At 35.6% G+C, this 72089-nt stretch overlaps 1 protein-coding gene across 7 annotated transcripts; it reads left to right on the top strand.

The window, feature by feature from the left end:
• The first annotated feature begins 16162 nt into the window (after nt 1–16162).
• DYNC1I2 (dynein cytoplasmic 1 intermediate chain 2) lies at nt 16163–70255 on the top strand. 7 transcript variants are annotated; one of them, XM_055572239.1, is made up of 17 exons: nt 16163–16414; nt 17869–17985; nt 20151–20268; nt 30580–30670; nt 36056–36115; nt 38524–38639; nt 48976–49071; nt 49298–49460; nt 49566–49665; nt 50159–50284; nt 51168–51314; nt 51662–51775; nt 52068–52201; nt 53110–53254; nt 65656–65796; nt 67635–67760; nt 69626–70255. In XM_055572239.1, exons 2-17 carry the CDS (start codon nt 17878–17880, stop codon nt 69734–69736), a joined length of 1896 nt encoding a protein of 631 aa, XP_055428214.1. In that variant the 5' UTR covers nt 16163–16414; nt 17869–17877; the 3' UTR covers nt 69737–70255. The 7 variants fall into 7 exon arrangements, with proteins under 7 accessions (XP_055428214.1, XP_055428216.1, XP_055428209.1 ...); XM_055572234.1 differs by having other exon boundaries at nt 16166–16414; nt 69623–70255; XM_055572236.1 differs by lacking the exon at nt 16163–16414 and adding an exon at nt 16486–16772 and having other exon boundaries at nt 69623–70255.
• Nucleotides 70256–72089: the final 1834 nt, after the last annotated feature.

The following is a 72089-nucleotide window of genomic DNA, read 5'->3' as shown; positions in this document are numbered from 1 at the left end:
TGCTTCCTGAGAAGGCATTTAGGAAAGGAATTCAGATGCTAAGTAGCCCAAAAGTTCCACCCTTCCCTTCTTCCCCTGCTTGCCTTTTTAAGACTGACTTCTTTATGATTCAGATCTTTGTTGAACTAACTTCTCAGAGGGGCTTCCCTGGACCACCTTATCTTAAAAGATCTTCAGTCTGTTGTTACCTGCACTGGTTGACTCTTTCCCAGTACTTATCACAGTTGATCATGATTTGTTTGGACTGTACAGTTCATGAGTACCTTGACTGTATGGCTCACATGGTTTCCCAGGGCCCATACTAAGCCTTATACAGATGTTCACAGTAAATAGCTGTTGAATGAATGAATAAATGCACGAATATTTAAGAAGGCAGACAGACTCTATATGCTTAATTTTCTATAGATTCAATGCAGCTTTACACAGAAGGAGTTGCTACACATTGCACCAGGAATTAACTGAATTACCTGATGGGCCTTCCCTGGTGGCTCAGTGGTAAAGAATCCACCCGCCAATGCAGGAGACACAGGTTCGAGCAGAAGGAAATGGCCACCAGCTCCAGTATTCTTGCCTCAAAATCCCATGGACATAGGAGCCTGGCAGGCTATAGTCCACAGGCTTGCAAAAGAGTTGGACATGACTTAGCAACTAAACAATATAGGCACAGTGATAGTCTTATTAATCAGCACGATACTGGGTTCAATTTTACATTTCCATTATTTTTCAATTCAGTGGTAATACTTATCTAATTGGCACGTGATCATGCTATGGATTTTCACTCAACAGTTTCTGCTCATAATTGGCCACTTTTCTTAACTGAAAACATAGAGATTTAACAATACATTTGAAAAGGTATATCTTTCTCTCTGTAACAAATCAGGTATAATCTTGTGTGCTATTAAATGCCAGGGGTTTTTCTTATAGAGAACTTTGTAATTGAGGCCCAGACATGGCATTAATGACTAATGACTTTCTGGCTGTGTTAGGATCTGAGATCATTAAACTTTTCAGGAATGTCTTCCTCACCATTACACTGTTAAGTCCCTTAATGGTGCTTTAATTGGGGCTTTTATTGACTGCAGCAGTTCAGTAAATATATTTTAAATTCATCATCAGCTTTATGGGAACAAGTATAATCACTCAGTCGCCACTTCCAGCAAACTGACTCCCAGCCCTGTGCCTCTGAACTGTGAACATGACTCTGGTCTAGTACTTCTCCACCACAAGAATCTGAGACCCTGACATCTAGAGCCTTACTGATATTTGCATTTTCCAGAATGTTCAACCGGAGAAGGCAATGGCACCCCATTCCAGTACTTTTGCCTGGAAAGTCCTGTGGACAGAGGAGCCTGGTAGGCTGCAGTCCATGGGGTCGCTAGAATCGGACACGACTGAGCGACTTCATTTTGACTTTTCATTTTCACGCATTGGAGAAGGCAATGGCAACCCACTCCAGTGTCCTTGCCTGGAGAATCCCAGGGACGGGGGAGCCTGGTGGGCTGCCGTCTATGGGGTCGCACAAAGTCGGACACGACAGAAGCGACTTAGCAGTAGCAGTAGCAGCAGAATGTTCAACAGAGGCCTGGACACACACTATTATTCCACTGAATGTTGGCTGCATGAGTTAGTGGCTATTTTAAAATCTTTTAAAAATGTATCTGTGTTCTATCTCCACACTTAACATAGTGCTTTTAGACACTGTCTACAGTAACTGCAACTGGCTCCCTGTCTCACCACCCTGGAAAGTTGAGAGCTTAGGCTGAAAGGACTTATTTCTTCAAAATTTGTGCAATATTTTGTGTACAGGTGAATCTACTCAAGGAGAGGTTGCATTTTTCACCAGCCTCTCTGAATTAGAAAAGTTCAAAAATTACTGTTCCAGAGGCTTCTAAATCCCATATTGTTTGTGGAGAAAGATTCTATCTACATGCACATTTCCTCTATTTCTATATTCCTAAAAGGGGGGAGTAATAGTGGTAACAAGGATAATAATAATTAAAAATGTCCATTGGACACTATGTGATAGTCACTTTTCTAAATAAGTTTCATGTATTTTTCTTTTTTCTTGTTTCATCCTGAAGCCCTATAAAAGAAATGTCAGCCAAAGAATAATTTTAAGAAATGAGCACGCACACACGCAGAGATGCATTTTGGCATGGACCTTACTATTCTTTGAGTTAGCTTCAAGTGTGATGATCCATTTACTCTGTATATATATGTATTTCCTGTGATTTTTCTTTAAGTAGAATCCTAAACTGTGTCAAAATCAATGATTTGACACATCTCGATAATCTAGTCTGGTTGAGAAATTGGATGTAATAGATAATTCACTTTTTCAATTAACTGATGGTTTGCCAACTAATGCCTTAAACCACCTGAATCAAAAAATCTCTATGAATAAGTTATAGAAGAGACACTGACTTCTGGATCTTTCCTAGGTGTGGGGCCCTATTTCATTGTTAATAAAGTTGTCCAGACCACCCTCTTGAATGACTCCTTACTACCTCTACCCCAACTCAGATACTGTCGGAGGTACCAGAACTGAGGGTAAACTAGAAAAATTAAATCAAGGTATTTTCCCAACGTGGGGCAAATCCCCACATTTTCCTAATTTCTGTGTTCCCTCCCCCACTAGACTGTTAATCACTACACCTTATAAATGTGCATAATGAAAACCCACTGATTTGAGTTGAGTTCAGAAACTCTTCTCCTGAATACCTTCACCTGTGTTCTATCTCACCCCAATTGAGTCACTGGGTTCCTCTTAAAACTAGTTCACTAAGGTGACTTTGACCAAGTTAGATATGAAGAGCATAGTCAAAGATGGTTTCACAACTTTGAGCAGCCTAGTGCAACAGGTAGTGGCTTCCTTCTTATGGAATCTGTAGATTACATAACCTCACCCACTCTTGACTCTTGTCTTTCTTCATTACTTTTTATAATCACTTTGTTCCACCTGTTTCCTTGAATGCTGGTGTTCTCCAGGCTTCCATATAGAGCTCTCTTCTATTTTTATGTACATTGAATTCAAGGCATTGTTATCCATATCCATCTTCCATATCCATTTTCATTTTTCTATACATATGTGACTTTCAAATCTACATTTCCAGCCCAATTCCTCTCTTGAACTCCAGATCCACGTATACAACTGTCTGCTGTACATCTCCATCTTCTTCTCAAGGGGAAGATGGGGATGTACAGTGGCTTGTCAAGGCAAACCTTTCACAAACTAAGTCACAATTTTTCCTCTTCTCCTATATTCCCTGCTGCTGCTGCTAAGTCGCTTCAGTCGTGTCTGACTCTGTGCAACCCCATAGACGGCAGTCCACCGGGCTCCCTCATCCCTGGAATTCTCCAGGCAAGAACATTGGAGTGGGTTGCCATTTCCTTCTCCAATGCATGAAAGTGAAAAGTGAAAGTGAAGTCGCTCAGTTGTGTCTGACTCTTAGCGACCCCATGGACTGTAGCCCACCAGGCTCCTCCGGATTTTCCAGGCAAGAGTACCGGAGTGGGGTGCCATTACCTTCTCCTCCTACATTCCCTAATAGCATCCAGTTAGCCAAGATACTGCCATCTATCAGCAAAGAGATTGCTTTCTCCTCACCTTACGTTTCCTTGTCCTGAGATCTCTTCCAGAGTACCACTCCTGCCCTCTTCCCATCCCTTCCCTTATTCCTCCCTGTAAGAGGAAGAGAGAATTATCTAATTGGTGAGTTTAAACATTGGGTATAATCAGTTTCCTTCTTCCTCTATTTTCTTGTTTCCTTTGGCATCCGTGTACTTAAAGAAAGCACACTCTCAGTTCTCTGATGTGAGCTTTATAGATGCTGTGCCCCCTTCCCCAAGGAGACCAGGTGCTGTTCAGGGCTGTCAGTGACTGACTAGGTAAGGCTGCCTAGTTCAAAGGTGAATATTAGCATGTTACAGTGTCCTGCAGCTTTACCAATAATAGGGTGATGTTGCGATCTCCATCTGCCTGAATTCATCTCTCTCCCTCTCTCTCTTAAACGATTCTGCATTTAGGTGGAGAAAAAAGGAAGTTAGGCATCTATCTCCATAAAATACAATGCCTTTAAAGACTTCTGGAATCCCCCATTTCCTTTCCTCCTCTATATCCAATAAGTTCAAAATAAAGGTTGAGATGTTGCCCAGCAAGATTCTATTATTATAATTAATTAAAAATATGGTACCAGTTAACTCATTTCCACATTGCAGTTTCTTATATAAGTGACAAAATACACATTGTTCTCATTCCTGGAAAATATTGTCCTTGACTAGTGAAAACACACGCACACGCTCCTTTGTAGGCACTGTTCTAATCTCTGTTGTTTTATGACATGTACCTACCCTGAGATGAAGTCAGTAGTTACAAAGAGCTGAAATCCAAAACTTAGCATGCAAAGATGTCTACCAGGAACAAGTGTTTATTCTATTATTTGAATTAAAACAGCTTTAACAGGTCATCTGATACTCTCCCTATGATACTTTACCCCTCCACCCTGCTTTATCCTTCTCCACCCCTTTTTCTGCTTCAGGAGGCTGAGCTGCCTAGATCACCTCCTGTGCTCTCCGGCTTCTGAGTGGGTTTGGCTAACAGACAGCCCCAGGAAGATTAGAGTGAGAGTCACATCCAGACACATAGTCCCCTAGTGGCTTCCCTGTAAGATACACTTAGCTGCCTGGGTTCCTGGCTAGAAGGTCACTGCTCCTCTCAAGTCAATTCACACCCTAGAACCTTCTCTCCTCTCTGAATTCTGTTGTTCTTCCTCTCATCTTTCAAGCTTCAGGACTGGTGACGGCTCTGCAGCTTTGAGTTCCATGCTGGTTCCTGAGTATCACTCATCGTTCTTCCCTCAGTTCAGTTCAGTTGCTCAGTCGTGTCCGACTCTTTGCAACCCCATGGACTGAAGCACGCCAGGATTTTCTGTCCATCACCAACACCCGGAGCTTGCTCAAACTCATGTCCATTGAGTCGGTGATGCCATCCAACCATCTCATCCTCTGTCATTTCCTTCTCCTGCCTTCAATCTTTCCCAGCATCAGGATCCTTTCTAATGAGTCAGTTCTTTGCATCAGATGGCCAAAGTATTGGAGTTTCGGCTTCAGCATCAGTCCTTCCAATGAATATTCAGGACTGATTTCAATGATTATTCAGGACTGGTTAGGTTCTTCCCTAACCCCTCATATCTGGGGAAGTTATGGTCCCTTTGGTAAATGCATTCTCCTTGAGTTATTCTAATTTGAATGTGTCATCTCTTAGTCTACTGACTATGCTTTTTGTTCAATAAAAGTAAATTAGTACACAAATTTCTACATTTGATTGCTTTTATATTCAAATTTTGTTCATAGAATATCACTTTGCTCCTAAACTCATTAAATGAACCAGATTATAATATTGCTCAGAGTTCTCATGTGTACTATGCCCTGGAATCTTACTGTTTCTATCTTATAAATATTTCTCAACTCTATTCCCAGCTCTCCCATTGTCCTCTTTCATCTCATCATTTCTCACTTATATTACTAACTGATCTCCTGCCTCTGTTCTTGGTTTGCCCACCTGTCCATCTTCAAACAGCTACCAAAGATATGCCTTAAAATTAGAACAGTCACTAAGTCATGTCCAACTCTTTGCAACCCCATGGACTCCAGCACACCAGGCTTTCCTGTCCTTCACCATCTCCCTGAGTTTGCTCAAACTCATGTCCACTGAGTCAATGGACAATTAGTGATTGTTGTTTTCCACCCCTACATTAGAAAGACAACATACTGAATATGTAGTGATATAAGATTTGGTTCTACCACAAGAAACTGGATCAATAGAAGTTCTGGGGGAGAAAGGTTTCTCCTTACCACGTTTGGGATGGGGGTGTACACTCCTTTAGTGGGGCACTCATAATTCCTGTTTCAGTTAATGGAAGTTGCAGGTGTGTATCAAGAGGCACACAAGCCTTGCTGCCGCTATCAGAAAATGATTCCTTTTGTGTTGATCTCCTAGCTGTGTTTTCATTCTACCTTTTAAAACCATTACACCTAACAGAGTTTTGAGTGCATTATAGGTAACTTTAAGAAGCCGTCATTATTGCCTCTCTCTTAACCACATAATAGGGGGTAGAAAAGTGAGAGCACAGTATATACACCACGCTGAGGAGAACAAACTTGCCTGGAATTTTTGAACCTTCAGCCTATTTTCTCTAATGCTCTATGGTGAATTAGTCTTAAGAGCTCCATCATTCACTGGGATATGTACTTCCTGCCAAAGGTTACCAGATTACTAAAGTGTCCTCAGCTCAGAAGGGACTCATAATTCACCATCACCTTATTTTGACACTAAGAGAGAAAATATGTGCATCAAGACAAGTAGAGAAAATAATGGAAAAAAAACCTATATTAAGTTAACAATGCAGCAAACACGCCAAAGGGAAAAATACACACTAGAACAATAATAAGGATAATAGAAAAGTAATGCTGTTAAATTATGAGGAGGAATTTGCTGGTCAGCTCATAAACACTTCCCTGACGGGCAGTTAGTTTCTTAAAGAGCTTCCCTTAGGCATGAGAGGAAATGGGAAAGTTAAGATAGATCTCAAAGTTGGAAGAAAATAGTTAGTTGTGCAATGTTTCTAAAAGACAAGGTCAGATACATTTCCTGAAGGTGAAGTGGAAATATTTAGAAATATTAAAAACTCAAGTGAATTGGAAGGAATCGTTAACATGAAAAAATTGAGCAGTCTCAAAAAAAAAAAAAAAAAAAAGATGAGCCGTCTCAAAGCAGGCTGGATGGTGGAAACATCAGGAACACAACCAAAATGAAATCTTATAGGCTCTCTGAATAACAAGAGGAAAAAAGAAGAGAGATGCAACATTTACGAGAAGATCCCAGGAAATACGTCCTTAGCCTGCTAAAAAGCTCACAGGAATGTACATATTAAATTTCAGTATATTTCATTTTAGCAGAGTTATAATCAAGCAAGTGACCTTTACAGAAAAATAATAAAAGTATGATTATCAGAAAGTTTTGTATATCACTAATGCGGCTCTTTCTTTTTTACATCATTTCATAAACTTTGTATGATGAGGGTGCATACCACAAGGTGATAAACACTGTGGTCGACTACCTGGGGAAGACTGGAGTCCCCTGAATATTTAGTGATACCTGGATCACTGGGTCACACATTTTTAACACTTCCAAATTCCTTCCTCTTCTGATTTGGGCGTTACATCTTTCTGATGGTTTGTAAGTTTAAGTGCAACCGTTTAATATGCTACTCTCTACTTTGCTTCTCTATTGAATATAATCTGGCTACAGTAAAGAGGACCCTACTTAAGGTAGAATTTCTTTTCACATTATATAAATCCATAAAATTCATACAATTTTACAATGTATAATTATACAATGAATTTTTCATATATAAATTTGTGTAATCCTCCCATACCACAATATGGAACATTACCAGCACCCCACAAACCTCACCATTTCCTCTTCAAGGCAATATCCCCATACTCATAGCTGGTATTCTGATTTATATCATAAGATTAGTTTTTCTTGCTTTAAACTTTCATATAAATGAAATCCTGAAAGTATGTTCAATATGTTACTTTTCCAAAATTTTCTATATGTTGCCATATTGAGTTCAAGTGTAACTCTAGATATGAATGTGTTCAACAAATGCAATTTTTATCTATTTTACATTCTCTTACAAACTATTCTAGGAGGTTTTAAAATGCAAGCTCCTCAGCTCTCCCCCTAAAATAAAAAACTCCTTCAGTACTAATGCTTGCCTGATTCCTCCTCAGTCATGCCAATTTAAGAATCAGGAATGGCATGGTGGTTTGAACTAAATAATATCTGGAGTACTGATCTTTTTCTCAGCCATTACAATATTTTTAATCAACACTGATAATGTTTTTTTTTTTAAGTGTTAAAAATGAAATGAAATGAAATAAAAACTTGTGTGGGTTTTTTTGGGAGTTGTTGTCACATGTTACCTTTTTTTTTTTTAATTCAAATGGGCCACAGAACAAAGTCTTCATTTTACCTTAGATATCTAACCCTCTTCTATAGACATTCATTATTACTCACTTCTTATGTATCCTTGCAAAAATAGCACACACATGGATGTTTATTTTTTATAAAAATGGATTAATTCTACACAAATTATTCTGTATTTTGTTGTTGTTCAGATCCTAAGTCACGTCTGACTCTTTGCAGACCCATGGACTGCAGCAAGCCAGGCTTCCCTGTCCTCACCATTTTCTGGAGTTTGCTCAAACTCATGTCCATTGAATTAGTGATACTTTCCAACCATCTCATCCTCTGTTATCCCCTTCTCCTCCTACCCTCAATCTTTCCCAGCATCAGGGTCTTTTCCAATGAGTCAGCTTTTTGCATCAGGTGGCCAAAATATTGGAGCTTCAGCTTCAGCATCACTCCTTCCAATGAATATTCAGGATTGATTTCCTTTAGGATTGACTGGTTTGATCTCCTTGAGGTCCAAAGGACTCTCAAGAGTCTTCTCCAACACTGCAATTCAAAAGCATCAATTCTTCAGCACTCAGCCTTCTTTATGATCCAACTCTCACATCCATACATGACCACTGGAAAAACCATAGCTTTGACTCTACAAACCTTTGTTGGCAAAGTGATCTCTCTGTATTTTAATATGCTGTCTAGGTTGGTCGTAGCTTTTCTTCCAAGGAGCAAGCATCTTTTAATTTTGTGGCTACAGTCACAGTCTCCGGTTTTTTGGAGCCCAAGAATATAAAAAAATCTGCCACTGTTTCCACTTTTCCCCCATCTATTTGTGGTGAAGTGATGAGACCAGATACTGTGATCTTAACTTTTTTGAATTTTGAGTTTCAAGTCAGCTTTTTTACTCTCCTCTTTCACCTTCATCAAGAGGCTCTTTAGTTCCTCTTTGCTTTCTGCCATCTTAGAGTGGTATCATCTGCATATCTGAAGTTGTTGATATTTCTCCTGGCAATCTGAATTCCAGCTTGCATGATGTACTCTGCATATAAGTTAAATAAGAATAAGCAGGATGACAATATATAGCTTCGACGTATTCTTTTCCCAATTTTGAACCAGTTTGTTGTTCTATGTCCAGTTCTAACTGTTGCTTTCTTATGTGTAGATATGTTTCTCTAGAGACAGCTAAGGTGGTCTGGTATTCCTATCTCCTTAAGAATTTTCCACAGTTTGTTGTGATCCACACAGTCAAAGGGTTTAGTATAGTCAATGAAGCAGAAGAAGATGTTTTTCTGGAATTCCCTTGCTTTTTCCATGATCCAACAGATGCTGAGAATTTGGTCTCTGATTCCTCTACATTGTCTAAATCCAGCTTGTACTCAGCTCAAGAACGTGAAATTCTCAGTTTACGTATTGTTGAAGCCTATCTTGAAAGATTTTGAGCATTATCTTGATAGCATGTGAAATGAGTGCAATTGTGCAGTAGTTTGAGCATTCTTTGGCATCGCCTTTCTTTGGGATTGGAATGAAAACTGACCTTTTCCAGGCTGTGGCTATTGCTGAGTTTTCCAAATTTGCTGACATATTGAATGCAGCATTTTAACGGCATCATCTTTTAGGATTTTAAATAGCTCAGCTGGAATTCTATCATCTCCACTAGTTTTGTTCATAGTAATGCTTCCTAAGGCCCACTTGACTTCACACTCCAGGATTTCTGGCTCTAGGTGAGTGAACACATCATCATGGTTATCCAGGTTATTAAGACATTTTTTGTATAGTTCTTCTGTGTATTCTTACCACCTCTTCTTAATATCTTCTGCTTTTGTTAGTCCTTGTTATTTCTGTCCTTTATTGTGCCCCTCTTTGGATGAAATGTTCCCTTGGTATCTCTAATTTTCTTGAAGAGATCTCTAGTCTTTCCCATTCTATTGTTTTCCTTTATTTCTTTGCAATGATCACTGAGGAAGGCTTTCTTATCTCTCCTTGCTATTCTTTGGAACTCGGCATTGAAATGGGTATATCTTTCCTTTGCCTTTGCCTTTAACGTCTCTTCTTTTCTCAGCTATTTGTAGGGGCTCCTCAGACAACCATTTTGCCTTTCTGCATCTCTTTTTCTTTGGGATGGTTTTGATCACCACCTCCTGAACAACATCACACACCCCTGTCCATAGTTCTTTAGGCACTCTGTCTACCAGATCTAATCCCTTGAATCCATTTATCACCTCCACTGTATAATCATCAGAGATTTGATTTAGGTCATACCTGAATGGCCTAGTGCTTTTCCCCACTTTCTTCAATGTAAGTCCAAATTTTGCAATAAGGAGCTCATGATCTGAGCCACAGTCAGCTCCAGGTCTTGTTTTTGCTGACGTATAGAGCTGCTCCATCTTCGGCTGCAAAGAATATAATCAATCTGATTTTGGTATTGACCAACTGGTGATGTCCTTGTGTAGAGACATCTCTTGTGTTGTTGGAAGAGGTTGTTGCTAGTGCATTCTCTTGGCAAAACTCTGTTAGCCTTTGCCTTGCTTCATTTTGTACTCGAAGGCCAAACTTGACTGTTATTCCACGGACCTCTTGACATCCTATTTTTGTATTCCAATCCCCTATGATGAAAAGGACATCTCTTTTTTGGTGTTAGTTCTAGAAGTTCTTGTACGTCTTCATGGAACCATTCAACTTAAGCTTTTTTGGCATTAGTGTTTGGGGCATAGACTTGGATTACTCTGATGTTGAATGATTTGCCTTGGAAACGAACCAAGATCATTTTGTTATTTTTGAGATTGTACCCAAGCACTGCATTTCAGACTCTTTTGTTGACTATGAGGGCTACTCCATTTCTTCTAAGGGATTCTTGCCCACAGTAGTAGATATAATTGTCATCTGAATTAAATTCACCCATTCCTGTCCATTTTAGTTCACTGATTCCTAAAATGTCAGTGTTCACTCTTGCCCTCTCTTGCTTGGCCACGTTCAATTTACCTTGATTCATGGACCTAACATTTCAGGTTCTTAAGCAATATTGTTCTTACAGTATTGGACTTTACTATCACCACCAGATACATCCACAACTGGGTGTGATTTCTGTTTTGGTTCAATCTCTTCATTCTTTTTAGAGCTATTTCTCTACTCTTCCCCAGTAACATATTGGATACCTACCAACCTAAGGGAATCATCTTCTGGTATCATATCTTTTTGCCTTTTCATACAGTTCATGGGGTTCTCAAAGCAAGAATACTGAAGTGGTTTGCCTTTTCCTTCACCAAGAGACCACGTTTTGTCAGAACTCTCCACCATGACCTGCACATCTTGGGTGGCCCTGCACAGCATGGCTCATAACTTCATTGAGTTACACAAGTCAGTGATCCACGTGATCATTTTGGTTAGCTTTCTGTGATTGTGGTTTTCATTCTGGACAGTCTGTACCTTACTTTATTTTTAGATTTTATTTTTTTATTTTTTAAATTAATTTAGTAATTTTAATTGAAGGCTAATTACTTTACAATATTGTGGTGGCTTTTGCCATACATTGACATGAATCAGCCATGGGTTGTACCTTACTTTTTTCAATTGTAAATTATAATGAAGGTCATTTGCCATTAGCATATAGAGAACTACCACACTAATCTCAAAAAGTTTTATGGTACTGCATTCTAAGGCTATATATACCTTTACTTAATCAGATTTTAGAATTTGAAAAACAGATATGTATCCCTGTTTGGCCAGTGATTCTTTAATCACATTGAGATAGAAATTTCAGGACACTAGGAGATAGAAACTAATTAAAGGGTTTCACACAGTCTCTATTCCCTATTAAGTGGATGGAAATTACAAACTATATCTAGGTATTTCCCACACCTCTTTCAGCTCAGTGCCTGAAAGCTAGAGTCATCAATTCCTCCAGCTGACATAGTTCCCTGGGTGAGTAGGGCCAAATAACAGCTGAGGGGTTTCCCGTGGTCTTAAGAGAGACCAGACTCCATGAAATAATCTTGGTTACTCTTCCAATGAAAGGAGGAGATATTCTGACCTTTTAAAAAAAAGAAGTAATTTCAAGGCTGTAAGTTTTTCCCCTTAGGGAACAAGGCAAGTGTGCTCTCTCTCATCACTTTATTCAACATTGTACCAGAAATTCTAGCCAATGAAATTAGGCAAGAAAAATAAATAAACTATGTGTAAATTGGAAAGAAGTAAACCTATCTCTATTCACAGGTGACATAACCTCATAGTGAACAGAAAATCCTAAAGAATCTACAAAAAAAAGTTGTTAGAGCAAATAAATGAATCCAGCAAAGTTTTAGGATGCAAGATAAGCACACAAAGCTCAGCTGTATTTTATACTCTAGCAAAGAACAACCCAAAAAGTAAATTACAAATTCAATATATTTACAAGAGCATGAAAAAGAATTCAATACTTAAATAAAATTTAACCAAGCAGGCCAAAACCTGTATATTAAAAACCAGAACCAATGAAACCAAAAAAAAGAAAAATTTATTGAAAGAAATTAAAGAAGGACTAAGATATTCCATGGTCACAGAAGACTTTGAAAGGTCACAGACTGGAAGATACTAAGACAGCAGTACTCTCTGGAGAGTTCTTATTATAAATGAGTGTTGAATTTTGTCAGAAGTTTTTTCTGCATCTACTGTGATGATCATATGGTTTTCATTCTTCAGTTTGTTGATGTGGTGTATTACACTGATTGATTCATGGATATTGAAAAATCTTTTCATCCTTGGGATAAATTCTGCTTGATTGTGGTATATGACCCTTTTAGTATATTGTTGGATTCTACTTGCTAGTATTTTGTTGAGAATGTTTACGTCCATGTTTGTCAGTGATATTGGCCTGTAAATTTCTTTCTTTTTGTGTGTGTGTGATATCTTTGTATGGTTTTGGTATCAGGGTGACAGTGGCTTCATAGAGTGAGTTTGGGAGTGTTCCTTCCTCTTGATTTTTTGGGAAAAGTTTCAGAAGGTTAGGTGTTAACTCTCCACTAAATGTTTGAGAGAATTAACCTATGAAGCCATCTGGTCTTAGATTTTTGTTTGTTGGAAGTTTTAAAATTATAGTTTCAATTTCAGTATTTGTGATTGGTCTGTTCGTAGTTTCTATTTCTTCCTGATTTATTCTTGGAAGAATGGACCTTTCTAATAATCTGTCCATTTCTTCTAGGTTGTCCATTTTATTGGCATACAGTTGCTTGTAACAGTCTCTTGCGATCCGTTGAATTTCTGTGGTATCCAGTTAACTTCTCCTTTTTTGTTTCTAGTTGTATTGTTTTGAGCCACCTCCCTTTTTCTTAAATGAGTTTGGTTAAAGGTTTTAAAAAGAAAGAATGGCAGTAGTACTCCCTAAAGCAATATACAGATTCAATACAATCGGTCCCCAAAATCCGTTCAGCCTTTTTTTTTTTTTCAGGAATAAAGAGAACCATCCTAAAATTCATATGGAACTTCAAGGGACTCCAAATAGCTAAAACAATCTCAAAAAAGAATAGCATTGGAGGTCTCACACTTTCTGATTGCAAAATATACTACCAAGCCACAGTAACAGAATAGTTCCATGACTCCAGAAGTTTCCTTTTGACTCCTTGACAGTTACTCTCTCCAGCCCAACTCGGGCAACCAACCCGTGGGTTGCTTTTTGTCATTGTTTAGGATTCTGCCTTGTCTGCTGCTGCTGCTAAGTCGCTTCAGTTGTGACGGACTCTGTGCAATCCCATAGACGGCAGCCCACTAGGCTCCCCCGTCCCTGGGATTCTCCAGGCAAGAACACTGGAGTGGGTTGCCATTTCCTTCTCCAATGCATGAAAGTGAAAAGTGAAAGTGAAGTCGCTCAGTCATGTCTGACTCTTTGTGACCCCATGGAGTGCAGCCTACCAGGCTCCTCCATCCATGGGATTTTCCAGGCAAGAGTACTGGAGTGGGTTGCTATTTCCTTTTCCATCTGCCTTGTCTCAGTCAGTTCAGTCGTTCAGTCATGTCCGACTCTTTGCGACTCCATGAATCGCAGCATGCCAGGCCTCCCTGTCCATCACCAACTCCCGGAGTTCACTCAGACTCACGTCCATCGAGTCAATGATGCCATCCAGCCATCTCATCCTCTGTTGTCCCCTTCTCCTCCTGCCCCCAATCCCTCCCAGCATCAGAGTCTTTTCCAATGAGTCAACTCTTCACATGAGGTGGCCAAAGTACTGGAGTTTCAGCTTTAGCATCATTCCTTCCAAAGAAATTCCCAGGGCTGATCTCCTTCAGAATGGACTGCTTGGATCTCCTCGCAGTCCAAGGGACTCTCAAGAGTCTTCTCCAACACCACAGTTCAAAAGCATCAATTCTTCGGCACTCAGCCTTCTTCACAGTCCAACTCTCACATCCATACATGACCACAGGAAAAACCATAGCCTTGACTAGACGAATCTTTGTTGGCAAAGTAATGTCTCTGCTTTTGAATATGCTATCTAGGTTGGTCATAACTTTCCTTCCAAGGAGTAAGCGTCTTTTAATTTCATGGCCGCAGTCACCATCTGCAGTCATTTTGGAGCCCCCCAAAATAAAGTCTGACACTGTTTCCACTGTTTCTCCATCTATTTCCCATGAAGTGATGGGACCGGATGCCATGATCTTCGTTTTCTGAATGTTGAGCTTTAAGCCAACTTTTTCACTCTCCACTTTCACTTTCATCAAGAGGCTTTTTAGTTCTTCTTCACTTTCTGCCATAAGGGTGGTGTTATCTGCATATCTGAGGTTATTGATATTTCTCTCGACAATCTTGATTCCAGCTTGTGTTTCTTCCAGTCCAGCGTTTTTCATGATGTACTCTGCATATAAGTTAAATAAGCAGGGTGACAATATACAGCCTTGTCGTACTCCTTTTCCTATTTGGAACCAGTCTGTTGTTCCATGTCCAGTTCTAACTGTTGCTTCCTGACCTGCATATAGGTTTCTCAAGAGGCAGGTCAGGTAGACTGGTATTCCCATCTCTTTCAGAATTTTCCACAGTTTATTGTGATCCACACAGTCAAAGGCTTTGGCATAGTCAATAAGTCTATGACTATTTGACTTATTTGACAAGTCTGCCTTGTCTAGGGTTTCACAAATATGACCTCAGTACATAGCCATTTACGTCTGGCTTCTTTCACTCAGCGTGATGTTTTCAAGATTCATTCATGCCATTACGTATATGAGTAGTTCATTCCTCTTGGTTAATGAATAGTATTCTACAGTATGACTATATTACAGTTTTATCCATTCATCAGTTAATGGAAATTTTTGTTATTTCCAGGATCGATTTTTTTTTTCTTTTTTACAGTTACATTCAGCTGTATCAAATTGTGGATTTCTTTTCATTTATCTTGTTTGCAACTAACCAGAATTCTTGAATCTGTGAACTGGTGATTTTCACTAGTTATGGAAAACTGTATTTTCATCTGAAATTGCCTCTACTCTACTCTCTCTCCCCTTCTCATCTAAAATTTCATGAGATGTTTGTTAGACCTACTCCTCCTATCCTCCACGTTTCTAAATCTTTCTTATTATTTTTTTGTCTCTCCATATTGCATCCTGAATAGTTCCTTCAGGTACTACCTTCTAGTGCACAAATTTTCTCTTTTTGACCCGTTCCTAATATTTCTAGGTCCCTGGCTGGAAAAGAGTACATCATATTCGTATTGATTCATTGATTGCAACAGTAATCATTTTATTTGCAGGCTCAAATAGACATTCCATGTGTACAGGAAAAAATTTAAGAGGAAATATAGCAATCAGAGGTTTTACTGTTAATTTTCATAACTGCAATAATCCAGCTAATCAAGTTTACAACCATGAACGCTGGTGAAAACTGAGTAAAGATTTACAAATCTTCATATAATTAAAGACAATTTCTCACATTTTTTGACAGTGAGGTTACACTACATTTTCAAAATTTAGATTTTGTATTATAGATTTTGCTTAAACCTCTATAAGGTATTTTTTAATACCGGTATAAATATTTTAGAAATGTTCACCAAAGGTGCAGTGTAATACCTAAGTTCACCACTTTTTAAAATTAGGCCAATGTGGAATCAAATATCTTAAGATAGAACACATACAACATTGTGAGAATTGACCAACCAAGGAGACTACATTAAACAGAACAGCTGGAAGCTTGTCTCTGGAATCTTGAAGACAGGCCTCAAAGAGGGAACGCGAAAGACTAGGAAACACTACACGTCCCAGCGTGCTTTGCGACTACCGTTGACTACTACCCCCAGAGTGCATTGCTCGCCGAATGCCGATTTCCCTTACAGCTGGGGCTTGTAGTTCTCTTTGGAGCCCATCCGTCGAGGGTGGCGTTTTCTTAGCCAGCCCCAGGCTATTAGGCTTAGTCTTCCAGTTTCTGCAAAGGGGAAACGCTTCGGGTCCTTGCGTGGAGTCTTTGTCTCATCTCTTGGCTACTGCTTTACCCAGGTAAGTGGTAAAGAGGCTACTCCTCCCCGCAGCTGGGGCCTTGCCTTGCTTTCTGGGAGCGCCTTGGCTGGGGCGAAGCCGTTTGTCTCTAAGCTCTCGCCGTAGCAGCCGCCGCCCATCCCTCTTTGTGTGCTGAGGGAAGCCGCGGAGCTAGTGGTGGCGGCTGTTGCTGTTGCGGGCGAAGGAGAGGGACGTTACCGGGAAGTTGCTGGCAGGCGGACTCTTCCCCATCCCGCCACCCAACAGGTGGGTGGACGGCCCTTCCGTCTCCTTCTGTCTGCTGTGTCTCGGCCCTAAGGGCGGCTTGGCCTGCTGACAGTGCCGCCCAGCCCAGCCCGGCCCTGGGAAGGAGAGGCGGGTGAGTCAGGAAGGCCGGGGCCTCGACGAACCCACTCAGTTCTCTCTGGACCCTTCGGAGGGGCCCCGAGAAGCCTTGAGGCTCGTTCGAGGCCACCTCCCTAAGACGCCCTAGGTGAACCGCGCCCTCTTGGTCCATACCCAGGGGAGAAGTGACTCCTTTTCGCCTTGTTCAACCGGTGTGTGTTAGAAAGTACCCAGACGCGGAGATTGTAGCACAAAATTCCTGAGACTTTCTCTTTCTTGGAGTTTTAAGAGAGTGAATGTGTCAGGCCTGGAGAAAGTGAATGCTCCGGCTTCTCGCAGGTTGAGCGGTTCTGTCACCTGTACGCAATTATTCAATCAGACTTTGTTGTTGGGCTTTGACTCAAAGTGTGTTAGAGTCGCTCAGTCATGTCCGACTCTTTGCGACCCCAACATACTTAAAGTGTGTGTGTGTGTGTGTTGTGTGTTGTAGAGCCCGCCCGGCTTCTCTGCCCATGGGATTCTCCAGGTAAAAATACTGGAGTGGGTTGCCATTTCCTTTTCCAAAGGGATAGAATCCTGGTCTGCATTGCAGGCAGATTTGTTACCGCCTGAGCAACCAGGGAAGCTCTACCTTTAAGTACAATTGATAGTTATTGATGGTATATTTGTGTTTTGCTTCTCCATAGTATTACTATTGCATGGTAATTTTAGAATTTATAGGAATTTTCTGTCTGACTGCCTGTTTTATCAGATTTCTAGGAGTGAATGCAAAACTGGTAGCAGATTTGCTGTGTCTTAGAGCTTGGCTTTTAATGGCAATCCACGTGCTCTGTTTTAAGAGCCAGAGACTTTGTGTTAAATTTGAGCCTGTGAACATTAAAGAGTTTACTGAGTGCTAATTACTATGCTCAACTGTGAATATTTCCTATATACATCTGTTTATAATGATTTTCAGGTCTCAGCAGTATATATGCTTCTTTTATTTTAAAAGTAGAGTGTACATGTTCTCGTTTGATGACCTTGAACTACATGGCCTTTCAAGACAATTCTCTTCTTGAAAGACAGAGTTTTAAAAGAGTGCTCCTTTTACCAATTTAATGATGATTGTAAATGATTGTATGCTTCTTAAGGTTGCAAACATGTCTGACAAAAGTGAATTAAAGGCAGAGTTGGAACGTAAGAAGCAGCGGTTGGCTCAAATCAGAGAGGAAAAGAAGAGGAAAGAAGAAGAAAGAAAGAAAAAGGAAGTATGTTTGATTTTTTTTTAAGATAATATAAAATAATTGGATTTTAAGTGCTTATACCTTTAATACTTTCAGAATAGTTAAAATTCCAGTAGTTGTAACTGCACATATAGCACTCTAGGTGAAAAGCTCAATATACATATTTAGTCTTCTAGGAATATGTTTACTATATAAAGTAAGGGGCATCTGCCCTGTAATTACTGTTAAAACATGATATACATCATAGCTTAGTTTGGACTTTGAGCTTATCTGAATATTTTACCAGTCAGAACTGCTAGTTGTCAGAATAAATAATGGCAAAGAGAAATATAGACTAGATTATGAATTGATTAAGGGATTACTTAATTGATTGTCTCTCCTTTATCATGAGTTGGTCATTGAAATATTTTTACCAGGTAGTGGGTTGGATACTATCATGAAGGTGGGCTAGATACTTAGATCTGACTTTTGGCATCACGATTTTATTATGTATGGCAAATATCCATTGACCCTGAGCTAGAAATATTTTACTTGCTCCTGTCTTGAAATGCACATTGTCCCTATGAAACCTGTGTAGACAGATTTGTATATTTTTATCTTCAGTGTCTTAAATGGCCAGTGTTAAGATAGTTTGTTCCTAATGTGACATTAGTATGAAGTTTTTCTATGTGATAGCCTGAACCAGGGGCCCCCAACCTCCAGGATCTAATGCCTGGTGATCTGAGGTGGAGCTGATGTAATAATAATAGAAATAAATGAATGTAATGCACTTGAATCATCCTGAAACCATTCTCCATGCCCTGTCCATGGAAAAATTGTCTTCCGTGAAACTTGTCCCTGGTGCCAAAAAGGTTGGGGACCACTGGCCTAAATAATAGCCAAGACTTCTTGGAATCTCTTAGGGAAAAAGAAAAACCAAAGGTACAATTTATGTGCAGCATTGCTATGATGCTGTAAAGGCCTACAATTGAAGAATTTTCTAGTTTATTCTGAACCTTTTTGTGATCCGTTACTGTAAGAGTGTTGGACCTTTCGGTTAGCTATTTGATTAAAAACTAACTGACAGAAGCATGAGTAAGACTGGCAGAACCATTCCAAACCAGTACCTGTAGTCTTGAACCCTTCAGAACTGAACAAATTTGGTATTTGTTTTCTAAACATGGCCATAAGTGGCCGTACAGAATATCTATTACATGACTTATATCTAATTTAAAGTTTATCAAACACTACAAGAGACATTAAATCAGTGCTATTAAACAGTAAGTCTAATTGTTATATATCGATACAGTGTTTACTTGATAATATAGTTTCTTTGGCTATTTTAATGAAATTTTCTGATGACTCTTTTAAGTTAAAATGGTATGATAGAATATTACGAATAAAAAAAGTTCACTGCCGATAATTGTGTGAGTAATGGTTGTCTTAGCTGAAATAGACTTTTGAGGTGTATACATAAGACTTTTCCCTTTAAGGCTTAAATTTCCCTTAAGATGTTGAGAGTATTGATCTGAAGAGTATTGAGGGTTATAACTGGAAGATTTTGCTGAAACTATAAATGGCTAAAATAAAAGTTGGTAAAAATTTCAATAACAAAAAATGTTTTGTGCTATGCAAGAGTACATTTTAATTTTACCAAACCATGAAAATAAGACCAATAGTTGATAAAAATAAAAATAAAACCTTTCTCTAGATGAATTTTTGACAAACATCCTCTACATAAAGTTGCATAAATACAATGAAGACTGCATATAGAAATTTGAGGCACTTGTATTTTTTCAACAAATCAAATTGTTCATTTACTTAAAATTTGTTATGTCTTAAATGATAGTCTTTATTTTTTTTTCATAGCATTGTGGTATTTGTGAGATTTCCACAATTCTTGACCATGGATAGCAATTTCATATTATAAATTAAATAGAAATTGACTGTACTTTTGAACATATCTGTTCAGAATGTTTTTGTGAGAACTTCTTTTACATATAAAAATGAATCAATTTAATACATATCATTTGGAGATTTTTACTAAAACTCGGAGAATGATTTTCATTTAGTGACTATAATGTGTATTCAAAACTAAGCCCACCTCCAGATGTATACAGTGTTAGCACATTATTTAAAACATATGTATTTTTGCGAATAGAAATGTTTCATACCATATGTAAATTTAAGTTTTAACTTAAAAAATTTAGACTGATCAGAAGAAGGAAGCAGTTGCTCCTGTGCAAGAAGAATCAGATCTTGAAAAAAAAAGAAGAGAAGCTGAAGCATTGCTTCAAAGCATGGGTCTAACTGCAGAATCCCCCATTGGTAAGGATAAGATTATATCTGTTAATAAAAGAGAGGCATAGATCTTACTCAGCTCAGATATTCATGAGATGAGTGAGTTGATTTAGTGTATTTTGTATATCTTTCTTATTTGTGCCTCAAAAAAAGCATTAATCTTATAATTTGTTTGGAATTGACTTTTTTCAGATGTGTTAATACTTAGTTATTTTGTTTGTTCAGAAGAGCTGAGAGACTATATTTATTAACATAAGCCAATTGACTTTTCTTGTTAAATCAGTAACTTATTTCAACAGACATTTGAACTAGTTTTCTGTGCCGTACTGTGTTAAGCTCAGAGATGATTGTGATTCCTGATCTTCTTAACTCTATAATCCTTTCTATAAGTTAAAGAGAGGTATAGTGAATCAAAGTTCTAAAAGTATACTGATGTTCAAAGGTATGGGAGTGGAAGGAGAAGCCTATAACCTTCTGCTGTCAGTGCCAATAAGGGAAACACTATTGGTAGCTGATTTTGGCAGCAGTTTGACTTAATCTTGTTCTTTTTCTGGACTCTTCATTTTTATAACAGTACTAGACCAAAAAGCTGAAATAGTAAAAGTACTGAGGACAATCTTGTTACATATAGACATTAAATGCTTACTTAAAATAATTCTGAACTGGGTGCTGTTACATAGTATTTTAGTTTGATGTGGCTCTTGTTATTTAGGGACCTAAAATTTCAGGGTTAGTTTGTGGGCTAATTCCATCTAGTCCAGAGGACAAATAACAGAGGTAGTACCTGCTGTATGCCTGTTGTTGTGAATGGTAACATAACAGTCTTTAAGTATTATACCTGTCTTATTAGAGTCACTATTTCTAAAAAGTTTTAAGGTGAAAAAAGCTGGTTACTTTCATGGTTTGGGTTCATTGTTATTTCTTTCAGCTTATTGTGCTGTGCTTAGTCACTCAGTTGTATCCAACTCTTTGCGACCTCATAGACTGTAACCCATCAGGCTCCTCTGTCCATGGAGATTCTCCAGGCAAGAATCCTAGAGTGGGTTGCCGTGCCTTCCTCCAGGGAAATCTTCCCAACCCAGGGATCAAACCCAGGGCTCTCACATTGCAGGCCGATTCTTTATCATCTGAGCCACCAGGGAAGCCTGTGAATATTGGAGTGGGTAGCCTATCCCGTCTCCAAGGGATCTTCCTGACTTAGGAATCAAACTGGAGTCTCCTGTATTGCAGGCGGTTTCTTTACCAGCTGAGCTACCAGGGAAGCCCTTTCAGCTTATTTGTCTTTTATTGATAAAATTTGAAGGTTGAAATACTTTAATTTTTATGTCTTTTATTTAATAAACATGTTGCATATTGCAATTTTAAAAGTAAATGAATTGAAACACTTTTATCTTGTTTAAGAAAAAAATACCTTAGAACCTAAACCAAGTTGCTTGTTTGCTGTATAGGCTTTAAGTGATCATTTTTTTCTGAGCCTTTGGCTTTGGTTTTCTCCCGTAGGATTTTTTTTTTCTTTTCTATTCTCTTTAGGACTTCAGTTTCACTAAATTCACTTGCTCATATTTCTCAGTTTATGGCCCACCTCCATCATCTATTCTTGAATGTTCTTTAGTTGTGTGTGTGTTTCTCCTTCATTACCCATCTCCAATTCCATTCTCCTTCACAGTCTTGCATTAAGTACTGATTCTTGGGTTTTTAACATACATCCTTTTGATCAGTCTGGCACGTGTTGACATTTTTCAAGTTTTTGTATATCTACGTGTGGATATGTTTTATGTGCATTAGTGGTATTGTGCTGTGTTTCACTTTGTGTTTTTTTTTTTCCTTTTTTTCGAAGCAGGTTTGTATTTGAGATTTACCCATGTTGTTAACATACACATCTAGTTATTTATTTCTGACTGATACATAATATTCTATCATGTATTATATTTTACTTATCTGTTCCCTAGTGATTTCTTCTCTCTTTGCTTTGCTTTCACAAGTAACACTGCAAAGAATATATTCTTTTCCCTTGAAAGGACTGTGGAAGAGTTTCTCTGGAATGTATGCTGAAGAATTGGCTTGGTATGTTATTGTAGACTTACATTTTTTAGGTCCTACCTACCACTCTGAAGAATAACTAACTTTATCCTTCTGCTACCAGTGTGTGAGAAAGTAACTGTTTCATTGTATCCACATCACTTGATATTATCCAACTTTCTAATTTTTGTCTACTTGATGGGTGTAAAATAGTATGTCAAAATGTTTTAATATACATTTATCTGTTTACAATGAGAATAACCATTTTTTCATTTATCTACTTTTCACATTTTCCCTTCTACGAATTGCATATTCATGTTCTTTGTCCATTTACTACTAGGGTTTTTTATCTTGCTGTAGGAGTTCCTTGTATACTTAAGAGAGGACTTCTTTGTTTTAGTCTTTTAAAAAATACCTTCTCCTAGTTTATTATCTACAGTATTTAAAAAAAAAATTTTTATTGAAGTATAGTTGACTTAAAATGTTGTGTTAGTATCAGATGTACAGCAAAGTGAATCAGTTATGTCTGTACATATGTCACTCTTTTTTAGATTCTTTTCACATATAGTTCGAGTATTGGGAAGAGTTCCCTGTGCTATACAGTACTATTATGTATATGTCAGTCCAAATCTCCCAATTTATCCCTTCTTCTTTCTTCTCCCTGGTAACCATAAGTTTGTTTCTTACATCTGTGACTCTATTTCTGTTTTGTAAACAAGTTCATTTGTACCATTTTTTTTTTTAGATTCCATATATAAGTGATATCATATGGTATGTTTTTCTCTGTCTGACTTCATTCAGTATGACAGCTTTAGGTCCATACATTTTGCTGCAGATGTCATTATTTTGCTTTTTTGTGGCTGAGTAATATTCCATTGTATATATGTAACGCATCTTCTTGATCCATTCCTCTGTCATTGGACATTTAGATTGCTTCCATCATAGTATCTTTTATTGAAACAGAATCCTTCATTTAAAAGAATTATGCATTTGATTGCATTGGGTCTTAGTTGCAGCACCTGGGATCTTCTTTGCATTATGAGGGGTCTTCCTCGCAGCGCGTGGACTCTCTAGTTTGGTGCTTGGGCTCGGTGGTTGTGGCACATGGGCTCCAGAGCACATAGGCTCAGCAGTTGCAGCACGGGGCTAGTTGTTCTGGAACATGTGGGATCTTAGATCCGTGACCAAGGATTGAACATTTTGATATGTTTAAATCTTTTATTTTAATAGTGGTCAGATCTATTATAGACAACCCCCCACCCCCCTTTTTTGGTCATCTTTTAAAAGATATCCTTTCCTATTTTGAGAATACAAATATATTCTACATTTTCTTTATTATTTTAGCCTTCAAACCTTTAGATATTTATGTTACATTTTTTTAATACAGTAGAAGGTAGAGATCCAACCTAATTTTTCTCCATTTAGTTATGTTATTTAGGGTTTTTCTATGTATGCTTATAAATGAAATTTGCCTGTAATTTTCTTATGCTGTTCATGTTCTGTGGCCACCGTGGTTATGGTTTTAAAATAAATTGGATAGCTTTCTCTTTTGCTGTTTTGTGGAGCAGTTGTAAAAGATAGATATTGTCTCTTCATTAAACACTTGGTAGAACTCAACTGTAAAACTATCTCAGATTATGCTTTTTGTCCCCAGAGGATAGTGGAGAGCAGGAGTTACTCATCATTTCAGTTTTTCTAATGGTTATAGTCTATTCAAGTTTTTTGTTCTTGTATCAGTTTGATTTTTAAAAAAAAATAATAAAGGTTTATTATCACTCATAGTTTCTGCCAGTCAGGAATTTGGTAGTGGCTTAGCTTGGTGGTTCTGGCTCAGGGTCTCTCATGAGGTTGAAGTCAAGATCAGTCTGAGCTGCAGTCATCTGAAGCCTTGACTGGGGCCTGAGGATTTGCTTTACCAGCCATATGATTTGCTCAGTCATCTGGTCAGCAGGTTGGCTTCTGTTGTTAGTGGTGGCTTGAGTTCGTATCTCTGTGGGCCATTCTGTAAAGCTACCTACTTGAGTATCCTTGCAGCATGTCACCTGGCTGCAGTATGTCAGCAGTGCAAAGAGAAAGAGAGCTGGGAAGAAGCTGCCCGTTTTATGACTTACCCGTGGAAGTCAGAGAACATGGCTTCTGCCATTTTCTGTCTGTTGGAAGAGAGTCACTAAGTCCAGCCCACATTCACAAAGAATTTTGACATTCTTTAAAATCACCAAACTATGTATGACAAACTCATGGATCTCCTCATATTTTGAGATGATTATATGCTTTTTATTGTCTTTTAATATGTTAATATAATATAGTTTATATTGTTAGATTTTCAAATGTATAAGCATGCTTACATTTTGGAATAAATCCATCTTAGTTATGAGAGAATATTTTTCTTACATAACACTAATATTTAGGAATTCATCTATAACTCAGAGTCAGGCCTATAGTTTTTTTCCTTTTACTATATTTTGTCTGGTTTTTTTACAATGATTATAGTAATCTCATTAAGTGAGTTGTGTAGTTTTCCACCTTCTGTTCTCTCACAAGTATCTAAAGATCTTTCTAGTATTTATTTGAAATTAGGCCTGGAGAATAAAGGATACAGGCGAAAGCATTGGCTTTCAGACTTTCTTGCTAGTAACAATAAAAATAGTTTCTGTATCATAACATGGATGGATACTTGTTTTTATTTTCACTAGAAATGTATTTATTAAATATTTTTAAATCGTAGAAGTATGAAAACACCACAAGAATATTCAAAAGGATTTATTAAAAACATCAGTCTGGTTTTAGCTAAAATGGACTTTTTCCCTTTTTTAAAAAAATTCTACTGAGAAGTATTAGTTTTTTTAAAGAGAAACAGCTAATAAGACTGCTCTTAGCTTCTCTTTGCTGATAGATTCTTATTTATTTGATCATTTGATTGTTTTTTTGTCAGAGGTCCTTGGGAGCAGTGATAGCAGGTTACTTTTTTTTTTTTTTTTTTAGGTTACATTTTTTTATCCCTGGTGTCCATTGCAGACTGGATGCTTAAATGATTGTTCAATTATTATTAGGTCATATGTCTTTCCACCTAGTAAGACTAATAAAAGCCATCTGCTTTAAAAACAATAACAACAAAATCTTCTTTAAATTTAAGCAAAGTGCATAGTGGAAATTGAAATTTGAATATTTCACAAAAGAAATATGGCTTGATTATTTTTTTAATGACATTTAAGTGGCACAACTTTCAAGACATATTTTATCAAATGTGGAGTTAATAAACACTGATCTCCCGCACCTCCCAAAAAAGTGAATCTTTCTGAATGACTGCTGTTTTAACCATCTTACAAAGAGATGAAAACAGATTTTGTCAGTTGTTCTGTAGCCTGAATCTGTATCAGTAGGGCATAGTATATTGATTTTATATACTGTGGCAATCAGTTTTTTATTCAGAATAAATGAAGTTAGGTAGTCAAAATAAGTATAGCTTCATTTATCTCCCTCTCTTGTAACTTCCAATATTTTAAATCTGTTTTTTCCAGTTTTATTGAGAAATAATTGACAGATTCACTGTATAAGTTTAAGGGTACATCATGATGGTTTGATTTATGTGTATATGTAATATGCATGTGTGTGTGTATATATATATATATACAGACACACACATAGTGAAAGGATTACTACAGTAGGTTTGGTTAACATCTATCATCTCATATAGATAAAAAGAAAAAAATTTCTCCTAATGATGAGAAGTTTTAGGATTTACTTTCTTAAAGTTTCCTATGTATCATACAGCAGTGTTATGTGTGTGTTAACTCTAATCATCATGTACAACATTCCCTAGTACTTATTTATCTAATAACTAGTAATTCTGATTTTTAGATAGAATATCTATGTTATCAAGTCATTTTTTTCAGGTTTAGCTTAATTTTAACGATTTCTTATAGTATTTTAACTCTATAAAATTTTATTAATTTCTTTTAGAAAATTTATGTGTGCTCTGAAACATTAAAGAGAATAAAGGAAACATTTAGGGGAGGTTAGAGGAGGGATTCAGAGAAGGCAATGGCACCCCACTCCAGTACTCTTGCCTGGAAAATCCCATGGACGGGGGAGCCTGGTGGGCTGCAGTCCATGGGGTCGCTAAGAGTCGGATACGACTGAGCGACTTCACTTTCACTTTTCACTTTCATGCATTGGAGAAGGAAATGCAACCCACTCCAGTGTTCTTGCCTGCAGAATCCAGGGATGGTGGAGCCTGGTGGGCTGCCGTCTCTGGGGTCGCACAGAGTCGGACACGACTGAAGCGACTTAGCAGCAGAGGAAGGATTTAATGCTATCAGAAGAAGGGGTCATAGGAAAGGAAGAAATTGATATTTGAGAAAATTAAAGTTTAAAGCATCATCTTTCAAGACAAAAAAGATAAAGTATGAAAACTTAAACAGTCACTTAAATGTTAATATTCCAGTCTAGAAACACTTATAGCCACAAGAGGGCATTACTATGTAACTCAGCCTTTGAGTGCCAAGTGTCATAGATGAGCTATGTTTGGTTATCACAGAAGCTCATTCCTCCCATTTGTACTCTGCCAACACTCCCTACATTTCCTTTCTTTGGCTTTCCACCTTTTCTGGGTTCTTCTTCCTGGCAAGAGCCCCTTCTTGCTAGAGACTTTCTTCTTTGAAGATAATTGGGCTGTGCACCATCCTTGTTCATGTCTGTGACTTCTGTGTAGTTCTCAGTGGTTGACTCAAAGTTGACTCTCGTTTCTAAATCTAGGTGCATACCCAGGTCCTTTGTGGTTTTAAAATTTCTAGTTGTTTTCTTCATAGACCAGTTGGCAGCAGTGTTAATTTTATATCCTAGGAAGGAAGGCCAAGCTCTAGGCTAGTAGGAAAGGCCTTCTTAGTTCTTGGTTGGCTTTTTGTGGTAAAGAATCAGTGTCACAGCCTTGCAGTATTACTTGCGTGATTGGTGCAGTTAATGGGGGTAGATTTGTCTTTCAGTTTACTTCACATTTCTTCCTTGGTTTTTGAAGAAAGGATTAGATATTTCTGCTCTAAACTTCTAAGAAACTTAAATTCATTCACCTGATTCACTCATATGTTAATATTAAATCTTTTATTTGGTGCCATTTTTAAAGCCTTATTTTAGACTATATACAGAACTCTATGGTGAAGGTAATCTGATTGAATCACTGTTCTAATCATACAAATCATATTTCAAGTATTTGGCAAAGGCTAATTAATAAAGCTTATGTTATTTCTAAAGCTGATTGTACTCTTAAACCATTTTAAAAAATGAATTCTAGATTCAAGTCTTTGCTGAAATTTGAGTGGCTATGAGCTATTTAGTTGTTTTGTTTTTTTTTTTAAGCCTTCCTGAGTGCATGTGTTTATTCATTTTTGGGTGTTGTTTATTGGAGGCTGGGAGTATAGTGACATTGCCTTATTGTACAGTTACTATATTCTTTGACTTTTCTAGACTAATTAGGTTAAAATAAGGTAGTCACCAAATAATGCTTCCTTTCCCTTTTTTCCTGTTTACATTCTTCCTTTTTCAATGATAGTCATCTTCTTTTTCTAGATTTGTCCCTTCTGTGGTATAGACTGATGTAAGATGAGTTTGGTGGGCCAGATAAAACTTTGAGTCCTTAATGAGTGTCTTTATCAGCTGGTGTGAAAACTGTCTATTGGTTGAAGGAATAGTTTTGAGAAAGAGATTTTTGTCTAGTTACAAACTTGAAGTTGTGATTTATTTTGCTTTTGGCTGAAGATCTGTGATAATTTGATTGCATCACCCCTGTGATTTATTTTTTATTTCTGAAACTTTTGAGAATTGCCTAGTTTAATGTATTTACTTATGTATGTATAATTACTGTTTAACCCGTTTTCATAAAATATTTGAGGTGGTATTTTTTAACACAGTCTTAACTAGTTAAAATACTGGCGAGGAACTTATTGATTAGAGTTAAAGTCACCAGAAAGGGGAAAAAAACATTAACTGGAAAAGAATTTTATAATTTATCAAAATTAGATTGATAGTAATATCACTATTTTCCTCAAATCTTTCATTTATGTATACTTAGAAAAATTATTTTCCTAAGCCTAAAGTTAAGTATGTAATTTAAAAAGCTAAAAATTTCTTGTTTGGAAATCTTTAATATGAAAACATTGTAGTACCTCACTATAACTCAATACACATATTTGTGCTTATGCTTACAGCACAGTAGACAAACCATTCTTAGATATTACTTTTATTACTGTATCAGTTGGGACTTAAGGGGAAGCCTCACACTGAGAGTTGGACAAAAAGATGAGGAAACACTTAACCTAAGAGAAGTTCAGTTCAGTCTCTCAGTTGTGTCCGACTCGTTGCGACCCCATGGACTGCAGCATGCCAGGCCTTCCTGTCCATCACAAACTCCCTGAGTTTGCTCAAACTCATGTCCATTGAGTTGATGCCATCCAACCATCTCATCCTCTGTTGACCCTTCTCTTCCCGCCTTCAATCTTGCCCAGCATCAGGGTCTTTTCCAATGAGTCAGTTCTTCATATCAGGTGGCCAAAGTATTGGAGCTTCAGCTTCAGCGTCCGTCCTTCCAGTGAATATTCAGGATTGATTTCCTTTAGGATGGACTGGTTTGATCTTCTTGTAGTCCAGGGGACTCTCAAGAGTCTTCTCCAACACCACAGTTCAAAAGCAGCAGTTCTTCGACGCTCAGCTTTACGGTCCAACACTCACATCCATACATGACTACTGGAAAAACCATAGGTTTGACTAGATGGACCTTTGTTGGCAAAGTAAGAGAAGTTAGGGGACATTGAAGTTCTTGTACTTCAGATACAAGTCATGTTTGGCTACTTTGAGTTATACATGCAGTCCCTAGTGCAATACTGTCCACATGTGAATTACATAAAGGCAGTCTGGTTTTAGCATTGTTTCTGAGAGATTTTAATTGCAAAATTAGAAACCTTTTATTATGTTTTTATGGTCTTTTGAAATTTGAGCAAGAATTAACCACAGTATCTCAGGAAATCAACATACTAGCTATGTTTTTTTCCTTCTAATCTTCCTATTGGTTTCCAGTAGAATTTGGCATTGAAAAATAAGGTTGATCTGTTCTGTACCTATGTTTAAGATATAAGTCATCATACTGTAGTTGTGCGTTTTGTTAGATTTGCAGACCCACTGTTTTTACTGAAGCATCTGTAAACATTTAAACATAATTTTAAGGATTCAGTGAATGTGACTATTCCAAAAACACAGACTTTTAATTAAGTACATATTTCTTTAGATTGGTTCCTATATAACTAGGAACTTAACCTTCTTTAAAGTAAACTTTTAAAAGAAGGGCTTGTAGTTCAACATAAAATGTATTAGTCACTTGATATTGTACATTGAAAAATTATTTTAAAAAGATACTTGGGGTTGGGGGCATTTATGGTAAAATTCAACCAGAAGATGGCAGTGATGATCCTCTCATACTCCCTGAAATGGTAATCAAAAAGTTTACAAGTGTAATAGCATGAAGTACTCATGTTCAACTTTTGGTATCTAATGTTAAAAGTAACAAGTTAGGGGAGAGCATTTGCTGTTTGTTTTATATACTGTGAAAAATGTGTATTTTTCTATAAGAAGGGATTAAGAATATTTTGGGTGTCTGTATCTTTGTCTGTACACTTCAGTTTTTTCTGAATACTGGGGTAAGGAAGTTACCATTAAGCCTTGCCTTGTTTAAGTTGCATGCATCACTTTATGTTATGCATCATGTCTAGAAGGCATGTTGTTTTATGGCCTGTTTGCATTTTTCACCCAAATTGCTGGAAACTAATGAACTTTTAAAGGAGTCATTCCTTTACTGGTAGTCATTTCTCTAAATTGGCTCTTTTTATTTATTTTTTTGGAGGGGAAAATTATATCATTTAAGACATTAATTTTTTTTGAAAGAAAAGATTGACAAAAAATAAATGATCTGGTGATCTTAAAAGCAAAAAGTTAGAAAGGGGAGAAGGAATGCTTTCCTTTGAAAATTAGTACCCACATTTGGTGTTGGCCGAGATGAAAATGCATCCTTTCATAATCTTGCCTTTTTTTTTTTTTTAATATAAAGCCCAAATGCATTTTGCCAGAGAAATTGCATGAATCGTCAGCATGCATTGTTAACTTTGTCTTTCTCCTCTTCTTTTACTGTTCATTTTCATTCATGTACTTTCGTTTTTTGGTTTGCCATTATTTTTTCTTTTTTGTTAATTACTTCATATTAAATTACTTTTGAAACGTCATAAGCTGAGCAACCTCTGCGTGTAGTAACAGCGGATACCTGTCTATTTCACTATTTAGTCCCTCCTCCTATGTCTCCATCCTCCAAATCTGTGAGCACACCAAGCGAAGCTGGGAGCCAGGACTCTGGAGATGGCGCCGTGGGATCTAGGTACAGTAATTTTCTTTCAATATTTTAATGATAGAATGTATTTACTACGCTGTTACTGTCAGTGGTATAGAGCAGCTCTAAATAGTTATGTTGAGTTAGTTGTAACATTTTGAAATCTAAATGACACAGAAATTGTTTGTTGTAAATTGGGGGGAAATTTTTTAAAAACATTATTTTACTGTTACACTTGATTAATTTAGCTACTGACTAGTTAACTGATTTATGCTGATTTTCTTATACTAAAAATAGAAGTGTTAATTCATTAAATTATTTTTTCTATTTAAGCAGCATTGTATTGGTTATTATGTGAGTGTTTTGGGTATAAATAGTGTAAAATCTCTCTTATGCTTAATTTCCATTTGGTAATTGAAATAATAGAATAGAATTAGGCTGTTTAACTGAATTGTTTATGTCAAATAAACAGCCTAATTCTATTCTATTAAGTTATTCTAATTAGGTAGAAAATAATAATGCATAAAATATCAAGAATAAGGAATAATTGCTAAGGAAACATTGAGTGTTTACTGGTGCTTCAATAAAAATTTTAAAAAGTATTTACTGGCTTGAGGGCATTATGCTAAGTGAAAGAAATCAAAGGGAAAACAAATACTGTATGATCTCACTTATAAGTGAAATTTAAAAAACGAAACTAGCTCATAGATACAGAGAAGAGATTGATTCATTTTTATTTTCATTTAAAAAATTTTTAATGTTTGCTAGAGGTGGGGGAGGTAAGGTGTAGGCAAAATGGGTGAAGGGGGTCAGAAGGTATAAACTTGTAGTTGTAAAATAAGTCATGGCAATATCAATGTACAGCATGGAGACTGTAGTCAACAGTTTATATATATATAAACATACCTTATGGTGCTTTAGTCGCTAAATCATGTCTGACTCTTGTGACCCCATGGGCTGTAGGCTGCCAGGCTTCTCTGTCTATAGGATTTTCCAGGCAAGAATACTGAGTGGGTAGCCATTTCCTTCTCCAGTAGTTAAAAATAATATGTTGTATTTTTGAAAGTTGCTGAGAGATTGGGTCTTAAAGAGAAAGAGAAAATCATAAGAAAAAATTTTGTAACTATGTAAAATGGATGTTAACTATACTTATCGTGATCATTTTACCATATATACAAATATTAAATCATTATGTTATATACTTGAAACTGATACTATATGCCAGTTATACCTCAAGTAAAAAAAAAAAAAGTTCGTTGCCAAGTTTTCCTGAACTTGCATCTTCCTTGTAAAACAGTATCTCACATTTGTTTTATCATCCTGCATACATGTTGGGACTTGATTTTCAAACATTCAGTAAGATTTCAACTTCTTTCCAAATACCATACTGAGAAAAGTATTACTTCTCTTCATCACACTGTCAATAATACCAAATCTTTATTTAACAAATCTTACATTTTTTTTTCTTATTGCAACTGAAATGAAACTAAACATAGCCAGTTAAAAATCTTTGTTCAGAATCCTTATTTTGGGCTAGGAAGTTAAATGTCTTCCTCAGGAAAACCTAAACACCTTTTAATGAGAAGTAAGCTAAGAAGTTTTATCTTCTTTGTGCCCAGGCACCTTGATTGAAGTTGCAAACAAGTAATGAGTATCTAAAAGACAAGACAAAAAAGAAGAAAAGGGGCTAACTAATCCATAAACTCAGTCCTTTAATCAGTTCTGAGTAATCAAGTTGTCATTAACAATTAGAAGACACAAAAGACTCACCAATCTGAATTTGAGATGTGCTTTCCAAACCTGTTCTGTTTACAGAACTGAAACTGCAGATTTAAACAATACTCTTTTTGGACGTTAAGTGACATGATAAAAGAATATATTATAGATTAAAGGCTGAATTTATTTAGTCTAAATTCATTTTTAAAGGCTAAATTTGTTTCATGCTTTTGTACTTCTGTATTTTTATACAAATATGTTAGTATTCCTTTCCTAGTAAAACAAGTGGCATTTTCAGAAGGGTTTTATTTTCCCCTTATAATACATTACCAAAGTAAAAATATTTCCCAAGGTAAAAAACACAAAAAAACTTTATTAAATTTCCTTACTTGATATTATATATTATTTTAATGCATATACTGTATTGTGTTAATTCATTGTTCTTGATTTTGAATAAGAATAGAAAGATTATAATGCAGCATCAGCTAGTTTGCTTTCAAAAATACTGTATAGCATGTATGCAAATTAAAATATGACCACCTGAGTTTCATTGGAAAACCTAAAGACTATTAGAGAGACCCAATTGGAATATTGTAAATTGGTATAGGAAATAAATAACTGTTAAGAAATATGTTTATTTTGTTAGAATACATATTAATTGAATTGCCAATTTAATGTTAAGTGCTATAGGCTAGCAAAGAAAATAATGTTCCTGGTCCTTGCCTTCATGGAACTTGGATTCTAATGCTCATTAATTTATATAACTTAAACATAGTATTCACTGTATTGAAAAATCCTAAGAGTAATGTGCTAACTTGTGTTTAAAGTGTAGATTTGTAGATGTAAAACAGGAAAACGAGTAGTTAAGTATCTTTAGGGATAATGTGTTTTTATTTTTATTTTTTAAATTGTGAAAATATGATAACATTAACAGGAGACTTGGAAAATGCAGAACAAAGTTACATATAGTTCCACTATATTGCAGTTTTTTAAAATAAGTATTTTTAGTTGAAGTTTCAGTGTCAAACTCTCAAAAATTAGTAGAATGAACAGACAGAAAAGTAGAAGGATATAGTAGACCTGAAAAGCACTATGAACCAATTCAACATAATTAAAATTTATACAATTTTCACACAACAGCAGGATACAAATTCTATTCAGGTTCCTTTAGACTATAGACCTGGAGACACTGGAACATATCCAGGGGCATAAAACAAGATGCAAAAATTTCATGGTCTAAAGATATTGAAATCATACCTGTGCTCTCAAGTCTGTTATCACTGTGAAATTATGTTAGAAATCATGATCAAAGATATTTTATAACAATCCACATATTTTCAAATGCAATGTGACAGTTACCACGAGAGATCTTTGACTTAGTTATTGAAAGCCTCAGTAAAGTTAAAAGACTGAAAAATCACACAGGGTGGTTGCAGAGAAAACATTTGAGAAATTAATATCAAAATGAGAAATTAATATCAAAGATACTTTTTAAAAAGGGTATTTGTTTTTTTATTAGAGAAGGAGTACAAGATTAATGGGAGAGAAAATAAATTCTTTTTAAATGAGATGACTTGATATCTTTTTAGTCTTAATATATATGTCATCTCCTTTGAGAATCCAAACTGATTTTTAATTGTTAATTTTCAAGAGAACTAAATATGTTCACTTTTTAATATATATGTACACACAGTGAGAAAACTATGAATTCCTTTAAATCATCTCCAGATTCCATAATAGAGAAATAATTAATATTGTTGATTAATTGATGATATTGGCAGTGAAGTTGCATTTTAAAATATGTGACTTTTTAAAAGAATGCTAGAGTCTGAGAAAGAAAAAGAATGGATATAAATTGAGCTGCCATGATGATAATGAAAAAATAAACAGTGAAATGCATGAAGACGTGTGAGACATATAAACCTATACACTCAACTCCTTTAGCTGGCCAAGACAGTCGATGATTACTGCACTTGGGGAGTAGGAAAAAAACATATTAGACATTACCAAGTATGATATCAAAATATCTGAATCACAATTTCTCAATGCCAAAAGTTTCTATTCGGCCTGGTGGTAATTTATGAATAAATACACAGGAGGCCATGAAAAATTATATTTCTGTAACTTTACTGATTGGCAAGTTGCATATCGTTAAGATTCTAGTTCACTTTCTTAATCACTTCTCTTAACTCTGAGATTTAGACAACAGTTAGTCAATGAGTAATCCATGCTCCTTATTCCTTTTTTACATTCTTGATCAGTTTATCTCTTGGGCTTTTGATTATATGTGTCAGGATTATATTAAAAGTTTAATTTATATGTCTGGAGATGCCTTTAATATAATCCCATACTTTGTGCAATATGTTTTCAGTACTGGCTCTGTTCTGAGGTAGAGTTTTACTCTATTTTAGACCAAAATGACATCCTTAACAAGGAGCTCTATGTCATTGGTAACAGCTCGAACTCTTAGAGAATGTAAAGGGTATGTACAGAACATTCCTTGGAGAGCATCTCATAGAACCTCTTCTGGTTTAACAAAGCCTGAGTTTGTTGCTATTCATTGCTTAGTATAAAGTGAATCTTCACTGTGGCCTCTTCTTTCTTTGTGTACACACTTACCATTTAAATCCCCAAATCTTTCTTTATATTTTTAAAATGAAGCATTTCTCTAGTTCATTTGATTGCTTTTACTGTTAAGTTGTATAGGCAAGTAAAGATTTCATTTCTTATATTTAAATATTATAGTAGTTTTAGTTGTACATTATAATTTGTTGCATAAACGAGAAACAAATACATTTGACAAAGATGGTAGCACTGAATGTATTGTGCTGAACTTTTTAATAGGGATTCTAGCATCGTATGGTACTGTACATAATTATCTTACATATTGCTAATCTACAGGAGTACCAGTGTGGAAAGGACCTTTTATTCTAGTAATGACTAAATTTTCCTTAAATCTTTTGGAAAAGATCCCGTGGAAGTTGTTTACCCAATAGGCAAGGCTAAACACAACCAAATATTTATTTAGGATTGATATTCTCCAAAAGCTTAGTTAGTTTAGATAAATTCTTGGAACATAAAATATTTTTCCTGGCAAAAAAAAAGTCTGCTTTTTCCTAGAGACAGAAATCTTTAGTTGCTTTCTAAAGCAGATGACATGTAAGCCCAAGGCAGTGCTTAACCCATAAATTACATAAGGGTCACATTTTGGAAACTTAAGCTATTTTGTATCCCAGTGGAATAGTCTTTGGTTTTCTTACCAAAAGGCTTATGTGTTGACTCATTTCCTTTACCAATATGACAATTTCCTGCACACATTTAATGCTTTGGGCAAGATTATGATATGTTAACTAAGATGTTTTTACTAAAGCTTTTTTCATTAGGAAATTTCAAATTTCAACTATATGTATAGCCTAGCTTGTTATCATCCAAAAATAATGTGTTATTTGGGATGTTGGATGTTTTGTCTGTTCTTATCCATTATTTTGCAAGATTAGTTTCTTATAATCTGAAAATACTGTCTTTTTAACTATTCTAGGTTGTATGTTTGCATTGCATGAACTAGAGCGTTTGAGTGATATCTCGTGTTTTTTTGTACTAACCGGAACATGTGGTTTTTAATTGTGAACAGTACTTGAGCTATTCATAGAATGTATTTGCTTGACTAACTTATGGCCTTTTTTGCTAATGCTTCATGGTTGTCCTACAACCATTTAGGACGCTGCATTGGGATACAGATCCATCAGTTCTTCAGCTTCACTCAGATTCCGATTTGGGGTATTGAATAGATTTATTACCTTCCCTCTTTTATAATTAATTTGATTCTTTGTGAAATTGTCCTTATTTTATTTTTCTTAAATTTCTAACGTGCAGATAATACGAAGAGTGATATTTCACTGTGACACCTCATTTATCCTCTATCATTAATGAAAGAAATATTTTATGTATCTGATTTTATAGGTACCCTAAATCTATGAATTTAAATGTCTAAATTACTTTTATTATTGCTATATTTTTTATGTAAGTTCTTCTACAGTGTATTACAAACTTCCTAAACTTTTATTTTTTTTAATTTTTTTTTTAAACTTTTAAAAATACATACTCTACATGCAATCTTTTCTAGGTTACTCAACATGAAAATTTATTTTCCTGTATTAAAATATCCTGATGATATTTAAGGTTTTGAGAGGAACAGAGCTGTCGGTTTCTACACTGTGGCTCCAGATTGCTGTTGGCTTATTCATTTACTTATTTATTCTAGTCTCCAATGCAAACTATAAATGTTTACTTCTGCCACTGTGCCTGACTCAGATAGCTCTTTTCCCTTGATAGTTTGCAGCTTCTAAAGCATGTGTCCCTATACCTTTAGAAATTATGTCTAAAGTAAGAGTAAATAAGCCTTATGTGCATGCTAAATGGCTTCAGTCGTGTCCAGTTCTTTGGGACTTTTTGTGCATAGCCTGCAAGGATTTCCTATCTATGGGATTCTCTAGGCAGTACTGGAATGGGTTGCCATGCCCTCCTCCAAGGGGATCTTTCTGACCCCAGGGATTGAACCCACATCTCTTACGTCTCAGGGCTCAAACTCACATCTCTTATGTATCTTGCACTGGCAGTTGGGTTCTTTACCACTAGTGCTACCTGGGAAGCCCTTAAATAAACCTTGAATTAGGCCATGTAAGAAAAGTATATGGGCTTCTTGTACATTAGCTGGAAGTCCTCTCTGTTGGCTGACCCTGAGGCTCCTCCACCCTCAACTGCTTGCTTGTTCTCAGTAAAAGTGGCTTTGGATAAGTAAGGTATTATCTCCCCAAATCTATCCCTAAATCTTATTCTGTTTGTTTGTGTATTGTGGTTTTTATCTGTTAAACCCTATATGTACTCAGCTAGTAACTTGTTCTTAATGTTGACTCAAGTACTTTTTTCCGGATATGATAAATATCTGAAATTATATTTCAGATATGAGTAATTTATTTTTCATATGGTTTACATCTTGAAAATTAGAATATAAAATTTATTTCAGATTTTGTTCTTAGAATGCTAAGTCACTTCAAATCTTACTAAATTTTTCTATTTAATTCTTTGACTATGCTTTTTTTCCTCTAAGATATTTCCAAGGTAGAAAACACATGAAAAATTTCTTGTGGCCCACATTTGGGACCTTAGAGAAAATTAACTCTTTAAGTGTACTAATTTTATTAAACTTTTTTGTACAGGATTTTGAAAAGGATGTTTATATAAGAAAAAAGTTATATTACCAAATATATATATATATTTCAAATATCCAGCTTTATATTCTTGTAAGACAGATTCATTATTGAGAATTTTGAGAGTTTGAAAGCATGCTATATTTGGTTTAGAATTTAGACATCTTCTATAATAAGAAAAAATTCCCCGAGATATAGAATAAAATATAGTTTTCTTTTGGTACATTTTCATTATCTACAACACTCTTCTGTTCGTCAAAAAATAGTGTATTTCACTTATTTAAGATAGGAGTGACTTGAGTAATTTCATGATATTTAGAAGATACATAGCTTTAGTTTAGATCTAAAATAATGTGCACAATAGTTTGTCCATGTGTGAATCAAGGACAGTATTGATCACACAGAGATTAGAGACTTAAAGTTTAAATATTTTATTTTATAATCTAAATTGACTGTATGCTTCTCAATTTCTGCAAAATATAAGTAGAAAAAGTTGTTTTCAACAGAAAGTTATTTCTCACTCTTAAAGCTGATGTCTTCTAATGGTGAAGGGAGACTAAATGTGGTATGAGTGAGATCCATATATTTAACTCTTAACAAAAAATTCCAGAATCATATTCCTGCTAAAAACAGTTCTCATAACCAACCATATTCAGCAGTCTACTTTGAAATTCCCATCCTCTTCCTCTGTTATTACCCACACATTTGTTCTAAGAAACTAAATTATTTGCTTTTTTAAAGTGAAAAATAAATACCTTGAATGATTCAGAAATCTCTTTTGTTCTTGCTACCTTCTAATTCTTTTGTTAAAATAAAGCCAATTAATTGTTCATTTAAATTTTCTTGAATAAAACAGGGGTTTAAATTACACTGTTGGATATACGATATTTAATTCTTACTTTCCCAAAAAACATGGTTTGATGTAGTTAAAGTGTATCATTTGTAGTGTTTGAAAGTATTTGTGTTCACTTTATTCAGACGAGGACCTATTAAACTTGGAATGGCTAAAATTACACAAGTTGACTTTCCTCCTCGTGAAATTGTCACATACACAAAGGAAACTCAGACTCCAGTTATGGCTCAACCCAAAGAAGGTGAGTATCTGTCCTTAAATATGATTGTCATTAATCCCCATGTTAAATAAGGGGATTCTTTTTTTTTTTTTTTTTTTTCCTTAGTTGTTTGGCATATTTTCTTAGAGGAACATTATAAAAATAATACTTTGGGTTTCTATATTTATGTATTTGCTCTTTAGAGTTTGAAAACTTTTTCTTGTAGAATTTAATAGAAGTATAAGCTATATGGAAGTATAAGCTATATGTAAGTTTTTAATTTTGTTGGCATAAATACAAATATTTCCATTCTCATTTTGTTGTTGCTATGTGCTGCTTTAGAAGCAAAAAATAAACTTAAGAATGTTCTATTTCTATGTCATGAACGTAATTCTTCCCAAAATGAGAGTATATCCAATAGTAAATGAAATAACGTAAATTATTTTCTTTGGTGCATATTATATTCTGATATACTGCCAGTTATCTGTATTAATGAACAAATCTAGACCTAATTCATAAACTTCCTATTTTATGATCTAAGGGCTCTACTATGTTGATTATATAGCAGCCTGTAATCTCTGTGAAACAGAAGGAGTATACATAGACATTATATTGAATGTGGAGTCCTTTGTGTCTTAAAAGGAGCGGACCATTTTTACAGTGGGGACTAATTTTAAATATCTCACTGAATAGCTAATGATTTAAGCATAAACTTAATATGATAGTTCTTGTTTTTCCAAGGGAAGCTAATAAATTTATGTTTGATATACAAGTTTACTTAAGATCCCTAATACAGATTCACAATTTCTTATCTGAAACCTGTGGAGGTGTATGTATATATAGGGATTCAGAATTTTTTACATTTCAAAGAAGTTAAGTACTATATGTACCATATGTAAACACTCCAGCAGCATCTTGGGCATAAATATTCAACGGCAAAAGATATGAATATTCAAACTGAGTGAGATAAATAATGATTATTATAGATACCTGTACTTCTGGTCATGTTAGGGTTTACCACCAAAAGAATTACGGATTTTAGAGTTGGTGATATTTTGGAATTGTGGGCCTATTGTAATCCTTTTAGCAGTCTGTACATAAAGAACACTTTTTTTTCTCCTCAGCCAGAAAAATTTATTATTGTTTAATTATAGAATATTAAGCATAAGCACTTTATCAAATGTTTAAGTTAATTTATCTCTAAAATTTCAATTAAATTACCACATTTCTCCATTAAGGAGAAGCAAAAGTAATATTCATTGCAGAAAACTCCAAGATACAAGTAAGCAAGATTGGGGGATGGGGGGAATCCTTGAAATTCCTAGCTTATTACCAATGAAAATCTTTACATTTTCATACTTATATATACTTCAAAAGAAAATGAGCCATTATAACTCTTTATAGACTTTTTAAACTTAATAGTAGATAATCACATGTACTTTTAACAACTCTCCTTTCCTGTCCATCCCCCTAAGGATGGACATGAAATAAATATCATAAACTTTTCCTTTGATTTTCTTCTTGTTCCCAAAAGGACTTGACATTATCGTGTGTACAGTTAAACTCAAAAATTTTGAGGAAATAGGAATAAGTTTTTGTCCAATAGTTTTTTTTAGAACTTGGCCATGTGACTATTCATTTCTATGGATACATTTTTTTCATTCCTGCTGCTCCATCGATTGGTAAAATAGCTTTCACATGTGCAAAATCCCTTATCTTACCAGAAAAAAAGTCCTTGATGATAGATTTGTTTGAGACATAAGCCACTTTAAAAAAAGAAAAGAGGAAAGATAAAGTGCTGAACTACCAGTATGGAGAAAGCTAATACTGTAGGATTCTATAATTTCCAGAAAATATTATTTTACTAATATGTTCAAAGTACTGAAATGTCTGTCTTTTGGGAGCTCTATTATTAGATATGTTAAATGAGAAATGCTAGATATGTTAAATAGAAAGTAAGCAAAATAGTCAAAATGAGGGTACAGTATCTCATTTAAAAAATAAATTAGGCTTTTTTCCTTATAATAATAATATGAAGATTTAGTTTTATTTATGAAGTGCATTTTAGATTGTTTTAGAATATAAAGCAATTATGAAGCAATTTTAGGTAATGCCTATTGTAACACACCTATAATTATATGTATTGTTTAAATGAAAACTTCCATTTTTTAAAATAATTTTTTCTAATTACTGTAATATATCATAGAGAATTTAGAGAAGACAGGATAGGAAATATGCCTATGATACCACTGTGTAGTACCCATTGTTAATATTTTGTTTCCAGTCTGTTTTCTACGATACATTTTTTTCAAAAATTATATACTTATACATATACAAGCACACATATGGTTGTATATCCTACCTGAAATTTTTCATTTATAGTTGCTTATTCTTGACATGCATATAAATTTTAAAGTGAACATGTAATAACGTCTTTGAGCTAATTTGAATGTATAGCTACTAGTATATGACTGGCAGTTTTGTAAAAAAAATGCTTTTTTTCCATTTTTATTTTGAAATTAATGGGAAAATTTAAAAGATTGTGATTTGTAAAGTAGGCTAATTACCCAGAAGTTCAAGATAAACTGTATTTTTTCACTTGAAAATTAGTTGTGTGAGTGCTAAGTCGCTTTGGTTGTGTCCAACTCTTTGCAACTCCATGGACTGTAGCCCACCAGGCTCTTCTGTCCATGGAATTCTCCAGGCAAGCATACTAGAGTGGGTTGCCATGCCTTCCTCCAGGGAATGTTCCTGACCCAGGGATTGAACCTGTGTTTCTTATGCCTCCTGCATTGCAGGCAGGTTCTTCTATTTAGGGCAAGGCTTTTACCATCCATCGTACTTCAGCTTTTTTGCCAAGTTTTCCAGAACACAATAGGAACTGTTTCTTCTTCATTGTTATAATGCCTGGTCTAGAGAGTGCATGATGTGTAGTGAGTACAAACTCGGTAAATAATACCTTTTCTTGGGAAGTAACTGCTGGGAAAGTATTATTTTCCAGTGTTAATACTACAGTAACAATATTGATGAAATTGGGTGAGAAAGTATAGTCTCGGTTCTTGATTTTAATGACTATATCATGTTGTAATCATTATTTGCTCTTAGATCCATAAATGAAACATACATCCTCCCTTATAGCCTTCTTTAATTCCATGATGACCTAGATACAAACATATGCTGTTCCTCTGTGTTCTGTGTATCCCTGTGAATGCTGTGAGCAAATTGGACCTATTAGCATCTCTCACATATATTATCTTAGCTACTTGTTTGCTACAGTTCTTCAAACCTCGTGTTTAAATTGGTGACTGAAAATTGTAACAGCAGAGTGCTTACTACATATCAGGTATAGTGTAAGGCACTTTACGTTATCTCTAATCCTCTTATCAAAACCTTGAGAGTTAAACACCAATTCCGTTTACTTATGAGGAAGCTGAAGCTGAAAGAGAGCTTATGAAGGGTAAGATTCTAAACCAAGTTTGGCTGATTCCAACGTATGCTTTCTCTCTTACGCTGTCACTGAAGCAGCAGTTTCATTGTTTTATGATAGTTACCTGGGGTAAGAAATTCAGTTCATATTAATTACAGTCTAGTACAAATGTAGATACAGATGTGTACAGATATCCTTCGAATTTCAAAAGTTCACTTATGCCACTTAGGGAGTTTGACAAACCCAAGCTCCTTCCCTGGAAACTACACTCAGCATCTCAGCAGAAAGCTGCCATAGCTTTAAACTGTCTCTGAGCATCTGCAGTATTTACTCTGTGCACATGGTAACAAGATGTGTCCTAAAGTAATCGCTTCTTCAGTTTACACCATTTCAGCTTAAGAAAGTTTTCAAGGACTGCTCTACTTTTGGATAGCGGGGGCTGGGGGTGGGGGTGGGGGGGGCGGAGTCTTGTAACTGATACAAAAGTTTTTTGAAATAATACTTTCTCTGCTCTTACTGTATTTCATTTTTTTCATTGTTGGCCATGACTAAATTGTTGGCTTTGACCTGTAGTTTGAAGAACATTTTATTAAAAAATAGCATGGCTTATTTATTTATTCATAAATTTGTACTTATTTATTGGTAAATTTGCATCAGATAATATTTTATAGTGATTGGCTCAGAGTAATAAACAGCTTTGATCTTTCATGTTGTTAAATAGAATTTTTCTTATCTTCACTAATAGAGGGTAAAAGTGGCAAGATACATAAACTGAGCCCAGTTTCTAATGGGTACACCTATGTACCACTCTCTTTAAAATTTTTCTCTGTGGACTAGGCTTAGATATTAGTTTTATAAAGATCCATGTTTATTCATTTGCAACCTAACAAGAATTCAGTGATTCTACTAGTGTATTGCGTGTATGCTGTCTACTTGATTATTTTTTTTAGTTTAAGGTTGAGGTATATAGGCCTTCTGTAGCTTAGATGAAAAAGAATCTGCCTGCCAAGCAGGAGACCCAGGTTTGGTCCCTGGGTTGGGAAGATTCTCTGGAAAAGAAAATGGCAACCCACTCTGGTATTCTTGCCTGGAGAATCCCATGGACAGAAGAGCCAGGCAGGCTACTGTCGGTGGGGTCGCAAAGGGTTGGACGTCATTAAGTGACTAACACTACACGACTACTGAGGCATATAAGTGAAGGAGACTGAGAGACAAACTGTAAGACCATGGGGCTGTCCTTAGCCTTTAGAACTGTTTATAAAAATGAGATTTCCTGTCTGTATCATTACCATTATTTTCATGTCCAGGACTCTTACATTGTTTCATTTCCCAATTTATGGGAGTTTAAGAAAGAGGGGTAAAAAACCCCTACACTTAAAGTTTTATAATGAGAACACTTTGTGCTTAACTCTACCTCTGCTTTTCCATTGGTTTAATACAGAACTTCTCAAACTTAGCCTCCTTGGCTCGCATTTAAGAATATGGAATAAATTCCCAAACTCACCATGATAAAAAATTGAAATTCACAGTTTGAGTGTAAAAGACAGTAAATTGAACTTGGGTAGGCAGTGTAATTAGTACAGAAGTAATGTTAGTTATCAAATTGAAGATAAAATTTGGTCTTAGACTTAGCTGTCTTTTTCATTTTTTAAAAAATGGCTGAATCTATTCTTTTGAAAAGCACATGTTCTTGCTTTTAAGTTTACTCTGTAAGTTGATAGTACTGTTTCTGAACTGAGGTGCTTTGCTCTCTTAAAGCACCTACTGTGAATGAAATTGACTAGGAACATGTGACCTTAGTCAATTTCGCTCCCGGCAGGTAAAAAAAACTTCTCATGGCAGGAGTGTAATACCCACAGATATACGCCTGGAAAAGTTACTTTCTTCTCTTATCTTTTAGAAGTTTTTAACTCTCTTGAAAATGGCATTGTCTTTTCTTATTCACCGAAAATCATCAGCATGGATTTTTTGTTGTTGTTGCAATTTTTAGACACAGATTTTTAAAGAGGAAATTCCAGAGTTTAATCAGCTTGTTTACACCTGAGGAAACTGAGACCCAAGAATGTTCATTGATGACCCTATGGTCACAATATAAAAGAATATCCGGCTACAGTCAGAACCTGGTTCTTGATTTCCATTGGAGTGCTGTGTTTCTCATATCATTCTACTTTCTTGTTTCGTAATGGTTTTTGGTATTGACTTAGTAATCATATTTTTCCTCAGGTACATGTTGATTAGAATATATAATGTATAGAAAAATGTTATATGTAAATAGCTCTTAATTTTTTATTACATGATCTTAACATCTGGAATCCATACTTCCCAAGTAGACTAAATTGTTAGGCCTTCTGGTTAATATTATTCTTGTCTAAAATGGATTAAAAAATTTTTTTTGGAATAAATAACATATGTAATAAGTTAGTTTTAACTCTCAAAGAATCTGTGAGAATATAAAAATAATTGAAAATTGAAGCATTTGTTCTTAACTATGATTGAAAGACTTTACTCAGCATATTTAAAATTGTGGCCTCAGAAAAATGTAATATGTATGAGATCACAGATAACAGGATCTGTGTTAATGATGCCAGTACTGCCTAAATAAAAATTTGAATTTTACATAAAATGAGACAATGTAGAGAGAAAAATTCTGTGTTAAAATAAATGGTATAATTAAAGTATTACCCTCTTTTTATTTATCTCCCAAATTAGCATTAGACCTGTATTCAAAATATTTCCTGATTAAAATTTTCCCTTGTTAAATATCTAAATTGTTAAGAAACAAGTGACCTTGCGTTTGATTCTAGGTGTTTAAAAAAATAAAAGGAATGAATTCCACTGATACATTCCTAAAGTTTTGTCCTAATATTTTCTTAATATTGATTTTTAAAGAGTAAAGAATATGAAATTATGGACAAATGGATCAAAATGAAGTGATTCAAAAGGATAGTGAACCAGAAAAAGGATTATTTTGAAAATATTAAAGGAAAATCATTTGTATCTAACATGTAATTTTAAGCTTATGATTGAAGTATTTCCAATAGTCTCATTTTGTTTGTGAAGTTACTTATAAGTAGAATTTTTATAAATTATGTCTTTATGTGCAACACATTTTTCCTGATTTTTGGAATTCATTGGCAGTTTCCTTTGTAGTGAGTAATTACGCTACTTTGTAAATTAGGAATTCTTCATTAGGATATTAAACTATCTTAGAATACATCAGTATGATGAAACTAGTTAAACTTATAGACAACTGTTTCCTAAATAGCATTAATGCACAAATGATATAGATTTTGACCTCATGCTAAGAATTAATTGTGATAAGTGATAGGTTAGAGTATCAGTTTTTAGTGAGTATTTTCTAGGATCTTGCATATTCCTTGTTATGTTACAATATTTTTAAATAATTCAAAGTGTGCTTTGTGGCTTATTCTTAGATATCTCTTTAACGCAGTGTGACATACAAATGAGAAAACTTGTTCTGAAGACTTCTTCCTTCAGCTTAACAAAAGCCACCCATTTCACAGATGATTTAACTTTGATTAACCTACTCCATTGTAACAGATTATTCCAACAACTGGAATTTCATTCTTTCATGTTATTTCTAGGTGCAGCTTAATTTATAGACCGCTTTTCTTTCCATCTAACCAAAATACATCACAATTTTGATGTTAACTCAGTAAAAATTCAATGGTTCATTAAACCTAATCTTAGCATTCATTGACAAGAGGTTTGTCATTTTAAAAGTAACTGCTACTTTTATGCATTCTTTATTGCTCAGTTTATAATCTTAGATTCCCTGTCAGAGAAAGCATGGAGTTAACTACTTAGCATACTGCAATGAATATTCATCAATAAATTGATGTGACATGGCAGTCACATTTTTCAGTCTTCCTGCTCTGTTGTAGTGTTTTCCAGTTTTAAATATATTATGGCTTATCATATAATAGGGACTAGCTTAGAGAATCTTTAGAATTGTAATATTATGTTTTTGGTCATGTTAATACTTTTTTGGTAGCTAGTTGTATTCATTTCTAATAAGAGTATTTGTTTCAGAGGAACAGTCTCTAATGGTACTGATATTAGGCATTTTTTGGCCAAATATTTGGTATGTGTAGATAATCAGCTTAATAATAAAAATATTTTAAAAGCAGATCATTTTTGTAATGTTCTTGGTATTTTTCTTAGTGTTAGCCATTTAATGAAGCTTGATTCTTAAGTATCTGAGTTTTTGAATCAGTTTTTAATTTTAATTTGAATCAGTTTTTAATAGAAAGAGTTAGTACATTCATTCTAAAATAAAATCCTGAAAACAAGTATTTAAATAGATTATAGTCATCATTCAGCTACAACTAAACTGTATGGGCAAATAAGCATGACAAATGCCATGAAGTAGGCAGAGTTAGATCACTGTCTACCATACTTAATCTACATTTTAAATTTTAAAAGGAAAAGAGTGTCTGTAAGCATGATCTTTTCTGTTAAATGTGTAGATTATGAGGTCACTTAGCACTAAAGTACTGACCATATGCATTATGACAGGAATTTGACACCTGTCATTGGAAATGGTACTTAGAGGCCGTATAATGCCACAAAGTTGAGGGAGGAAGATATGAAGTGGATAGGAGGCTGTAATTTATAATTCACAACGCTTCAGGATGACCTGTCCAGGGTGACTCAGATTCCCTGTCTTTGGTTTTAGGATTTACATACAGTGAACTTACTAGTCAACACAATTGATAACTGATAGTATTAGAAGAAAATGGAAAAATACATATTTTCAGACTTAATTTTTAATTGAAGTAAATATCTTGTTATTCTAAAAGTCAGCTTAAGTGTAATTAAATTATTTTCATTACATTATACTGGTAGGTGACTTGATGGTAGAATTTCATCATAATGTTTGAGCAGTACAGTATAGAATTGTTACCAGATACACTGTTCTCAGATTAATAATCCATTGTATATGAGAATTCATCTAAAAGGGAGTACTGTCTTTCTGTTTCTCTGTGTGATTATTTTGCCCCCAAAAAAGCTTTCATTTTTTTAAGTAGCACAAAAGCTGTAATTGGCATGCTTTGTAAGGAAGTGTCAATGTGCAAGAGAGTGGCGATCACTAAGAATTCTTTTGCGTGTTCTTTCCCCTTTGCACCACCGCCTCCTCAGCGGGGTCACTGAGATCACTAGCTTTTCTTGAAATGGCCATTTTCACTGGCAGGTGCATTATACCCTGTATTTTCAGATTGTTTTTCCATTCTGAATGTTTGGCAGGTTGATTGCTCTGGCTGCATTGACGGAGAAAGGGCTGACAAATGCGGTTGGGCTGGCTGAAAAGACAGTGATTACTGTTTTCCTTTGTGGCTGATTGAGGCCCTTGAAAGGAAAAATTTTAACCTTCACCATTTGGTTCAAAAGTATGAGCATATATTGAAATCATTCGTGCCATTTATCCTAGTTCTGTAAACTTGTCAGAACGTAAAAATCGCTCAATTTCAAGTAATGTAGGATTGGCATATGTCATTATCATTTTGATTAAGTTGGAGGTTGTATCATTGTGTGCATTATACAGTGTCATTTAAAGCTTTCTTTCCTAAAGGTACAGTTATATTTTTATTGCTTATACTATAGAGTTAGAAAGATTTTCATAGCTTTCCAAACCTAACACTATGTGTGTGGTTTGGCAGCTGGTGTGGCCTACAAGCTGCATTTTGTTTGCAGGGTAAAGGCTTATCTGTAGGCCTCCTGGAGTGTGGGTAATTGCACAGGCTCGCCATTGGGGAGAGACAGGATTGGAAGCAGTCAAGCGGAAGCATGTTATGCCATCCCATTGCCACCTTGTAGCAGAAAGACACAATCCCAGCAGTGCCATCTGGTTGTTGCTATCTAGTCAGCTGGCCTGGCTGCTGGGACCATGACTTGGCAGCTGGTTCCCATACTTGACCATTCTTTTGTATATGTCGTATGTTAGTGTGTTTTAGATAATTTTGAACATGGGTCGGGAAAATGACTATAACAAGTAAAGTCCCCTTATTGAATAGGCTCTCATTACTTGAGATGGACTCTGCTACAGATGCCTGCTGCCATTCCCTCATAGACAAATGACGCATCTGTTTAGGCAATAAAAATAAGCATTTTCTTCATAAAAATCCATCTCCGTATGTAGCAAAAGAGAAGGTAGGCAGAGTTGTATGTTCTATAACATTTTAAAATAAGTAAAGTTATTTCCTGGTTTGGTTGTATAAGAGGAGAGTTAGTCATTTTTACAAGTCTTATAAACATTGTCTATTGTCTCAATGTGTATTTTTATTCAAGTTAAGAAAACATTATTTTAAGTGCTTATTGCCACATCATATAACAGTAGATAATGAGACTTGCATTTAAAATGACAGAATAGAAAATGTGGTCTCGTAGCTATTATCTTTAAAATCTGCCTCTCAAATAGCAACCTGAGAGTTAATGTAAGCCGTCTTTATGCCATATGAAGATCCATTAGACACTGATGGTTTCAGATCACAAGTAAGCAGCCAACTCTGTAGGCTATTTTAGACATTTGATTTTCTTCATTTTACAGCATTAATGTGTCAGCATGCTACATAAAACTATGTAGGAGTTGCATGTTGTTCTGTCTGGAATGATAAATGCTTGCAAGCTTTTAGAGATTTACATGAGGAACTCATCCTAGTTGCTTATATATCTTTTTTCAGTTTATGTAGCTACAGAATTTGATATGGCTGTTGCTGACTTACCATGTTAGGTATGGATAAAGAAGTTCCACTTAATTCTTTTTAAAAAATTGTATTGATAAAATTTTCATTATTTCTCCTCATTCTATCTTATGAGTGGTTCACTTGTGCTTACCTAAAAAGTTGTGATACTTTCTGAAATAATTACCTCAAGAGCTTTCAGTTATTGTCATAAAAATAATTTTTGTGTTACTGCTTTATTTTTATTCAGATGAAGAAGAAGAAGATGACGTGGTGACTCCTAAGCCACCTATTGAACCTGAGGAAGAGAAAACTTTAAAGAAAGATGAAGAAAGTGATAGTAAAGGTACCTTAAAGAATTTAACTTAAAAAAAAAAGAATTTAAAAATTTTATTGATTCCTGTTAAGACTGTTTTTTTATTATTTATGCACTAAAGTAGAATAAAATGCTCTAAATCAAAGAGGTGAATCTGCTTGAAAAATGAGTCGCTTTCATTGATCCGAATTGTGATAGTGAGGTGACATGATTTGAGTGGCATATATCAGACTTTAGAAAAACATTTGTTTTACAGCTCCTCCTCATGAGCTGACTGAAGAAGAAAAGCAGCAAATCTTGCACTCTGAGGAATTTTTAAGTTTCTTTGACCATTCCACAAGAATTGTAGAAAGAGCTCTTTCAGAGCAGATTAACATCTTCTTTGACTACAGTGGAAGAGATTTGGAAGACAAAGAAGGGTAAGTATAGTTGCTAAAATTATGGTGTCAGCAATGTTTAATTACTTTAAGAGTGGGAAGTTATAACACAGTTGTTGGTTTTTTGTTTTTGTTTTTTTTCTGTAGAGAGATTCAAGCAGGTGCTAAACTGTCATTAAATCGACAGTTTTTTGACGAACGTTGGTCAAAGCATCGAGTCGTTAGTTGTTTGGATTGGTCATCTCAGGTAAATTACAATAACAAAATTGGTTTCTGTTTACCCATTTTTGAATTACAATAAGCAGGTAGTTGTATTTTAATTATGGAAACTTTGTATAATTAAGTCAATGTATATTGTAACAATGGATGATGGCTCTAATGTTATGGTTGCCTTATGTACTTAGGAAGAAAGGACTGGGAACACTATTTAAAACTCAAGGTTTTATTTATGCCACAGCTTAGTTTTACTTATTTTAATTGCTTACCTATTTTAATTCTATCCTTTGGATAGAATTGCAACACATTTTAATAAAATATTTTAACATTAAAACCTTTAAAATAACCTTACTAATTCAGAGTTTTACTGATGTTGCAGAGAGCATAACTCTAGAGATGTATTTCTTGATGAAGTGTTAGGAATTTGCATTTTCAGAATAATTTAATAAAAAAAGTTGAGTAACTAGGAATGTAAAACAGTTATTATGCATAGCATTTTTTCCCCACTTGATTCTTGCGAGCAGTATCCAGAATTACTGGTGGCTTCCTATAACAACAACGAAGATGCTCCTCATGAGCCTGACGGTGTGGCCCTTGTATGGAATATGAAATACAAAAAAACTACTCCAGAGTATGTGTTTCACTGCCAGGTAAGATAGTCTTTTAGCAGTCTTCTCCCAGTTTAAGAATTCACTAATGAATTTAGACAGTGCCTTTTTTCTTTTCTTGTCAACATAATGATTTCATTGGATTGGCATTTACTAAACCACCCCATATTTGCAAACAGATGTTAACAAAAAACTGAAGACTTCTCTATTCAACATGATCTGTGTTTTCCAGCTTTTCTGATGTCTCTTACGTTTAATCACACCTAAAGTCCTTTGCTGTTGTGATTTTCTGTTATTGTGATTGATTGTATAAAAGGAATCTTTTATAAAATGTCTTTTCTGCAGGGAGTTTCTCAGGAACTTACTTGCTGAATATACAATTAGATGGTTGGCCCACTGAATTACTTATACATGGCCTGAGGAGTTGGAACTAGATAGTTTTAAGTAGAAACATATGTTTGAAGTAGGAAACAGATGCAGATTTTTAAAGTGGATTTAGTGGGAGGTTAGAATTTGCAAGCCTTTCTGGTTGCATAAGTTATAATCTTTTAATAATATAATAATTCTGCAAAACACTTAACTGAATCAAAACTAGCATTATACTCTGTTGTCAGATTTCTGTCAAAGGCTAAAGTAGAGCCACTTATCTTTTGATTTAATGCTGTAGTTTTTGCTTTGTTGGATAAATTGCTTAAATATTTCTGTAAACAGTCATTACATTCGACTTTTAAGCAAAACTATTCTAGAGCTGTATCTTTATGTTCTTAAACAAAATGACATTTTTAAGTGTATTTATTTACTGGTGGTTTTAATCTCTGATAGCTTACAATAAAAGGGAAAATGTTTTTGGTTATAGATTTGTTCTTAAAACTTGTCACATTTCTTTCATTTGACCCTTAAATATAAAAATCTTACTTATTTGCAGTCAGCCGTTATGTCTGCGACGTTTGCAAAATTTCATCCAAATCTGGTTGTGGGTGGTACATATTCAGGCCAAATTGTGCTGTGGGATAACCGTAGCAATAAAAGAACTCCAGTGCAAAGAACTCCACTGTCAGCTGCAGCACACACAGTAAGTTATTTCCATTAGATTTCCTTCATCATTAAATACTTAGTCGTGTCTGTCAAAATAGTCTCAAAATATGTTTCCTTTGATGTATGAATTCCTCATCATTTAGCAACTAAGAATGAGGGCTTTTTTTTTATTTTTGGAAATCTATTTTATTAGAAACTTATCTCTTTTCTAAGATAATCTATTGTTAATCCACAGAATAGGATCAAACTTCACATTAAAAATGCCCTTATGATGTGAGACTGTTTGGATATGAAACAGAATACCTGTGATGATACAGTAAAAATTATTTCATCTTTTTGGTGAAAATAATTCCAGAGAACTTTCTTTAATATTTCTTTCTTTAGCATCCTGTATATTGTGTAAATGTTGTTGGAACACAGAATGCTCACAATCTGATTAGTATCTCTACTGATGGAAAGATTTGTTCGTGGAGTCTGGACATGCTTTCCCATCCACAGGTAGGTTAAACTAGGAAAACTCTGAAGTTTTGAGGCAAATATTGGTATTTTTTTAAAGTCTATATAAACCCATATATTTTTCATAAATGTTTTATAATAGTATTATAGTAACAGTTTATAAATCTAAGTGTGTATTAAATATAATCTGTGATATATATACTTCATTTTCAAACCTGCTTTTAATCAATTAAATTTATGTAAGCAGTATAGTAAAAGAAGGTTTACAAACTAAGACTAGAAAATGTTCTTAAAATTGTAAGTTTACAAAATAATCTCAATTTTTTCTGTGTAGGATAGCATGGAATTGGTTCATAAACAGTCAAAGGCAGTCGCTGTGACATCTATGTCCTTCCCTGTTGGAGATGTCAACAACTTCGTTGTTGGAAGTGAGGAAGGTTCTGTGTACACAGCATGTCGCCATGGCAGGTAAATCTAAACTGGAATTTGCAATTATTTAAAATTCTCCCTTGAATAATCTCATTAAAACAATTTGCCTTTTAATTCAAGTAGGAATCTCTCCTAGAGCCACTTATTTGTGACAAGTTATTTAAGTTCAGATATGTAAAATTAAATACTTTTTAAAAATAAAAGGTCATTTTAGATCATAATGTGTTCTAGTAATAGATTTTGAGGGGTGTGGTGTGTTGTGATTTTTGTATATGTGGATGTGCTCACAAAAGTTAGTGGTAGGAAGTAACATTCTGCAGTTACAAATACAAAAATTCATATACTACATATTGACCTTTAAAGTTGTAAATAAGATTTTCAGCTGTTTTTCTGTTTCGATTTATTTGGACATTGAGCCTTCTTGGCTCAAAGTTCACTTCTCCTGATAATTGTACAGTAATGTCACGTACACATTTTAAATTGACTAGTATTTCTCCTGCTGTTCAATCTGTTTTGAAATTGTCTAGCTGTACCTTATCAATTGCTTCCTGTAAAAAAAAAAAAAAATTGAGTGTTCAGATTTCATTGCAAATACAGATCACCTTCACTTGAAAGCTTTTGTTTTAAAAGTAACCTAGGTTCTCTCTCTTACATGTAGCATCCCTTTGTCTCTATTCCACCACCTCAGAACCTTGGATATTGGACTTTTGAGTTCTGTCATCAATAGCATCATGATTATGGTTCCAAAATGTACTTACTACTGCTTTAGTGGTGTTATCAAATATGGATAGAGTAACACTCAACATAATTATTTTGATGTGTTATGAGCACAGAGTTAAGTTTATTGAAATTGTGTCAAAGTATAATAATGGATAAATCCATGATAACATATATTTGTAAGTGGTCTACTTACAAGAGATTTCCCTGTTCTCACTCTTATGAAATAGCAAAGCTGGAATCAGTGAGATGTTCGAGGGACATCAAGGACCAATTACTGGCATTCATTGTCATTCAGCTGTTGGAGCAGTGGACTTCTCACATCTTTTTGTCACTTCATCATTTGACTGGACAGTAAAACTTTGGACAACTAAGGTATCTAAAAACAGATGTCTGATCAGGTGCTAAGGTTTCTGACACAAGGTGGTGCTCTAATACTACATGGAAAAGACGAAAAGCCTCCTAATAGCTTGGAATGATTTACTGATAAATCAAACCTAGTAAGTTACACAGAACATGAGTGTAAAATAGATGTTGAAGTTTTTAAAAAATATGCTCACAGGTATGATAACTCCACTCATAACCCAAGACCAGTTGTCCCACCACTTCTGGCATTTCAAGCATAGAAATTGTTATTCTGAACTGAGCTGGGGGAAAAGCCTCTGAAGATCTCACATGACTCTCATATAGTTCCCCTATAGCCTGGCACAAAAGCTGTGCATTTGCTCTTTGAAGAGCTTTTAGAAGATGTTCAGAACTACAGTGATTCACAGAGCTGATGGAAACTGGAGAAACGATAGATAAAAACTGTTGTACAACAAGACTGTGTCATAAACTTGAGTCATTAGGAAAGTATTGTGTAAAGACTTATAAATTATTATAGTATAAGTAAATTTATTTATATTTCATATTTAAATTATTTTATATTAAATAAGTAAATTTATTATAAATAAATACTTATACATAAGTAAATACTTATTCTTATGGATGCATATTTATTTTTGTTGACCACAATACATAATACAAGTTGTTTGTGTTTAAATAACCCTTGGAAGTTATGAAGTGCTTCCTGATCCTCCAGCAATTCCAGAAACATGTGACTTGCCCTGAATTATTAAAAGTCTCAAGGCAAATCCAAAGTGTCTTTACTTTGCTGTCTATCTTTTCTGCAGTATTACATTGTTGCTGACAAAGTCCCATTCTTAGAATATCATATTCTATTTAAATTAAGTTAAATTTTAAGCTGTGTTTTTTCATGTTTTCATCTGCCTTAACTTTGATTCTTCAATTTCTTTGAGAAAACCTGGTGCTTTTAAGAGATTTTCTTCACTATTACAGTGGAATCATTTATTTATCAAATGTTGACCTTGGAAATGAGGGATGAACTCACTATTCACTCTTGTCCTTTCCTGATGCTTTCTTTCAGTGTAGTAGGAAGTGAGCTGGCAAATTGTCTCTTAAAAGTCAACATTTTCATGTTTGGGATTGGCTTTCCTGGTAAAGAATCTGCCTGCAATGTAGGAGACCTTGGTTTGATTCCTGGGTGGGAAAGTTCCCCTGGAGAAAGGGATGGGCTCCCCACCTCCAGTTTTCTTGGACTTCCGTGGTGGCTCAGATGGTAAAGAATCTGCCTGCAATGCGGGAGACCTGGGTTCTATCCCTAGTTCGGGAAGATCCCCTGGAGGAGGGCATGGCAACTCATTCCAGTATTCTTGCCTAAAGAATCCCTCTGGACAGAGGAGCCTGACAGGCTACAGTCCATGGGGTCGCAAGGAGTTGGACATGACTGAGGGACTAAGCACGTTTGGGATTAATTCAGTTCAGTTCAGTTCAGTCGCTCAGTCGTGTTTGACTCTTTGTGACCCCATGAATCGCAGCATGCCAGGCCTCCCTGCCCATCACCAACTCCCGGAGTTCACTCAGACTCACGTCCATTGAGTCTGTGATGCCATCCAGCCATCTCATCCTCTGTCGTCCCCTTCTCCTCCTGCCCCCAATCCCTCCCAGCATCAGAGTCTTTTCCAATGAGTCAACTCTTTGCATGAGATGGCCAAAATATTGGAGTTTCAGCTTTAGCATCAGTCCTTCCAAAGAACACTCAGGACTGATCTCCTTTAGAATGGACTGGTTGGATCTCCTTGCAGTCCAAGGGACTCTCAAAGTCTTCTCCAACACCACAGTTTTTAGCATCAATTCTTTGGCACTCAGCCTTCTTCACAGTTCAACTCTCACATCCATACATGACCACTGGAAAAACCATAGCCTTGACTAGACGGATCTTTGTTGGCAAAGTAATGTCTCTGGGATTAATTAGCAGGCATTAAAAACAGCATTTAAATCTAATGAAGGAAAATGGATTAAAAACTGTTTAACATAGTGTCTATCTAGCATGATAGAGACTTCACAGTGTTCATTCAGTTCCTCCTTTTCTCCTCCATGGAGATCAGGCAGAGTGTTAATACATTTAGTTCATCATCTGTTTTCCTTCCTGGATTGCTCTTGAATTTTTGCTTTTGAATGAGATTTATACAGTGGAGAAAGGTAGAGGTAGAAGATTCTCACGTCTGTAAGCAAAGAAATGCATAATCCAGCTAGCAAAAACAAAGCAAGATGCAGAATTGGAGAGATGAAGCCAATTGTTTCTCTCTAGCTGTAGGTGGCCACCTAAGTGGCTAGATTTCTGGATATCTGGATACCTTACATCTTAGATTGTTGGTCAGTACCCTTTTTCAGTATTTGAAAAGAATCTTTTATCTATTTGTAGATTTGTTATTTTTAATATCTCAGGGCTTCAGTTTACCATCCTTTTATCTTTAAATTTGAGGCTTCCATTCTTAAATATACCACCAAATAGGACTAGAAAATGAAGACTTCATCTTGCCTAAATAAGAACAGTACTTACATCTGTGATAGTGGACTGACTGGTGCTTGCTTTTTTGTACTACACAGCTGGTTGCATGGTGGTTGATATTTTTTGTTTTTGTATTTTCCTGTATTTCAACGTAAAACTGCCTACTGAATAAGAATGACAGCCAGCCATATCTCTTTCTTTGCTAATTGAGCTAGGCATTGCTTCCTTCTTATGCTTCATATAGAAGACTCATTTATTCATTCAACTGTAATACATGGCTCCCTTCCCCCCACCACCCTATTCTTTGGTCACTCCAATGTTAGTGAAGATTTTATAGAAGATAAATCACATACCCTCAATACTGCTAACTGCTACTGCTAAGTCACTTCAGTCATGTCCAACTCTGTGTGACCCCAGAGACGGCAGCCCACCAGGCTTCCTGTCCCTGGGATTCTCCAGGCAAGAACACTGGAGTGGGTTGCCATTTCCTTCTCCAGTGCATGAACGTGAAAAGTGAAAGTGAAGTCGCTCAGTTGTGTCCGACTCCTAGTGACCCCATGGACTGCAGCCCACCAGGCTCCTCTGTCCATGGGATTTGCCAGGCAAGAGTACTGGAGTGAGGTGCCATTGCCTTCTCCCACCCTCAACACTATATCAGAAGAATTACCTTTTTAATCTGACTTTTCATCACACAAATAGTTCTAGTCTATGAAGGAAGAAAGAGCAACAGTCTGCTAAGTATTTTTTTGTTTGGCCATATTATGACTCCTAAAGTCATTATTGCTTTGATCTTGGATTTATACTTCATGGTTAATTGTGTTACTGGTCTTCATTTCTTCTCTAAAAACTTGGTAGAGCCTCTCTGCTCTCCAATACAATGATAATGAATAATAGGCAAAATTTTAAGATAATCTCTTCTTAAAAACATTGTTCCAGCTTAAAAAGCTTTAAGCTTTTTAAACCAGTATCTTCAAATTCATAAATTTAACAGACTTTAAATGTTTTTCTCTATGCCTCTACTTTTTAAGTGTTTTCTGACTATAGGAATTGGGTCCCCATAAACTGGAGGAATGAATCATTAGATATTGCTGTATCTTTGTATCCTTTAAGATCTGACTCTGCCCCAGTAGCGAAACAAGATTCTTTCTTTTTCTCCCTTTCTATAAGTCCTCTATCACTTGAAATCTCAATTTGGTACTGCCTCAAATTTCATTTCAAGTAATCTATCTTCTGTCATCTTCTAGTTTTTGCAGAGTCAGGGATTTTAATTCAGTGACAGGGTTTTGGATCATCAAATTGTTTTCTTTACTTTTTTGAACTCAGTTATTTTTAATAAAGAAGATAAAGATAGATAGTTTTCCACATTTTGGTGAAGTTTAAACCAACCAAGATATTGCTTCTAAAATAAAGGACATTGTTAACTTTTTAAAATACCAAATTTGAAGATTCACAACAGAAGTACTTTGGCAGTCCTGAAAAATGGTAGGAGGAATAGAATAGTTATCTTGAAGATAACTTGAGGATTCCATGAGCACTTGATTAGGGGTAGACCTGATAAATGAGCTTAATATTCCAACCACATTTAACTGTACTTACTACAGATTACTCTTAACATATAAGAATTATTTATTTGGAGGACAAAATATTAATATATGCACAATATATTCTAATCTCAGAACTGATGCCTTTCAGGAGCATATTTACCATAAAGTGACAAGGTTAAAATCATTAATGTATTTCTCAGAATAGGTAGTTCTTGAACTTTTATAGTCCATATACACCTTAAAATTGTTTCACAGTTTCTGATGTCTTAAAGTCCCTCCTTATTTGAAAGGCTTTAACCTATTTAACTCTTGGAAAATATCTGCTTTAAAACAGGGTTAAAGAGATTTTACTAATGCTTCTAATAGCAACTATGCACCTATTAGACAAATTAAAATGAAGAAATGCTCTGAAGTTGGGATATTTCTTGGAAAATGCTGCCTGACCATCAGGACCCAGTCCTCCAGGGCAACATTTACTGTAATAACTTGTTGGCCAGTGTCCAGCCTGTTCTTTGCATATTCAGAAACTCAGTTTTATCAGTCTACTAGAGTTGATTAGCTAGGGAGTACTAATTAGAACTCACAGGTGTCTAAGACACTGATACGTGGGAGAAGGTCAACTTATTAATTTACACTGAGAAACAACTGCCAGAAGGCCCAGATACTCATACTTGCATGACCAGTTCATTGTTTCCCTGTATTGGACAACCCACATGGGAAGCCAAATTATAATCAGAAGGTTGCTTGGTGAGCAAGGAATTGGAACAAAAGACGTTTTCTAATTTGAATGTTTAATGGCATCAAGCAAAGATAGCCTGATGCGTTCATCTTCACATAGAGATAGCCCTGCCATAGGTGGTAATCCTCAGAATCAGTTGACAGAGACGCTGTCTCCAGGACAGTGCTTGAATTAGGCGTTTCTTAAGTTTTCTTATAAGATTGCTGCTTTGTATTTCCATTTCTTTTTAGGATACATACATTCCTTCTCAAAAAGTATCTTCTTTCAGGTTATATAGAAAGGTATTTCTGCCCTTGGAATTCTTTCTTTTTCATGAGAATCTGTTTATTTCTATCTTGATTCAAGTGAGGACGTACTTATTTCCCACTTCTCTGGAGAGTACCTCACCATTATGCTCATGGATTTACTATAGGGACTCTTTGGTTATTAATCTAGAACTCCCCAGAAAAATATAGAATTACTGTATACGTCTCCTAGGGCTGCCATATCAAATTGTTACAAACTGGGTAACTTAAAACAACAGAAATTTATTCTCTCACAGGAGGCTAGAAGTCTGAAATCAAGGTGTTGGCAAGGTTGGTTACTTTTGGAGGCTCTGAGGAAGAATCTATCCCTCTTTCCCTGTTTCTTTTCTAGTTTTCAGGGTTGCTAACAATCTTGTGCTTTTTGGCTTCCAGGTGCATCACTCCAGTTTCTGCCTCTGTCGTCACATGGCACTCTCGCTACATGTCTGTCCAGATTTTTCTCTTCTTTTAAGACAACAGTCATGCTAGATTCAGGGCCTACTCTAAGCAGTATAACCCCAGTTTAATTAAGTCTGCAAAAGACCCTTTTTCCAATAATGTGACATTTACAAGTTCCAAACAGACTTGAATTTGGCAAGGAGTTGTGGGGCTGGGATGGGCAGGACACTATTTAACCCAATACATAACTGTAAAGAACTAAAAAATATATATATATGGTTTGTCTCTTGACCATTCAGTGTTTATTTTCACCATGTACTATAATGAGCTGCCTTTGATTATTCAAATGCTATCTGTTGTTCAAGAAACAATACATTCTTTTGATTCATTCTTTTTGGCAAATGTATTTGCAAACCTTTGTTTGTAAGAATTTTAGAGCGGCAGTGACCTTTAGACATCATCTAGTTCAGTAGCTCTCAGTTTTGGTCATATTAGAATCACCTTGGCAAGTTTTAAAACTTTTAGTGCTCACCTGGCACCTGAGACTGATTAAATCATAATATCTAAGGAGACTTGGCAACAGCATAATTTTGAAAATCTCTCCAGGATTAGGGGGATTACAATGTATAGTCAAAGTTCAGAACCACTGATACAGAACTTGTGTTCTGCAAATAAGGAAACGGGCCTGCAATGATGAGATGACTTCTCCAAAGCCTTAAAGCCCTGAAATAAGAGTCTAGGTCCTGTGTCCCTCTTCAGCTCTTTCCTGCTGTGTCTCTTCGATTTAGGCAGAAGTTCTCATCAAATTAAGAAAAGATAGTACTATTAAAAAGTATTTCAAATGATCCATTTGGGATTTTAATTTGCAGTGTCATATATAAGATTAATATATTAATGAACAATTTTGGTATTGTGTGTGTTCTTTCTTTCTCTTTGAGGGGGAAAATTGTTAATCCTTGGATGACTGTTAAACTTGAAAAAATTACCAAGGGTTTCTAATTACATTTTATAAATTTGGAAACGTTGCCTTTATTGTATTTTTATTTTTAATATCTTTTACCCAGTTTTAATGCATCCTGCTCTTTTCCTCTGGCTGCATGAAGAATTTTATTAATAATTTCCTGAGACATTCCACAATATTCTTTTTCACTTTATATATAATTTTATGTGTTTTATTCAAATTAGTATATTAAATTTTTCATATTTTATAAAAAATGGAATCATGATATGTACTTATTTGTGTTTGGCTTTTTTGTTCATTATATTTGTGAGAGTCATTCCATTTTGTTGAATGTAGTTGTAGATTGTTAGATGTTCATTGTCTCAGATATATAGTGTTCCCTTATGTAAATATACTATAATTTATCCATTCTGCTGCTGATGGTATGTGGGTTAATTGTAGTTTGGGGTTGGGTTATGGATGCTGTTGCTATGAGCACAGTTGTAGGTGTCTTTTGGTGAACATAAGCACTTGTTTCTGTTGGGCATATACTTAGGGAAATACTTGGCCATAAGATATGCATACTTTCAGTTGATACTGCTGAGCAATTTTCCAAAATAGTTTTACCAGTATTTTAAATTTAAAAACATCTTGTAGACCAATATATACTCTTACAGAGTTGAACATGTATGTGCACATGACTGTGAACAACTTTTAAGTCTTTGATGAGAGACCATAAAATTGCCTAAAAACGGGATTTTCTTGAAGTATACAATCACCTCAGGATTTATAGACCTTGTTGTTCAGTCGCTCAGTCGTGTCCAGCTCTTTACAACCCCATGGACTGCCGCATGCCAGGCTTCCCTGTCCTTTACTGTCTCCCGGAGTTTGCTGAAACTCATGTCCATTAAGTTGGTGATGCCATCCAGTCTTCTCATCCTCTGTCGCCCCCTTCTCCTGCCTTCAATCTTTCCCAGTATCAGGGTCTTTTCCAATGAGATCACATCAGGTGGCCAAAGTATTGGAGCTTCAGCTTCATCAGTCCTTCCAGTGAATATTCAGAGTTGATCCTTTCGGATGGACTGGTTTGATCTCCTTGCTGTCCAAGAGACTCTCAAAAGTCTTCTCCAGCATCACAATTTGAAAGCATCAAATTGTTTGGTACTCAGCCTTCTGTATGTTCCAACTCTCACATCCATACATAACTATTGGAAAAACCATAGCTTTGAGTATATGGACCTTTGTTGGCAAAGTGATGTCTCTGCTTTGCAAAATACTGTCTAGGTTTGTCGTAGCTTTTCTTGCAAGGAGCAAGCGTCTTTTAATTTCGTTGCTGCAGTCACTGCAGTGATTTTGGAGCCCAGGAAAATATTCACTGTTTTCCATGTTTTCCCCATTCTTAGTTTTTGAATGTTGAGTTTTAAGCCAGCTTTTTCACTCTCCTTTTTCACCCTCATTAAGAGGCTCTTTAATTCCTCTTCACTTTCTGCCATCATCTGCATGTCTGATTCCAGCTTGTGATTCATCCAGCCCGGCATTTCACATGATGTATTCTGCATATAAGTTAAATAAGCCTTGACATACTCCTTTCCCAATTTTGAACCAGTCCACTGTTCCATGTCCAGTTCTAACTGGTGCCTCCTGACCTGTATACAGGTTTCTCAGGAGGCAGTAAGGTGGTCTGGTATTTCCATCTCTTAAGAATTTTCACAGTTTGTTGTCATCCACATAGTCAATGGCTTTAGTGTAGAAAATGAAACAAAAGTAGATGTTTTTTCTAGAATTCCCTTGCTTTTTCTATGATTCATTAGATGTTGGCAATTTCATCTCTGGTTCTTCTGCCTTTCCTACATCCACCTTATACATCTGGAAGTTCTCAGTGCAAGTACTATTGAAGCCTAGCTTGAAAGATTTTGAGCATAACCTCGCTAGCATGTGAAATGAGCACAATTGTAGTTTGAGCATTCTTTGGCATTGTCTTGCTTTGGGATTGGAATGAAAACTGACCTTTTCCAGTCCTATGGCCACTGCTGAGTTTTCCAAATCTGCTGGCATATTGAGTGCAGCATTTTAACAGCATCATCTTTTAGGATTTTAAATAGCTCATCTGGAATTCCATCACCTCCACTAGCTTTGTTGATAGTAATGCTTCTTAAGACCCACTTGATTTCACACTCCAGGATGTCTGGCTCCAGGTGAATGACCACACCATTGTGGTTCTCCAGGTCATTAAGACATTATTGTGTAGTTCTTCTGTGTATTCTTGCCACTCTTCTTAATCTCTTCTTCTGTTAGGTTCTTGCCACTTCTGTCCTTTATTGTGCCCATCTTTTCTTGTAATGTTCCCTTGGTATCTCCAGTTTTGTTGAAGAGATCTCTAGTCTTTACCATTCTATTGTTCTGCTCTATTTCTTTGCATTGTTCACTTAAGAAAGCTTTTTTATCTTTCCTTGGTATTTCTAAGCAGGGTGTTTGTTAATCATTGATGTGCATCAGAACCTTTAGTGGAGCAACACCAGAGAGACTCATGATGCACGTGGAAGGTGGGACCCTGCATCTGGATTTCTTAAAAGCTCTGCAAATGATTGTGATACTCATTGTTGCCTTGGCATTGTTGCCAAGGGGAGTTATAGGAAAATAATGATCTTAAGAAGGAAAAAAACTCTTACTTTCTGTTTTTAGCTTACTTTTAAGTTTAAAATTTTTATTTTCTTAATTACAAACAGATTTTTTTAGGCTTTTAAGATAATCGTGCAGTTGACATTTACTTTGATACCTGGAAAATTTTAGATTTATAATTTTAAGCTTTTTGTTATAGAAAATTCCAAATACAAAAGCAGAAAGAGGAGTATAATTAAACTGTAGTGCTCATTACCTAGCTCCTAAAATTATCAACACATGACCAACCTTGTTTGACCTATTCCTACATACATTCCCTCCCTACCACTGGATTATTTTAAACAAAGACATAGTATGCAATATTATATCTACAAAACAAAAAAAAACCTGTAATACTACCATATCATTGTTGCACCCTCTCCCTAAATGAATAGTGATTCCTTAATTTCATCAAATAGGCGATCATTACTCAATTAAAAAAAAAAAATTTTGTTTTTTACCTTTTATTTGTTTGAAGCCAAATCCAGATGAGGATTCGGTTAACCCATCCTTTGAGCCCTTCTCTTAAAAATAGGGTTTCTTTCTCTGTCTTGCTGCTACTGCTGTTGAAGAAACCAGTTTGGTGGTCCTGTTAGTTTCTCACAGTCTGGATTTTGCATTCTGTGGTATCGTTCATACTGTTGTGTATAATTCTGTAAGGAGAAGCTTGGTGTCCCCCAGTCCTTAATGTTGACATCTCTTCATTCTTTTTGGTCACCTGGAGCTTCTTCTGCAGTAGATTCCTCAGGAGGTGCTCATGGGTGCATTATTCCTGTATTCACAAGAGTCTGTCTACGAAGGTCAGTTTGTGCTATCTGCTAAGTCACTTCAGTCATGTCCAATTCTTGTGACCCCATGCACTGTAGCCCGCCAGGCTCCTCTGTCCATGGGATTCTTCAGGCAAAAATATTGTAGTGGATTGCCATGGCCTCCTCCAGGGGATCTTCCTGACCCAGGGATCAAACCCATGTCTCCTGTTTCTCCTGGATTGCAGGTGATTCTTTACCACTGAGCCACCGGGGAAACCAGTTTGGCTGTATATAAAATCTACAGTTTACATTTTTTGATTACCTTAAATATATTACTGTTGTTTTCTGGCAAAAGCATTGTCAAAAAGTCTGATGACAATCCTATTTTTTTTCATTACCTCATAACTTGGTCTTTAAAAATCTGGATGATCAAATTTTTTTTTCCTTTTTTTTAAGGGTTGATTGTGTAGATACACAAGATACTCTAATATGAATTTCAGGCTGTCTTTTATTTTAGGAGAGTTCTCTAAAGTTATTATTTTTGTATTCTATAGTATTGCTTTGATTTTCTTTTTTAGGGCCTGCCATTACAGGTATATCTTTTGTTAATCTCATTTGTCTATCACTTTCAAAAAAATTCAATTTATCTCTTCTTTTTTTTTTAAATAATGGTGTTATTGAGATATAATTCAGATACCATAAGATTCATCATTTTACAGTGTACAATTCAGTGGTTTGGGGATTTTATTTAAGCCATCCTGGTGGTATGAAATTATATTCCATTGTGGTTTTGATTTGCATTCCCATGATGGATAATGATATTGGACATCTTTTCAAGTGCTTATTTGTATTTGTAGATCTTCTCTGGAGAAATGCCTATTAAAACTTTGCCCAAGTTTTAATTGGGTTGTTTGCCTTTTTTTTAAAGTATTGTTAAGATTTGTAGATACGAGTTACTTATAGATATATTATTTCCAAATATTTTCGCCCATTGTATAGGCTTTCTTGAGGGCATCATTTGAAGCACAAGGGTTTTAAATTTTGATTTACCCCAATATATATACTTTTTTTTTGTCATTTGTGCTTTTATCTCATCTAAGAAATCATTGACAAGTCCAAAGTCACAATGACTTACTCCTGTGCTTTCTCCTAAGTTTTACTGTTTTTACCTCTTGTATTTAGAAGTTGCATTATTTTACCTCTTATATTTAGATCTAAGATATTTTTGAGTTAATTTCTGGGTTTGATGTGGGGAAGGAGGGGTCCAGCTTCATTCTTCTGCATGTGTATATACAGTTGTCCCAGCATCACTTGTTGAAAAGACTGTTCTTTTCACATATAATTGTCATGACATCCTTACACTTGTTAAAGATCTGTCACAATAACTTTGTGTGAGATTTGACTCTGATCCTTTTTTTTGTTCCTCATTATCTAGTAGTGAAATGAGTTTTTCTATGTGTTTAAGGAGGGAACGGGCATAGATAACTTTTCTAGTTTCATGTTGTTGTTTAGTGGCTCAGTTGTGTCCTACTCTTTGCGATCCCATGGACTATAACCCGCCAGACTCTTCTGCCCATGGGATTTTCCAGGCAAGAATACTGGAGTGGGTTGCCATTTCCTTCTCCAGGGGATCTTCCTGAATCAAGGATAGAACCTGTGTCTCCTGCTTTGGCAGGTGGATTCTTTACCACTGAGCTACCTGGGAAGTCCTTTCTAGTTTTGTAGTCTAGGTTAAAGCTCTCCTAGGTTTTTTGCAAAGTGGATATATATCTCTCTGTGTCTTGTACTTTCTGAAATGTATCTTTTCCGTTCCTCTCCACCACCTTTATCTGAACCTTCTCTTTCCCTTGTTCCTATTGTGCTGTATTCCGCAACTTATATTCCATTCCCTTCAGTTTCTTTTTGGTGAGACTTTGTCTTGGAAAGGGAGCTTTGATTTGTTAATTTTGTGAGTTTTTCGGGGCTCAGACTGCATCATTAGACCTTACTTCTATCACAACGGAGTCTGCCTTTGGTGTGTAAATGGAATTGTGTTGACTCCCTCCCAGTCTCTACTGCTGTTCTCAGACTGACCCCCATGCTGTCCAGTGATAACCCGCCGTGTACTGAAAGGCTTTTCTGTTCTATTCTCCAGCTGTGAGCAGCCCTCGTGCCTTCCTATACTTCTTCTCACACAGATGTGCCATGCAGATCTCACAGTTGGCCAAGGTTTACATTACATTACAAATGTAAACACCTGTTTACATTTGAAGTTTTGTCTCCTGATTTTGTTGTAGATGTTGTTTATAAATCTTTGGTTTTTGCTATCCTCGGTGCTTTGTCTGGGTTTATGGGGAGATTTAGAGGAGATTCAAAAAGTATAGTGCCATTGCTCTCATCTTTCCAGAATCTTCAGCACATCCTATTCCTTTTTTAAAACAGTATGGTGTCTACAAGGTAAATAGAGAATGCAATCCAGTTGTTGATTCGTACTTCATAACTCCAGGTAATTCTGTAGTGAAACAGATTATAGGAACTTTTTCTAGGCTGAGTTAAGTATCATAAAATGTTATCATACTTATTGAATGTATGTCATATTTTGAATGTGCTAAAAATCAACTTTTCCCTTTCAGAATAACAAGCCTTTGTACTCATTTGAAGATAATTCAGACTATGTTTATGATGTTATGTGGTCACCCACTCACCCAGCCCTGTTTGCCTGTGTGGATGGCATGGGTAGGCTGGATTTGTGGAATCTCAATAATGACACAGAGGTGAGCAGGAAAATAACAAAAATTGCACTGAAAAATGGAAAATTGGAGATTTATTGAATAATTTGTGAAATTCCTTTTATCCCAAGGAATGTGAAAGGACTCTGTGATTGTAGCTTCATCACAAAGAAAGCAAATAAGCTTTGTACCCTAAATAATAAACAGCCTGCTGTGCAGAACTGAAGGGAGAAATATTATTGCCAGGACCACTGGGGCATTCCTTTTACTTCTGAAAAGCATTGTCACGTCTCTCCATGTCCTGGCAAAGTCTCATTCATAAGGCAACTGGGATATTTTTCATTCATAGGCTAGAAAGCAGATAGTTTCAGGCTGTTGACATACGTTAACCTTAATTTTGAATTTCTGAATCATCTCTTAGCCTTGGTAGAATTGTATATTATCCATAAATACTAGTCTTAGGCTGACTTGAGTGACACAAAATGTATTTTCATGACTTGCTCTGTGAAAGATTAAATAGTGTTACTGTTACTATAAAATTAATATAGAAATAATCAAATTTCCTAATTATTATACTAAAATGACTTATTTGGAATGAAATTTAACTGCAGCTATTATTTATTTTTAACTATGTTTGTTTTTACCAGTGTAGGCAGAGGCTTAGAGTGTTCTTAGAGTTCTGTATTGCAACGTGGTGGTTAAGAAGTACATTAGCAGTTCTATCAATAAAAGTTATCGAGAAAGTCTCTTGGTGCCTTCTCCCACAGCCACTGTTTCTCACATCTCTTCTTATTTCTAGTGGCTAAATATATGTTATCATAATCCTTTAAGTAAATTAGTTGATTATACAGGATAAGGAATTTATATATTGGAAATACAAGTATTTTAACATCAGGCTAACTTCTGCTCTAGTAGTTTGAAGAGCAACATTCAGATACTGCTAGGGAAAGATATTGAGTCCTGGATACATGACTGGACTTAATTATACATTTCTGGTTATCTAGAGTGGTACCAATTTTCTTAATTTGGATTTTCATGTTAGGCATTTGTGGTTACAATTCAATTTTGATCTGTTCTATAATTTAACTCACAATAAAGCTCAGTTATAATTTTTCTCTTACAACTATTTTGGCATTCTAGAAGGTTAAATTAGTCATTTGGGGATGACTTATGTCAAATAGAAGGATTATGTTTAATCAGGTTTCAGAAATTTAAAAATACTGTGATTCTGTTCTGAGTCAAACCTTGAAGCTTTGCTCTGTGAGTGGCGGATCATTTCTTCCCCTCAGCATAGCAGAGGCGCGGCCATACTCCAGGGGTGCCGTTGTGTTGGTGCTGTGTCACCTCGCCTTGCTCCAGATAGTTGATAGGAACAAGGGCTTTGGAATGACCCATACTGCATCTTTGGTATGAACTGTAGAATCTGTGGATCAAATCACAGGTTTTAGCTAACAGAGACACAAGCCACAAAAGTAACTCCTGTCCTCTAAAATTGAACCATAATCTGTTTATGCGGGCTTCTGAGATGTTTCTTTAAAAGAGGTTTTGGCCATCTGTTTTCAAACGGCTTGACTTCTTAAAAAAGTCAAAACAACAAAGAATCCTTTATTAAAGAGAAGATTTCTCAAAATGATGTGTCCAGTCATGTGAAGATTTCTTAGGAAAGGACTTAAATTATTTTCCCAAACCATTTTCAAGGATTGACTGTAATGTCATTCAAAATATATCACTGAACAGGAAGAAAGTTGGGAAAATTCTTTATCTATTTTCATCTTTGTTTTCAAAAACCTAGCCAGATTGGAGGAAAAGGAATTACTATTTTACATGTTTATAGAAATCCTGATGAAACTTTTAATACTGAACTGTATTTTAAATGACTTTAGGTGCCAACTGCAAGCATTTCTGTGGAAGGTAATCCTGCTCTTAATCGTGTAAGATGGACCCATTCTGGAAGAGAGATTGCCGTGGGTGATTCTGAAGGACAGATTGTTATCTATGATGTGGGAGAGGTATGGGGCTCACTGCCTATAATTTTGACACATCTATTTAGCTTTCATGGAACTATAGTGACAGTATCTTTGTGGTTAAATCTAGTCTTTGAGGTTCATGAATTGAATAACCCATGTGTTTGTAAAGATAAAACTTACTTTTCATTACAGAAGCAACTCTTGAGATTAGTTTCCTTTCTAAACTGAATGTCCTGTGTCCTTATGCAACAAATTTTGAGGGTAGTATCATATGTCGAAAGTACTTTCCAGCATGCATTGCTGGAAATTAGAAATTCTTCAAGCAGAAGAAATTTAGTTACAGTTGGACTTGGGAGCTTTACAGAATTGACATTGAGATAAGATTTTATTTTCTATATTCGTAGATTTGTTTGGACCAGGTAGCTCAAATAAAAAGTAGTATCTTTTAAGAGCTACCTAATGACTATGTGAAATGTCATTCTTGACTCCTTGAGCCTTGTTGCAAAGCCATTATGAGTGAACCCAACAGGATGAGTTGCAGCCCTCTCATCTTTACTGTTTGGGTTGACTGTGCACAATGCTCGGGAGTGGTTTCCTCATGTTTTAGCCCTGGCTAGCGCCTTAGTCACTCTTTTCTTTTGCTGTGCCTTATACTTCTCCATCCTCTCTGGAAATCCCACAGCCTCTAGCATCTGCATCTGGAGAGAGGTAAATTGGATCATGTAGAGCAGCCAGTTGAATTCTCTGCATAGATGGAATTACTCTGTGTCTGCACCATCCAACATGGTAGCCATTAGCCAGATTTGGCTACTGAACACTTAAAATGTGGCTAGAACAACTGAACAACTGAATAACTGAATTTTCAGTTTTATTTCATTTTAAGTAATTTAAATGTAAATAGCCACATTTGTCTGGGAGCTACAATACTGGGTATCACTGTCCCATCTAAAGTCGTACAGTAGATTTAGAAGCAGGCACATCCATTTGCCACGCTGAATGCTCTGTGCCCTAATATGGCATACTGCTGCTGCTGCTGCTGCTGCTAAGTCTCTTCAGTCATGTCCGACTCTGTGCGACCCCATAAACGGCAGCCCACCAGGCTCCCCCGTCCCTGGGATTCTCCAGGCAAGAACACTGGAGTGGGTTGCCATTTCCTTCTCCAATGCATGAAAGTGAAAAGTGAAAGTGAAGTCACTCAGTCGTGTCCGACTCTTCGTGACGCCATGGACTGCAGCCTACCAGGCTCCTCCATCCATGGGATTTTCCAGGCAAGAGTACTGGAGTGGGGTGCCATTGCCTTCTCCGAATATGGCATACTAGATTCCTCCAATATTATAATGACAGCTGTTAAAAATTTTTGGTTATTGAACTGCTTCAGTGAGGGAAATATATCACAAGTGTCCTTTCCCCTTTTACTATTGATGTGTCACTGAATTGGTAAGTAGCAGCATACCTTTTGACGAAAGGTTTAAGATACATCAAGAAAGGTTATCTTATACTCCAAACAAAAATACTTAAACAAGAAATCAGCCTCATATGAACCATGTTTCAAAAATTACTTCATACTCATGTGCAAGAAGTAAAAATTCTTCAGGAATTCCTTCCTGCTCACCAGAAAATCCATGAGATAGTGCATAGGAGTTATATTTAAAGAGCATCCTGTCATTCTTTCACAGATGCTGATAATAGCAAAATCATTTCTGAGGCTGTCACAACACACTTCTCAAACACTATCTTTTGTTTTGAAATGTTATAAATTATTGGTATAGTAGCTGTAATTATGGAAGGGACATTCAAGTCAATTATTACTTTTTAATGGAAAAATTATTTGAAAACACTGAAAAATAGTGGGTAAGATGATCTTTTATTTCAGTGTACATAAAGCATTGTATTTCTTTTAACAGCAGATTGCTGTCCCCCGAAATGATGAATGGGCACGGTTTGGCCGAACACTTGCAGAAATTAACGCAAACCGAGCAGATGCAGAGGAGGAAGCAGCTACCCGAATACCTGCTTAGCTCCTGAAGAGAGAATATATAGCCTTAGTGGATTTGGGGAAGACTCGAAGTAGATCCTAGAACTATTTGCATGCTTCTGTCTAAATGATAATTAAAAGGAAATTTCGTGGATTAAACTATGGATTTAATGCAGCAAGTCTTACAAAGTCCTTTTTTATATAACATGCATTTTGTTTTGAATTTGTGTCATTTTTAATACAGTTGATTGACTTTACAGAATGCAACCTTTTCTGAATTCTTATACACAGGTGTATATTTGGTATTCTTTTGATGTCTTTTCAGCTTATAACACTATATACAGTTATTTCTAAAGCACAGATTATGGTCCACATATTTTTAAATAACCATGATTCACTGTTATACTGATAATGTGCTCACTAACCATAATATGTAGGAACATTGTTTATTCTTAGCTAGAGCATGAAAACTATCCAGTTCTATTCTGATATTCTCTTTTTCTTTACAATTCTTGTGATTAACTGTCTATAAATAAAAACAAATATGCTTTAACTTTTCAAATTTCCATTTTGATTTATTCCTTGCAATTAAAATGTTATTAAATTCTGTCTCTCTCATAAGGTACCCGTCTTCATCTTGCTTTAAGCTCCTGTTGTAAGCAGCTACTTCAAGTCCTGGAAACTTTGTGCCTTAAATTACCATATAGTATACTGTAGATCTCCCAGTTCGTTATGAGCTGATGTCTAGGTAACCTAAGTGAGAAAATTTCTTCTAGGTTAATTTTTGTTTTACTCCCTTTTTCTTCCCATCTAAGATATGGCGTAAAGAATAAACAGAAAGCTGCCTGTTGTTTTCACTAATTGAGATTATATGTGAGCCCTCTGAGACTGAAACCTCCTTTGAGAGAAATTGATTTTGTGGTTGTGGTAGCCATGAAAGAAAGTGCTCAAATTAAGTTTTTGTCATTGAATCAACTCCACATCTTGAGATCTGTTACAACTTTGTCTATAAGCCTGAAAGTTAAGTGGCAAATATTCTAAGAATTTGTGTTGAAATCAACCTGTTTCAGGACTAGAGAAAAAGATTATTCTCACATGTTAAATTTATTCACTTTCAGTTGTCTAGTTCCTTGACCTTTTGTCCTTCTAAAGTTTAACTGTCATTTATTCAGCAACATGAAGAATAGATAGCAGATTTTGAACATTTTTGTTTGGATTGATTTTCTTAATCTAACAAAGATCTGGTGGGAAATACATTTCCAAGTAATTTATTCCTAACTATGAGTATTGTATACTGTGAGGAATAATTGACCCGGAATATTAACCCCAAATTCTAGCTCTGGCACTCATGAGAAGTGTGGTTTTTGCCAACTAAGTCTTTATATCTGACTTTTTATCTAGGAGTTAAGATTAGATGATTTCTAAATTTCCTTCCAGCTCTAAAATTATTGATTGTAATTACTTCAGGCAATTCTCTATTTTTATATATTCAGTTTTCATAGGTTTACACCCCATAATTGCCTGTTATATATCAGCAGCAAATAAGTTACCTCATGGTAGTAATGTCTGTGAGCCAAAAATTCAATCTTAGCAGGGTCACACCGTCTTAGTATAGAACTCAGGTAATCACCTAAATAGTTACTATATTCTTGCCCTCCATTTGTATAAATGAGTACAAAAAAAGAAGACACAATTATGATTAAGGTTGGAAATCACGAGATGAGGCAAACCCAGATACTCATTGGACTCAAGTTGATGCATCCAACTGTGAAAGAATGAAATTGGTGTTAGTAAAAAATACTTCTCACCAAAGAGTTCTTGCTTTTGGGAAATAACTTTCTTTCCTCCCCCAAAATACAATGTAGGCCTTTATCTTTACCCATTTAACTTTAGCCTACATTTTTAGTAACACACGAATTTAATGGGAGGAATTGCCTTTTAAAGTTGACTGTGAAAATAAATAAAAGTTAACTGTGTAAAAGCAAAATACAAAGTACTGAGGGTGTAAATATTGATATGAAATCTTCTGACAGATTAAGCTGCTTAGAAAAGTGTCTCAACTCTTCTGTTTTAGAAATGGAAACCTTACAAGTTTAAAAAATAACCACTTATGGAAATTGTACCTTATTTGTTACTAGTTATACTTTTTTCCTGAGTGGGAAACAAGCCATAGCTTTCTGGCTAATTTCTTATTTTGCGTTTGTTGTTTGGCTATTTTCTTTTCTAATGAGAAGTTGGTTACCTTTGAATAGAGGAAGAATACTCAGTTTTGCAGAAGACAGCTTGTAAACCTCAGAAATAATCGGGGTTTTTTTTTGTATTAATAACCAAAAAAAAAAAATCTTCCAGTTTATAGATCTAGTTCCCTACAAAGTTTAGAAAATCTCTAGATAGAA

Source organism: Bubalus kerabau, chromosome 3 (genome assembly GCF_029407905.1).
Source record: "Bubalus kerabau isolate K-KA32 ecotype Philippines breed swamp buffalo chromosome 3, PCC_UOA_SB_1v2, whole genome shotgun sequence".
NCBI classification, from domain to species: Eukaryota; Metazoa; Chordata; class Mammalia; order Artiodactyla; family Bovidae; genus Bubalus; species Bubalus kerabau.
Note: the sequence above shows the minus strand (reverse complement) of the source record. Positions and strands in the feature narration are given on the sequence as shown.

Excerpts from the sequence above, each read along its gene's own strand:
- DYNC1I2 (XM_055572234.1), top strand. The coding sequence starts at position 17,878 with ATGTCTGACAAAAGTGAATTAAAGGCAGAGTTGGAACGTAAGAAGCAG. Across the intron at positions 30,671-36,055 it reads GATGGCGCCGTGGGATCTAG|GACGCTGCATTGGGATACAG; the intron begins GTACAGTAATTT and ends ACAACCATTTAG. Across the intron at positions 67,761-69,622 it reads TTATCTATGATGTGGGAGAG|CAGATTGCTGTCCCCCGAAA; the intron begins GTATGGGGCTCA and ends TTCTTTTAACAG.